This window comes from Gopherus flavomarginatus, chromosome 1 (assembly GCF_025201925.1).
Source record: "Gopherus flavomarginatus isolate rGopFla2 chromosome 1, rGopFla2.mat.asm, whole genome shotgun sequence".
NCBI lineage: Eukaryota > Metazoa > Chordata > Testudines > Testudinidae > Gopherus > Gopherus flavomarginatus.
The window spans coordinates 93441043-93512913 of NC_066617.1; the positions used below are offsets into that span (position 1 = coordinate 93441043).

Here is a 71871-nt window from a genome sequence, read left to right on the forward strand (position 1 = left end):
CTTGATCTCATTCCCTCCAAGCTTAGTCTACTGTAGCCTGAATTTGGTGGCATTCGGGGTTAAAATTCAGATGAGGAATATGGCTTGAGGCATTGTAGGTCACTGGGATGTATTTTACAATGGGTGTATTGTTGTAAGGGGGTGAGGGCTGAAGATGAACAGGAAATGGATTGTACTCGTTTGTAATGTAAAGTTATGACAGGCTGCCCAGAGCCCTTTTTATGTATAATTTGAAATGCTTTTCCCTTGGGGGGGGGTCTCTATACCTGTTACTAGCTCGGAATCCTTGTCTTAAAAAGTAAAGAGAGCCTTTCCAACACCTTGCTGTTAATGGAAGGAGGCAACCTAGAAAGATTAGACCAAGGAGCGGAGTTATCTCCTTTTGCTAGAGTCTAGGATCAACTGACCAGAGGGGTTGGAACTTGAGCTGCCTCGGCCATGTCCCTGGACCATACAGGGTGAACCTGTGACCCATCACAGAAACAGGGTGTGCAGTGCTGTGAAACAGGTACCCACTTCATAACCAATGGCCTAAATAATTTAGGAGCTAAACCTGACAATTTTCTACCAGCACCACTAGCGGGTGATGTACAGTGAGCATTTGGAAGAGGCCCAACTCTGGAGGGAGCTCCCAGAATAACAAATGATTTGGATTCTGGAAGGACTAATTTATGAACTGAGACTGAAATAACTTAACAGCCATAGTTTAGTCAAATATCTATATCATATTGTAACTGCTTACAAGTATTTTGAAGGGTGTAAGCACAAAGGAAGGAAGGGTATCGGTCAAGGTTTGAGCTCGGCGACTTGCACCACAGAAACATGCAAACATTTGTTCCAAGAGAATTTTTGGCTTTTCTGTAGCTGTGCTTTGACTACTTTCTGCAAACATTTGAGTGAGTGACTAATTCTTGCAAACATTATGCAGAGCAAAAATCTCATGCGTGCACACATAAACCTGGCACCAAATTCCATACAAAACCACAAGTGGGTGTTTGGCCATTTTGAAATCAGACTTTCCCTCCTGTTGAAAAACTTCTTATCAGCAGAAATTACCACCAGGTGAGTTTAGGTGGCTAGCCACACTCCAAGAGTAGCAAATCATTTAAGACTGATCGTTTGCAAGCAACCTGTAGGCTGAATCATGTCCCTAGAATGGGTTTGCATGTGCATGGAGTAGGGGGGAAAGGCAATGTATTTTTGTGCTCTCTACATAAAAGTGAAACATAGGGTTTAAATAAGTAGTAGATCAAAGCCTTCTAGAAGTCCTTTTCCAAACAGACTTCCTCTCTTCCTTCCACCACTTCCCTTCACCTCTTATATTGGACATTGTTTTAGGGGCACAACCCGTCCCATACACGCCCTCCTTTCCTCCCGTTCCCAAAAATCCGTCAGTAGGTTTTCTCCAACAACTCCTTTCGGGCAGTGTAAGTAGAGATGGCTGGGTTTACCTTGTTCTTTTGCGGGGTGTGGAGAGGGGTCTCCACTTCGACCTTGTCCAGAGAACCTAGCTTTCTAGAAGGGCTTTAAATTGGGTAACCAATAAAATTCAGTTAGGAGCTTGACTCTGAACAGAGGAAGTGAGCTCCCACACATCAGGCTTTGGCTTTTTGAGCCTTCCTTCCCTGGGGCAATGGAAGAATAATGTACAGGAGGAACCTGGGCTACTTAGCAAGCCTTTAAGAAAGCAATTGGAGGAATGTTATGTTACACCAGAGAAGAATGATCATTGTGGTGTCCCAATCAGTGGTATAGACAGACATTGCATGAGGCCTTGGGGGAGGGATAGCTCAGTGGTTTGAGCACTGGCCTGCTAAACCCAGGGTTGTGAATTCAATCCTTGAGGAGGTGATTTGGGGATTGGTCCTCCTTTGAGCAGGGGGTTGGACTAGATGATCTCCTGAGGTCCTTTCCAACACTAATATTCTATGACTGTGGATCCTAGAAGATTTATTGTTGTTACTGTATATAGTTCAGTTTCACAAAAGGAACAATAACCATTTAGTTGCAATAGGTTATTGCTCAGACTCTCCTGTATAGGTGTTTTCCTTCTATGATATGTGCACGTAATGTTTACTTCTGTTGTTCATAAATCTTTTTATAGAGTCTACAGATTTAAACATTGGAAATGGTACCACCCCTGTTTTTTACTCTAAACTTTGTCATATGAATGACAGAGAGTCAATAACAGTAGGATTGCATGTACACTGATCTGCCCTCACTAACACTACTGTATAAATATAACATGAGAGGAAGCAGGGAGGTAACTAATCTACCCAAGGAAAAGGACATAAAAGCTGCTGTACTGGTTGAGAGCAATGGTCTATCTAGCCCAGTATCCTGTCTCTGACAGTAGCAAGTACCAGAGCTTCACAGAGAGTGTACAGAACAGGACAGCTCTGAAGTGATCGTCCCCTGGCTTCTGGCAGTCAGAGGTTCAGAGTTGTCTTGAGCATGGTGTTGCATCCCTGACCAGCATGACTAATTCTTTGTGAACTTATCCAGTTCTTTTTTTAACCCCATTATACTTCTGGCCATCAAAACATCCCATGGCAATGAGTCCCACATGTTAACTGTACATTGTGTGAAAAAGTATTTCCTCTTGTTTTTATTAAACCCAATGACTATTCATTTCATTGTGTGATCTCTGGTCTTTGTATTGTGGAAAAAGGTACATAACAATTCTCTGTTCATGTATGCAGTGGTGGTATAGCCATGTTGATCCCACTATATTAGAAAGACAAGATGAGTGAAGCAATATCTTTCATTGGACCATCTGTTGCTGGGGCCTGGTCTACACTACACGGTTAGGTTGACGCAAGCAACTTACATCGTCACTTACATTTGCCCCCCTACGCTGACTTAATAACACCACCTCCCCAAGCAGCACAGAGTCAGGATCGATGTAATCAGGTCAATGCAGTTTCAGTGTAACAGCTGCCAAAATTACTTGTCTCGACTGTTATTGGCCTCCAGGAGCTGTCCCACAATGCCCTACACTGAACACTGTGGTTACCATTGTGAACTCTGCTGCCCAGAAGTCAGATAAACAGGATGGTGCCCCTGCCCCTTCCCCTTTAATTCCCTATGAATTTTTGAAATTCCTTTTCCTGGTTGCCCATCTTGGCGAGCACATCTAGCAACTCTTCATTGTTGGGTGTAACTGTCAAGGTTACCATGCAGGCTACACACTCCAAAGTGCCCCCCCACACACACACACACACAGTGCCTGCCTTCCCAGGCCCGCAGGCCTTGAGCGCAGCCCAGACCCTCGGGGTCAGGGGGAGCAGGTGCTCGGGCTGCATAGGGCAGCATAATTGGTAGGGATGACCCTGCCAAGAACCCCAAGTCCCAGGCCCCTGCTGTGAATAGCAAGGAGGAGGAGGAGATGCATGAAGAAAAGGAAGAGTCTGGGGGAAAGGTGACTGGGAGATCCAGCTGCGCAGCGAGCAACAAGCTGTTTATCACTCCACCAAAGTCCAGCCTGTCCCAACAGTCAAGCCTGGGCGAGCCTGGTGCAGGGGAAGGAATCTCTGGTAAATGTGCTGTTTACTTTGAAATTACAGGGATGGCCTATCCAAAGCGGCAGGACACATCTTGCAATTTGCTCATTTTTAATTGTGCATCTGAAGAAGTGAGGTTTTTTACCCATAAAAGCTTATGCCCAAATAAATCTGTTAGTCTTTAAGGTGCCACCCGACTCCTTGTTGTTTTTTTAGTATAAGTAGTATATTTCACGGTATCATTCAAGGTGAAGTAACCCGTTAACACTTCTCCAGTCATAACGTTGGGAGGGAAGGCTGAGGATGGAAGTTAAGTGGGTTATGGATTGTTGTAGTGAGACATAAATCCAGTGTATCTGTTCAATCCATGATTTTAGTACCTAGCAAAGTTATGAATTTAAGTTCCCAGGCTTGTCTTTTGAAAGTTTTATGCAGGTTTCCTTTGAGTATGAGGAATTGTGTGGTTAGATACAGATTGTTTGCATTGTGAAAAGTGTACATACACAGGTGATATGGTGTTTGTGTTTTATCATTACTACAATCACTATGGTCTTGGATGGACTCAGGGAAAAATGGTCATCTGCAAATTTTGCCACTTCACTATTTACTCCCTTTTCCAGATCATGGATATGTTGAACAGCACAAGTCCCAGTACAGATCTGCTCTTAACTTCTGTCCATTGTGAAAACTGACCATTTATTCTTACTCTGTATCCTATCTTTTAACCAGTTACTGATCCATCCAACCATCCATCCATCCTTCCCTCTTATCCCGTGACTACTGAGTTTGCTTAAGGGCCTTTGGTGAGAAATTTTGTCAAAGGCTTTCTGACAATCCAGATAACTTACAGTAACTTAGAACGGTGGGATGGTGGTAATGTGAAATAACTTCAATCAATGCCAGTGAACACCATAATCACTTGTTACCAACCCTTGGGTTAGGTATGCACATGAAAGTTATATCAGCATAGCTATGCTGGCCAGCGATATGAAAAAAGCCACACTCTAGCTGCATCTAGACCAGGGTAATATTGATGGAAGAATGCTTCGACATAGGCCAGGTCTACATGAAAAATGTACATTGGTATAACTACATCGCTGCGGGGGGGAAGGTGAAAAATCCACATCAATGAGGTACGTAGTTTTACTGACCTAACCTGGGCTTCTCCCATCAACATAGCTACCACCTCTCACAGAGGTCAATTAACTACACCGCCAGGAGAAGCTCTTCACTAAAATAGCTACAGCCATGCAGCTGAAAATAACCAAGGAGCTTATAATTTAAGAGACAAGAAATGAGACAATAGTTCAGGAAAGACTTTCCAACAGCTACTGACAAGGAGAAGTTCTGGGGAATAAATAGCAGTGTCTGTGAGGTGGGGTCCTGCCTATTAAACTAACCTATGCACTTCACTGAGTAGTCATCACCAGGAGTTAAGGAGGACCCTTCATCTTTAATAGAATATCAGGGTTGGAAAGGACTTCAGGAGGTCACCTAATCCAATCCCCAAACAGATTTTTGCCCCAGTTCCCTAAACAGCCCTCTCAAGCATTGAGCTCACAACCCTGGGTTTAACAGGCCAACACTCAAACCACTGAGCTATTCTTCCTAACCTGAAGCAAAATTGGAACTGATAATGGAAAAAATGAGAGCCTCTGTCTCCCATTGCTAGCCCTCCTGTTTTCAGTGTAACAGGCTCGGGACCAACCACCCACGTTGCTAAACCCCATGTCATCTTTGCATCCTGGATCTATCTGTGATGAAAACAAAAGTAATGTTGAGCCTCAAAACAAACGCTGCACAAGCCAGAAAACTTTGTGTGAGATTCTACTCCCTGCCACAATTCAGGCTTGATCCAACCCCCACTGAACTAGTGGGAGTCCTTCCATTGACTCTACTGGCCACATTGGATTGGGTATAGTCAGTAACAACAGATGCCCTAATGACATTTTCTGCTTCCACATACTGGAGGGTCTCAGGGCCTGTTCAGTGTAGTTCTCCACAACTTTACCTCACCTCAGGGTACCATTCAGAGAGGGGCACCTCCAGGATCCCCTATGGCCTATGCTGCCCAGAATGGAATGACAATGGGGGAGGGACAGGGAGGAACAACAACTGCCTATGCTATCACTTGTGACAAGTGACTCTCTTGGGAGAGGGTGAATCGTTAACAAGCAGCTGCAGTATCCACCCTTCCCCACATCCGTCCCCTAAGGTCTTCTCAAAGTACTGACTTGTTTTAAAACGTCAAACGAGCCTTCTCTTACCTGCATGATTGCAGGTAGCATATACCTTCAGTGTGCAACTTAAAATCTCATGCATTTGGGGTCTCCTTGGGCTGGGGCTGCTCCAGGGTGTCTTGCCCTCACTCTAGCGCTCAGGAAGCCCCAAACCTGTCTGAACTGAAGGCACCAGCTGGCCTGTAAAACTATAGGTTGGACCTTGGGAAAATGACCAGGGGTCTGTTGATGATTAGAAGGGGGATCTTGAAGCTTTTCAAGTGGGGGGAAAAAGTGGGATCAATAACTGAAGTTGAATAGATTATGGGGTCTGTTCATCCAGGGAGCGGGCGTTGAGCATTTAAGTGGTATCTTTTGATCAAAGAACTTGAAACTTGCATCCAAATTCCTTCCTAGCATTTGTCATTCATGTGTTACATGATGTTTCAAATTAGATAGGGTAGGAATTGCATCTACCTGTGTGTTTGTACAGCACACATCACACTGGGGCCCTGATACTGAATGGGTCCTCTGGGTGCTGCTGAAATATAATCAGCTGGCACCTCTTGAATGAGCCCCATCTTTGCACCCTTCTCTTTAGTCATTCACTCAGTCATTTCACTTTGCACTGCTAAATCCTCCATTCTGTTCTCTGCTCATGCAGCCCTCCCATTTTTTTTCCTTCTTTCATTTTCTTTCCATTCCTTCACACATCATATTCCCATCCCCTTCCCTGTGTACTGCTCAATAATTGGGATCCTGTTGCCTTGACAATCAAGCTTATAGCTGTGATGCTGGCAGGCCAGATGCCAGCTCTTGCCCAGGCTGCAAGCATTAACTAAGAATCATAGAACTGGAAGGAACCCCGAGAGATCATCTAGTCCAGTCCCATGCACTCATGGCAGGACAAAGTGTTATTCCTGACAGGTGTTTGTCTAACCTGCTCTTAAAAATCTCCAATGATGGAGATTCTCCCTAGGCAATTTATCCCAGTGCTTAACCACCGTGATAGTTAGGAAGTTTTTCCTAATGTCCAGCCTAAACCTCCCTTGCTGCAATTTAAGCCCATTGTTTCTTGTCCTCTCCTCAGAGGTTAAGGAGAATAATGTTTCTCCCTGCTCCTTGTAACAATCTTTTATGTACTTGAAAACTGTTATTATGTCCCCCCAAGTCTTCTCTTCTTCAGACTAAACAAACCCAATTCTTTCAATCTTCCTTCATGGGTCAAGTTTTCTAGACCATTAATCATTTTTGTTACTCTTCTCTGGACTTTCTCCAATTTGTCCACTTCTTTCCTGAAACGCAGTGCCCAAAACCGGACACAATACTCCAGTTGAGGTCTAATCAGAGTGGAGTACAGCAGAAAAATTACTTCTCGTGTCTTGCTTACAACATTCCTGCTAATACATCGTAGAATGATGTTTGCTTTTTTTTTTTTTGCAATAGTGTTATACTGTTGACTCATATTTAGTTTGTGACCCACTATGACCCCCAGATCCCTTTCTGCAGTACTCCTTCCTAGGCAGTCATTTCCCATTTTTTATGTCTGCAATTGATTGTTCCTTCCTAAATGGAGTAATTTGCATTTGTCCTAGTTGAATTTCATCCTATTCAAAGCATTTCTCCAGTTTGTCCAGATCATTCTGAATTTAATCCTATCCTAAAAAGGACTTCAACCCCTCCCAATTAGTATTGTCCACAAACTTTATTTATAACTCTCTATTCTATTATCAAAATCATTGCTGAAGATATTGAACAAAATTTATCTCTGTGGGATCCCACTCGTTATGCTCTTCCAGTTTGACTGAACCACTGAGAACTAACAATTTTATCACTGGAGACCAGACCAGGTCACCTATACGTTAGTTTTTCTCAAAATAGATATTAGTCTTATAAGAATGTATACAGTATGTAAACTCTATGAAATGCTTGTGTATTTTCTGCATGTATTAATCCCATTTACAATATCTATATCCCATGTTATAAGGTAATATTTAAGTGGTTGTCCTGTAACTGGAAAAATGTTTGCTCTGTGTAACGGTCCGGTGTGGGGGCTTGGCCCTCTCAGGCGCGGCTGGGAGCCAGTCCACCTCGCTACCCAAATTTGGGTGAGCTGTCGACCTAGCCAGGTGAGGCAGGAAACAGCCAGGAGCTCAGGCCCTCAGGCAGGGACTGAGCAAACCAAACAGTATATAAGCCCCGGCCCTTGGGCAGGGTGGGGCAACAAGCAGTTTAAGGCTCAGGCCCTTTCAGGGACTGAGCAAACAAACAGTATATAAGCCCAGACCCTTGGGCAGGGCGGGGCAACTAGTAATTCAAGGCTCAGGCCCTTAGGCAGGGAATGAGCAAACAGTTCAAAGTCTAGAAGAAAGGCCTCCTCAGGCCAGCGAGAGGGGGAGTCTGCCACCCCTGGAAGGGTGGCAGGGGGGACACAGGACCTCCCACTCCACTGCGTCCCAGCCCGGGGCCCTAACAACGGCAGGCAGCCTGCTGCTGTGTCAGTGGGGATCCTGGCCGCAACACACTGACATTGGTTCGGGGTCTCCTGGAGCCAGACTAGGGTCGGCTACCCCCGAGCCACTTCCAATCTCCCCCTGTTGGTACCTGTGGATCACCTGCATCTTCCGCAATGTCCCACACCATGGGCTCCTCAGGCTGGGTAAGCGGGGCTGGTCCTCGGGATACTGGACACAGGGTGGTTCAGGCAGCTCCTCATGGTACCGGGCGAGGGGAAGGCCCAGCTGGTCCTCCTCAGGGTAGCAAGGATGGGACAGGCTCGGCCGGTCCTCCTCCGGGTAGCGAGCCTGGGGCAGGCTCGGCCCAGCGGGAGCTAGGGCACCAGAGTCTGTCCTCTCCAGCGGCCAGCGGTCAACTGAGCGCCGGGGCCGGGCCTTTATACTTCCCGGCCCGCCCCTTGACTTCCGGAGGACAGGAACAGGCGGCGGTGGCTCCGCCCACTTTGGCGTCTGTTCTGGCTCGGCCCTTTCAGGCGCGGGTGGGAGCCAGTCCGCCTCGCTACACTCTGTAACTGTAAACTGCCATAGTCAGGAGAGAAGCATTACCAAAACTAGCAAAAAGAACAGAAGTACTTGTGGCACCTTAGAAACTAACGAATTTATTTCAGTATGAGCTTTCGTGAGCTACAGCTCACTTCTTCGGATGCATAGAATGGAACACACAGACAGGAGATATTTATACATACAGAGAACATGAAAAGGTGGAAGTATGCATATCAACAGGAAAAGTCTAGTCAATTGAGATGAGCTATCATCAGCAGGAGAAAAAAAACTTTTGAAGTGATAATTAAGATGATCCATAGAAGGTGTGAGGAGAACTTAATATAGGGAAATAGATTCAATTAGTGTAATGACCCAGCCATTCCCAGTCTCTGTTTAGGCCTGAGTTAATTGTATCTAATTTGCATATTAATTCAAGTTCAGCAGTCTCTCTTTGGAGTCTGTTTTTGAAGTTTTTTTGTTGCAAAATTGCCACCTTCAAGTCTGTCACTGAGTGGTTAGAGAGGTTGACGTTTTCTCCCACTGGTTTTTGAATGTTATGATTCCTGATATCAGATTTGTGTCCATTTATTCTTTTGCGTAGAGACTGTCCGGTTTGGCCAATGTACATGGCAGAGGGGCATTGCTGGCACATGATAGCATATATCATGTTGGTAGATGTGCAGGTGAACGAGCCGCTGATGGCGTGGCTGATGTGGTTAGGTCCTATGATGGTATCACTTGAATAGATATGTGGACAGAGCTGGCATCGGGCTTTGTTGCAAGGATAGGTTCTTGGGTTGGGATTTATGTTGTATGGTGTGTGGTTGCTGGTGAGTATTTGCTTTAGGTTGGGAGGCTGTCTATAAACCAGTGGGAGAACACTTCAACCTCTCTAACCACTCAGTGACAGACTTGAAGGTGGCAAAGTCCAACAACCCAAAAGTCTCTGGTCAGTGCCACCCCAGAATTCAAGAGTTTATCTGCTGAGTTTTACCCTCCCCCGCCCCCAGCCTTTGTGGAAATGGAGGGAGTCCACACAGGGTGTTAAGGGGCACCTTACATGGGCCAGGGCCAACTGCTCCACCTCTCCGTGGAGTTCTGCTGCAGCCTTCACCACAACCAGCTCCACCACACCAGCTGGGCCGCTCCTCCAGCTGTCCTTGCAAACCACTTCACTCCACTCACTGTTCCATGGGCTGCTCCAACATGCTGCAAACTGCTCCGCTCTGCCAGCCGCTTAACAGTAGGTCTTCAGGCTCCCCGACTAGTTAGCACAGCACTCAGTGATCTCAGCTCAGCTCTTAGTAGGGGAGCCCTGGTGCACCATTAGCCCAACATAAATTCAGCTAAGCAGTCTCTAGATAGACTCCTAATGGAATCAAAATTAGCTCTACTTTTTAACAGTGGAGAGAGGAGGATGTGCAATTGGTGTTCCAGGCCCTCAAAAGGCACCCATACCACCAGATACACATACCAGCCCTCAACCTCTCTCAATTCACTGGGTTTTGGAACCCATGTCCCTTGTCTAGCAAGTGTTATTTAATTTATATTGAGACATCTCTGTCATAAAGCAGTTTCGTAGTTCCTCATTCACATAATCAGGTGGCAACACTTTATTTATCCTGCCCCAATTACAAAGAAATTGGGGATCCCAGAGCTGTCAAAATAACCATCCCAGGCTGCCTCGCTGGGTGTGCCCATGCAAATATCTGAGATTTCACCTTCTTGACATTCTTTCTGCACTTCCCATAATTGACCACCAGATGTCAGGGTAGAGCTCATCCTGACTCTGCTTACACATACTTCCACCTTTTCATGTTCTCTGTATGTATAAATATCTCCTGTCTGTGTGTTCCATTCTATGCATCCGAAGAAGTGAGCTGTAGCTCACGAAAGCTCATGCTGAAATAAATTTGTTAGTCTCTAAAGTGCCACAAGTACTCCTGTTCTTTTTGCGGATACAGACTAACACGGCTGCTACTCTGATACCAAAACGAGGTTACCAGGAAGTGGTATTTCCTGCCCAACAAAAGAAGGCCCAAAGACACCAGACAAACCATTGTAGAACATCAGAGGACAAAAGACTTTATTGATTGCTCCCCGCTCACTCAGGAGAAAGCGACGTGTATGTGAACTTGTCCCATCATCTTGAGCTCTGGAGGAAAGGAACAAAAATCTAAACTGCATCTAAACTGAACCCAGAAATCCCCAGGGGCTGCCTCCTGGGTCTGTCCAAAGACACTTTGAATAGACAGATCAAGATGGTAACTCATTAGTGTATATATGTTAGCTTGCTTTAGCCTGTAAATAACTCTCTTATTCCTAGTTAATAAACCTTTAGATAGTGAACTACAGGATTAGCTACAGGCGTTGTGTTTGGGGGTAAACTCTAGAGTGCCAGTTGATCTGGGATAAGTGACTGGTTTTGTGGGACTGGAAACAACCTGATTTTTGGTGTAAGTGATCATTTATCACTAAGTCCAGTTTGTCTGGGTGATAAGATAGACTGGATGGTCTAAGACAGGGGTGGGCAAACTTTTTGGTCCAAGGGCCACATCTGGGTGGGGAAATTGCATGCAGGGCCATGAATGTAGGGCTGGGGAAGGGGGTTGGGGTATGGGAAGGAGTTTGGGGTGTGGGAGGGAGTGTAGTGTGCAAAAAGGGGCTCAGGACAAGGGGTTGCGGCACAAGATGGATGCAGGGTATACGAGAGGGCTCAAGGCAGGGGGTTGAGGTGAGAGAGGGTGCAGGGTGCGGCAGGGGGCTCAGGGAAGGGAGTTGGGGTGCAGGAAGGGTGTGGGGTGCAGCAGGGGGCTCAGGGCAGGGGATTGGGGTGTGGGGTGCAGAAGGGGTTCAGGATGCAGGCTCCGGTCCAGCTCCACTTACCTGGAGTGGCTCTGGGGTGGCAGCAGTATGCAGTGAGGCTAAGACAGGCTGCCTGCCTGCCCTGGCCCCACACCACGCTGCTCCCGGAAGCAGCCGGCACCATGTCCCTGGGGCCCCTGGGGGAGGAGGGGCAGAGGGCTCCACGCGCTAGTCTCACCTGCGGATACCTCCCCCAAAGCTCCCATTGGCCACGTTTCCCTGTTCCTAGCCAATGAAAACTCCGGGGGAGGTACCCGCAGGCGAAGGCAGCGCATGGAGCCCTCTGCCCTCCTCCCCCAGGGTCCGCAGGGACATGGTGCCAGCCGCTCCCAGGAGTAGTGCGGGGCCCATGGTATCACGAGAGTAGCAATCCCATGGGCTGGATCCAAAGCCCTGATGCGTCGGATCTGGCCCACAGGCCATAGTTTGCCCACCCCTGATCTGAGGGGACTGTCTGTGACTCCATAGTAAGACTGTTATACTCAGGGCCGTTCTTAGGCATAGGCAACATAGGCAGCTGCGTAGGGCACCTGAAAATTTAGGGCACCACTGGGTCTTAGTGTCCACTCGCTTGTTTTCCTATCCCTGCTCTGACCCTTCCTGCAGGCTCCCACAGATGGCTGCTCTAGCCTGGTGAGTCTTCCTTGGGAGGGAATCTAGTAGTTAAAAGTGAAAAAACCTCCAGTCTGCCAGACTTATTAGCACAACACTGAAACTGTTAAAGAGACATTCAAGGGGTAATAAAGCCATTTAACAGGCATTTGCCAACCCCAGGGTATATACTGACAGGTTTCAGAGTGGTAGTCCTGTTAGTCTGTATCAGCAAAAACAAGGACGAGTCCTTGTGTCACCTCAAAGACTAACAAATTATTCGGGCATAAGCTTTTGTGGACTAGAACCCATTTCATCAGATGTCCACGAAAGCTTATGCCCAAATAAATTTTTATACTGTCCGTTTCTGACTTTACTGACAAAAACAGTTGTGCATTAATGTAATATTTACACAGAACATGGTCTACAGGACCTTAGTTTAAAATTTGCTTTAAAAATATTTCATTAGTGAGCTGGTGAAGATTATAAAATCACATTTCTAAAAAATGCTTGCATAGAATTTTAGATGCACAATCATCTTTAGCCTTAAATGCGTGGATCTTCAGACATAGTTTTTTAAATAAATCCTTCAAAAGACCTCCCTTATCTAAAATACACATTTTAATTACCATAGTTAAAAAAAAATTGCTTCCAAGTCTTCCTGTCCTTTCTGTCCATCCCTTCACCACCTCTCCTTCCACTCCCCAGTGAAGAGAGCCCTTAAAGGGACAACAGTCCTTCCCTTCCAGATAGCTGGACAAAGAGTTCCCTTTCTTTACTTCTGACTATCCAACAAACCAGTTTTAAAAGAACCCTCCAGCAAAATCAGTACCTTAGTAAGACAAAATCCTTGTTATACCTAAAATCTTTGGAAACATATTTTTTTTAAAGTTGGTGAAATTTCATAACCATGTCTCTTGTTATGGAGATCACACAAAGTAAATTACTGTTCCCTTTTTCTAAAAGCAATGAACATTGTTATGAACACACTAAACCTCTCTGATTAATTTAAAAGAATGTCTTTGTTTCAGTGAGTTAAATATGTAGTAATCTGGAATGCTGGCTTAAGATTTGAGTACATTTAAAATATAAATTCAACTTAGAAATACTGATGAAGAAAATGTAAAACAGAAGAGCTGCATCATGTATTCCATTATATGTAATGTTGTATTCAGCAGGACAGCTGACTCACCCTTACTATGAAGTTTTTGCAAATAAATCTCTGACAAACTTCAGGGCATATCAAAAAACCTGTGATTGACATTTTTTATTCCCAAATTTTAGTGCTTTTAATTAGGTACTTTCTTCATGTCCATTCTGCATGAGGGAGAGGGCATGGAAGTCTCTGCGGGGAACTGTGATTCTCCGCCACCATGAGGCAGGCTGGGCATCTCATTATCCGTTGCTGTCAAGTCCCTCCTCCCCCTCCCCCACCAGGCTGTGAGCTTGGGCTGCCATCCGGCATACGGGCACCAGTTTAATAATACTGCGTAGGGCCCCATAAATCCTAAGGACGGCCCTGGTTATACTGATCCAGGAATGCACATTTATCACTGGCTTGGTGAAATCTAATTATAGGCTCCACCACCAGTTTGGGCTGTCTGCCCTGTTTTTGACAGTCTGCCTCGAGGTAGGCACTCACAGTCATGGGCCACCCTAGACAGCGCGCCTGCCCCAGCCTTGCCCCTCTCAGCAGCCTGCCTGGAAATGCTGTGCTGTGGCTGGCACTCAGCCATGGAGGTAAGTAATATAAACAGATTGAGGTGTGGCTCTTGGCCTTGAGTATCGCTGTTCTCCCTGACGTCCCAGCTCTACTCTCTCAAATTCCTCCAGCGAAGGTGCCGCAGACTAGTCAGTTCTTGCACAATGCTGACAGGCTATCATCAAGACCGTTTAATATGTCAACAAGAACAGAAATGCCTCATCACTCTGACCTTTCCAGGGCTATTCTTTAAAAGACTCCCTGGCAGCTCTTTTCAGCTTCTTGTCAAACCTCTGAGGAGTCCCATTTTTCCATCTCCCTTAGGCCCACCCCATTAATTCCAGCTCATGTTGGTTCGCTCTCTATTATATTCACAGACGCATTGTTTGTTCATATTAGAAATGACTCAGACAATGAGGCTTCTGTCATTTCGCTTGAGAGACTATTCCATTGTTTAATAAAGGTAGGTCTGTGAGTTGTCAGGAAATGGTCATTTCCCGAAACCACTTTGCTTAGGTCTCTACTTAAAGCATCACTGCAGCGGCACCTCTGTAGCGCTTCAGTGTACACAGGAGGGAGTCTCCCATGGGTGAAGGTAGTCAGCCTCCTCAAGAGGCAGTAGCCAGGTTGATGGAAAAATTCTTCCAATAACCTAGTGCTGTCTACATGTGGACATAGGTTGGCTTAATTACATTGCTCAGGCATGTGGATTTTTCATGCCCCTGACAAACAGTTAAACAGACCTGATTTTCTAGTGCAGACAAAGCACTAATTGTATTACTCTTAAATCTATTTGTCCAGCAAAGGTTAGGCTCCTGGGACTTGGGACAGACTGTGCTTTCCTGGATTTTCAGGATGAGTCCTAATTTTTACCATAACCTTAGCCACTGAACAGATAATAGATAATATTATGCATGAGTGGTTATCAAAGGAAGAATCTAATTGGCCAGTGGAGGTTCTGACCATCTGGATTAACCATGTGAAAGGTGGGGCTCATCAGCCATCACAAAACGTTTTAGAATCCCAACAAGACAGCAGATGAAGTGTGGGTCTAGCAGGTACTGGCACCTCTGAGGAGGCCAGAATCGAATGCACCTAGAATGAGTATCTGGTATAACTCTGCACCCCAAATCCCAGTCATTGCTGCCATAACCTATGGTCAAGTACTGTATTATTCCAGGTGTCGACAGCTATGAAAGTGAAAGTGCTTGGGGCCCTGACTTATAGACTGCTGCTGGTGACTCAGGGTTCACTATGCCAGTACAGAACCACTGCCCCTCTGTGTGCCAATGCGATACAGAAGCCAGACTCTGAGCCCTTGTAATTTGAGAACTGATGACAATGTTTGCAGGGAAGGAGGGATGTTAGTCCCAATAACTTGGCTGAATCCTATTACAAGGCCAATATATTAAAGCCAAGATTGGGTGTTCTCCTGTAAAATGTTCTAGTTCATTCACCTTAGGCTTAATGCAGAAATTAGTGGCTGAAACTCTATGTCCTGTGCTATACAGGAGGTTAGAGTGATGATTATAATAGTCCCTTCTGACCTTTTAAAGAAATAAATCTATGAACATTCTGCCAAAATAAAATGTCCCCTCTAAATTCAGTTGGATACAGTTTTCTGCCCACTCTGTCCTGAATTGTGCTGTAATGTTGCTGTGCGCTGTTAAATAGCTGGTGCACCCCACCCCAGAGATGATTGCATTTCAGTGACAAGTGCAGTGGTCCTGTAAAGCAATTTACAATCTTTGAAAGTTGCTCTGTAACACTGTTTTTAATAAGCAGTGAGGGTAGTCGTTATACTAATAATGAACTGAACATTCCCCTAGCACTGTGATCTGAAGAGGAATAGAGCCTGTTGGCAAGAAGAGACGGGTACTGCTGCCCTTCCAGTGATGAGCACAGCACCTGTCCTTTTCTAGGAGACCCTGCCACCACCCCTTTCACAGCCATACCTGCTATTTGTCTTTGACTGCATGTGTTTCCCTTTCACATTTTATTGGCTGCTAATTGCCTGTTAAACATGAAATCCTTTCACAGGGGTTGGCTCTGACCCACACACTCTGCCTCTGTTTAGCAAACAGCCAATGTCATGTGCCTGTGGGTTTATTTATTAGGTGAGCAGGAACACTGCCTGTTCTCTTACAGTCCTGGAAGCATAGGCATGATTCCAAACCCACAACCTTTCACACCTTTCAGGAGGAGGAGCAGGAGGGCAGAGTGAAGGAAAAGAGGAAGGAGACAGAGAACCAACCAGCCTCATCAGTTAATAAAACCAAATCAGGCTAGACAACTCCAGGGAGCCCATTAAATAGCAGGCATCCTAAATGCTTAACTGTAGTGAAAGGACAAAGGATGGGCTAGTGGGAGACGCGAAGAAATTTACTCACCAAGTGGTTCTGGATGGCGTTGTAAATCCCATCAGCAGAGCTAGTAGGGCTTGCATCCCGCAGGGTGAATCGAAATTTCCCATCACATATTTTTGATGGAATATTGGGGTTTAGACTAAAGAAAAGTTTTCCTGGGAAATGTCTAATTTTTAAGAAAACCAAATTGATTCTTTTTAATAAAAAAATTAACTTTGCAGGAGGAGGTGAGGGAAAATAAACTCACTTTACAACCAGCTCTTGGCACCAGATCACCACTCTTCCCCCTTACTTTAAAATGGAATTAGGAGGAGAATAAGAAGAGACGACATCATGGCCTGAGGCTACGTCTACACTACAGGATAAATTCGAATTAGCTTAAACTGATTTTATAAAACAGATATTATAAAGTCGATTGTGCACGTCCACACTAGGCACATTAATTCGATGGCGTGCGTCCATGGTCCGAGGCTAGTGTTGATTTCTGGAGCGGTGCACTGTGGGTAGCTACTGTAAAATAATGAGGCCAATAACTTCGATTTGCGTCCACACTAACCCTAATCCGATATAGTAATATCGATTTTAGCATTACTCCTCTCGTTTTGTAGGAGTACAGAAATCGATTTAAAGAGCCCTTTAAATCGATATAAAGAGCAGTGTAGTGTGGACGGGTACAGCGTTAAATCGATTTAACGCTATTAAAATCGATTTAACAGCGTAGTGTGGACCAGGCCTATGTGTCAGTACTGACACAGGCAGAGCCTCTGGTCTGAATCCCAGCAGGGTTGACTCAGTGCTGTTTCTTTATCTGCTTGAGAAAGTTCAGTGTTTACTGTGAGTGGATCTTTCAACTGTGACTCCAAGAAATAAGTTTTGTCTGATGTGTGGGGACACTCCAAGGACCCCACGGTAAGCGCTTGCACTGGTGAGCCTGGACCAACTTTCCCCTCACTGCAACATGCACAGTGTTTTATTGGAAACTTTAAATATACTCTGCAGACACGACACGACTTCCAGCTGGGGCCCTGGGGAGCTGGGTAGGGATGCGGTGGGGGAGAGGCATGGTGATTTGCCTGTCTCCTTCCCAGCTGTGGCTGTACTTCACTGTTGAAACAATTCCTGTACTTTGCTTGTTTGGATAGGGGTTTAAACACTGGGGAAATAATCCCATAAAACCAAAAGGTGGAGCTCAAATTGCCACAATCCATTCGAGAAGGAATGAGTCTGGGAGTGGTTGGGCTGGTGTGTACATGTGCACACACAGACTAACTGATGGCAGCATTCTACAGGAGCCATCAGTTGGAATAGGGCTGCTACCAGACCACTTAAAACATGCCCCCCACACACACACATTCCTCTCCCTGTGGGGCAGGTACACCTCTCTCAGCCACACACTGGTGTGGCTATTATTAGCTCACATTTCTATTGTTATTTAGTCATTCCGTGTGTGCAGAAGGGTGCTCTTTGCCCCAAGGAATTTAAAATCTTGTCCAATCAATAGAATGAGGATATTTGTATCATAATGCAGCAGCAGCAATTGATGTGCAAAACAGGGCAGCTGTCATTAAAATATTTTTAAGGTTATATGTTATCAAACAATTATTGTTGAAAGGTTTTGTGAAAGAAGTGATTTAAAGCAAGGATTTTGAAGGAGAATGCAGAACTGAACACAAGTTACTGGGCTCAGTACAGAGGGAACAGGGACAGTTAATGGCCTATGATATACATGAGGTCAGACTAGATGATTTGATGGTCTCCTCTGGCCTTAAACTCTAGGAATCTGTGAAAGAAATGCGGGCAGGGGAAATTCAAGGTTTGTGCTTTCCAGGCCTTTGCTCCCTAACTTTTACTGTGACTTTAACAAAATGCGGCACTTAAGAAAGATGGCCGGAAAGCTGCTGGTCTTCTTCAAATGCAATACAAAAATTGATGTGGCCCCTTTCCTGAGTAGTGTTATTGGAAGGGACCTAGGATGTCTGCCATTCCCACACCTATTATCTGTCCATTTCAGATTTCAATTTGTAGCGTGCAATGCCCCAAGGAACTTTAAAATGAAACATGATCTCAGTGTGACGTGGTTGTGTGCATCAATATGTCTGAGAAGTAAGGATGTTTTCTGCTGGAGAAGAGATTGTGAGTGCAACTGCCATTTCAGCAGCAGCTGGGCAAGAAGAATTTAAAAGGTCCATGTTAAGATCAGCTGCTGCTCTCCCTTTCAACTGGCTTCTACAGTGTTTGAATGTACCTGGGGCTCCAGCCCAGAGCGCCACAGCTATGGATTTCTGATCACATATTACAGAAGGCTGGTTTTTTTCTTGCCCAAATTTTCTTCAAACACGTCAAAAACCAGACCCATAGTTTATCATGGTGCAGCCCCACTTGTAGGAGCCGCACTAGGAGATGTAGTCAGGTGATAGAGGTAAAGCTTTTAGCCCTGTCTGCATGACAGTTTTCACTGGTGGAACTGCTCCAGTTGTGAGTTACAGATCATATTTTTGCCCCTATGTTCAAGGCCACTGAGGACAAAGACTGGAGCCTGTTTTTCTATTCACTTATATCGAGTTAACACCATTGGCATCATTGCAGTTATTCTTGACTTTACACTGGTACGTAAACACAGAACCAGGCTCACTGTGTTTAGCAAACTTTGAGGTATCCAAGCACTTAACACATTACTCAGTCCAGTGTGAATAATGTCAGCGTGTGGGTAAATGCCTTTATTATGCACATGCAAATAACTCCGCAGCTGCATGGAATTTTACCAAGCTCTCCAAATTAACTTCCCGCACAGCTGAGCAGCTGTATGTGAAATTTAAGCATAAAGACTTATTTAACTGAGGAAAACTAAGTACCTAAAATGGAGCCTTAGCATGGAAGGGTCTCTATGGAGCTTTCATCAAAATGAAACAGCAGGGAAAAAAAGTGACACCCACACCCACCCCTCCTTTTGCAACCAGCTCTTTGAATTCAGTAGACTCTCACTCACTGATGCTTCTGCACAGGCAGAGAGCTGAGCAAGGGAGCCAGGTAAGCAAAGTTTAGTCTCTCCACAAAACTTCCAGAATGTATGTGTTGACCTTTATGATGTTGGGCTGAGACATTTTATGGCAGTGCACTGTACACACTGTACCGATACAGTGAGTTCCACCCCAGGCAATGTGACAAAGAGACAGAGCTTAGGTGTTGTTTACAGTGGGCTCCCCCTGCCCCCACCCCCAGTTTTCTACCATTGCAGTGGTGTAGTTCTACCAGTCATAGAAATGGTGAGATCTCTAGTGTAGACTGGGCACCAATGACAGCCAGCCTTTTAACTGTGTAGTCTCTAGATGAGCTCTGAGCAGGGTTAAAGGACACAATGCTTAAAATGCTGGCAGTCACCAGGAACCTGACTCTGCTAGCGCTCCCAATGAAGCTGAGCAAGAATAGCTTCCCCCTCCCCCACCACAAAAAAAGAGTCTCAGCTAGAATTTGCTATGGTGGTGCCAGACACTCCAGAAATACCTTAGATAAACTAGACAGAGGAAGAAAAAAACTCCTGCAACACCAGGGTTACACCCCCCCCCCGACCTCGCAGTGCCACCTGATGTACTGGGGTACCACTGAGCCCACCAGTTCCACCAGTCTGGCCTTACACTGCCTTATTGAGCCAGGCCCTCAAGCCTCCTCCAGCACACACACAGGTAGAGCTACACCCAGCTGCAGAAAGACACAGACACTGAGACCAGCTCTGTGTGGGAAGACTTACCTCAGGAACTGCCCAGCACTCAGGTGCCCACCCCCTCCGGATTGCAAACCCAAAATTATATTGTGCTGCCCAGAAACCTGTACAATGTAAGCTCATGAAATTCGCCCCCTCCCTCAATGTGGAGGAAGATATGCACAGCTTTTTGCCCCCAGTTATGGATTCCACAAACTGAGTTTTAAAATAAACAAACACTAGTTTATTAACTACAAAGGACAGATTGCAAATGATAAGGGATAGCAAACAGAGCAAAGCAGATTACTGAGCAAATAAAGCAAACACACAAACTAAGCTTAATACACTAAAGAAACTAGCTACAAGTAGTAATTTCTCACCCTAAATGTTGTTTTAAGAAAGTTGCAGAGTTTCTTGAAGACAAACTGCTCTTGCTTGCAGCTTAGAACTCTAGGTATTCCTTTCACAGGCTAGACACCTTCTAGCCTGGTTCCAGCCCTTTCTTACCCCAGTCAGTTTTAGGTGTTTTCAGCAGTCATTTTGGATGAGAGTTCAGTGGAGAACTGACCCTGATTAACTCACTTCCCTGCTTTAAATAGGATTTACATATGGCTGGAATCCTTTGTTTCCCAGTTTGATCCCCACCCCCTTTGTGGAAAAATACTAGCAGTCCAACATGGAGTCCAGTACCAGGTGACATGATCATATGACCCTGCAGTGTCAAAGTAGCCATAAATCCTCAGGGAGACTTCCCAGGAAGGTGGGAGATTAGCATCTTCAAAGTCCTATTGTTCTCCCTATTGGCCCATTGACTAACCAGCCAGACTGATTGCATTTTGCCTGGTGGGCGTTCCCCAGGTGCAAACACTTTTGTAATTGATATAGTCCATATTCCTAATTTTAGATACTAAAATGATACATGCATACACATAGGATAATCATAGTCAGTACATCATAACTTTTCCAATGATACCTCATTTGGCGAAGTGTCACAGTTGCACAAGAGACCCAATTTTTCCTACCTGATTTCACTTGGATTGTAAGCTCTCCAGGGAAGGGACCATATCTCTCTTTATGTGCAGCACAGGGCACAGTGGGGCCCAGTCCTGACAGGAGCCTTTAGGTGCTTACTAGAATAGAAGTAATAATAATTATGGCCATTCAATTCCAATGCACTTGACTCCAGGAAAACAAGTAAGTAGTTAAAACTAACTATAGAAGAGATTAAAAGATCTAAATATTTAGTTTGGCTAAATGACAACCAGAATGAGAAAGTGATGAGCCTGGGATTGAGAGGGACACAGTTAGATTAGATACTAAAGCTGGCCGAAAAAAATTCTAGCAACATTTTTGGCAGGAATTTTCCAAAAAAAACCCAACCCACATATGCTTCCCAAGATGTTTTGTGAAGATGGTTCAGTGCTGAGGAATTTCCAACATAACCTTGCCTGGCTTCCTATCAGTTCACCTACCTGGCTCTTTGGCAGACTGCTGGACTGCCTCTGTCTTGGGGACTTCAGGGCTTCAAGGGTCTGCAGCTCTGTTAAGATGAAGATAGTCGGGCAGGGGAAGTATTGAAAGCCCCATCACTTTTATCATTTGAAACTAGACGAGACAAAGTGCTTGACAAAGACTGCAGGGAAATCTGCATTAGCAAGGGCATGAACACAAAGGACCCAGTAGGTCTTTTCCATCTCAGATGTCTTTCAGATTCTGACATCTGCCCCTCAGGCTAATTACAAAGCTTGATAAATTATGCTAACAAGCTGTGGTTGGCTGGCACACACTACTCCAATTAGCTGATCCCTCATACACCTCTTCATTCCAGGGAAGCTTCCCACACAGCTTTACCTCACATCATAATGTCAAGGATGAGGGAAGAGAGGCACTAATTGGCTCAGAGTGGGAATCCTATCCAGTTTGTTCCAGCCAGAAAGGTGGTGGTAGTGATGTGAGGAGCAAGGGATTCTTGAGATTTATCGGGGGATGCAGAGGACACCCTAGAGCAGAGAAGAGGAATGCCTCCACCCTCTCGCCTGTTAGAGATGCTGGTGTGTGCCATGCTTGGAGCTGGACACTCTGGCATGCGTTAAAAATGAAGAATACAACAAGAAAACAGGAATCAGCAGAGATGTGACACAAACAAATAATGGGCCAGATCCTCAGCTAGTGTAAACTGACAGAGCTCTCCACTGGTTTAAACTGTGCCAGCGAGGGATCTGGCTCAGGGTTTCCTCTCTCCTAATCCCTTTCCCCAGATGCAGGGGTGGGGAACTCACTCCATCCTCCCTGGGAGGGGAGGCAGAACAACTTCTTCTGGGTCAGCCCTTACTCTGGGAACACCTTCCCTCTTTTCGTGCATCAGCCACTATTCCTGTTTATAAAATCCCTTCTTCTAGAGTCAAATCAGTTTTATATTGTAAACTCTGTAAGGCAGATGCCAAATCTTCAGGTGTTTATACAAACACCACACGCTGTTGGTGCCCAGTAGATAACACTATTTAAAACAACTCCCTGTTTTTGTGAAAGGGCAGTAGCAGATCCATGGCAGGAAGAACAAATTTTCTTTCCCCTCTTAATATCTACATATTTGCTTGTTGTTGGAATGTTGGTCCATCTCCAGTTTTCCATTTCAATAAGTAGCTCCAGTGTTTTGGTGTCTGTGTTCAGAGGGAATATTAAAGAGTGTTTGTTTGGAATATTTTAACATAGGCCCTTGTGGCAAAGTTGCCACCCCACCATGCACCCTCCTGGGTGGCTATGATATTGCAGCAACTTTTTCCTCAGTTTCTTCCCTCTTCCCCGCAACTGTCTTTTGACCTACTCTTGCCATAGGAGAGTCCTAGCCATTCAGCCCAACCACTTTGCAGAGATGGGCCTACCCCTTCCAGGGCTATGGCCATCTTCACCAAAGTCCAAATGAAACATAAATAAAACTCATTGCAGACATGCCTCTGTTGCTAAATCATCCTCCCACCTAACCACAGGCTTCTGTGCCTTGATCAACCCCAGCACACTCCTCCTCTCACTCAGGGGTTCAGATAGGCTACAGCTCCTCAGGGACCCCACTTCCACCTCACCCCTGAAGGAACCAAGCCATGCTGGTCTGGTACTCACCCCCTTTCAGGTTACTCCTCTCCTCTCCTCTCCTCTCCTCTCTCCACTGACCTCACCCAGTACTTAATGGCCCCAAACCCTGTTCTTTCCCAGTGGGGCTTTATTTCATGTTAGTCCAGCCCACACTCCAGGTGTGAGCAGGTAGGTTAATTGGCCTCTCAGACCCATAGTATCTCTTTCCTGGTATGTGTGGGGTGAACACCCCATCCCAGCACCTCCTAAAACTTCCCCTGCTCATAGCCTCATGGTCCCCATGTACCAGGAGAACATGTGTTAGAAAGAGAAAAGTATTGGAGAAATCTATTCATTTAAACAAGAAAGTTTCTTCACAGTTGAGCAAGCAGCCAGCACTGCTTGGCAAATACGCATATTGAGTGTCATGTACTGTGCATGTCTCGTTTGTTCCTGAGCTGTGTAATGGCAGATAGCACAGTGTGAAGCTTGAGTAATCTGAAGGGGGTGAAGTGGGAGACATTGTAGAGCTCTTGAATTCAACTTTTTCTTAGCAATTCCATCCTATTTGAAGCCATCTGGTCAATTCCAAAAGGAAAATAATTTGTCCTTAAGATGTACTTTTGTGACACGACACCCACGCTCTCTGTCTCTTTTCCTCTTGTGAAAGTAGAATGAATTATATTGTAAAAATAGAAAAGATTAAAGAAATGCTGTCTGTACCTTTAAGCAAAATTGTTGGAATGCTGCAATCCAGGTGTCAGGAATACAGACATTAACATAGAACAATTGCACTGTTTAAGGGCAATTGGTGAAGTATTAGCCTTAGATCGATAAGAGTTAGTAAGGAAGTAGGATATGCATGCTGTGCCCCAAGTGAATTTTACTGTTTTGCTTTCTTTGTCCCTTTGTCTAATTCCCGCTCTTTTATCTGTATAAATAAGATAGTTTGTGTCTTGCATGGTGCTCACATTATTTGGGTGTTATTAGCAGAGCGCTGTGCTAATAAAACAGAGTGGTCTGACAAACTGTGAGTCCTGAGTCTAACTTTGACACTCTCTACCCTGAAGCATCAACCAACTGATTTAGCAGCATTCAGGGAGCAGGGAACTGAGAGGCAGGAAAACCATCCCAAGTTTCCTTTCAAATGTATGGCAGAATTTTGACAAGGGGCTCCTGGTTTTCCCTTTCAGTGTCTTGCTGACATTAGACTGTGGCCTTTGAACGTTTTTGAGCAGAGGGGTGATTTGAATTGACAACATACATGGCCAGATTTAAGGCTTTGAAGCTCAGTGCCAATTCCCTACTCCACTGCAGTCCCAGTGGATGGTCTAAAGTTTGTATCAAAATGAATTTAAAGACAGAAGAAGCCAATGGGGTTGGACAGGGTGTAAATTAAGGTAATGTTGAGTCACCATGATTCTGAGCATTAAAAACATGTTTTGAAGGAAAGAGGTGTGTCTGTGACATCACTAAGGCACATTCTATAAAGTAGCTGAGCAGAAGGAATTAATGGACATAGTTGATACCCAGCCAATATTGCTGGCCAAAAAAAAAAAAAAAAGCACATAATCCAGATGCATTCCAAAGGATTAAGTGTCATCTCTTCCTATACACCTCTTTACTCTGTTGTGTACTTCACTGTTCTCTCCCCAACCAACCAGAGAGAGACTGTAGAACTCTGATCTTCATTGGGAGCCACAGGCAGTTTTGCTACTGAATTGAATGGAAGCAGGTTCAGTTCCATTGTTTCTGACCAATACACCTTTATAATTCCCAGGCTGCAGAAATATAGCAACCCCCCTACATGCCAGTTACATTTGGCCTGCCAGTGCTTCAGGGCAGGGATCATGCGTAACGTTTTCTAAAGCCCCTACGCATATGTCTAAACTACACTGTAAGCCCAGGGTTAAAACCTAGGCTCGAGCCTAACTCTCCTGCCATCTACACACAAATTGCACTAACCGAGGACCCACAGTGGTGGAGGGTCCAAGCATGAGCCAAGCTGGGACTTAAGGTTCAAGTCCTCTCACTTTGTAGTGTAAATGCAGCCCCACTGTCTTTGTGCTCTCGGAGTCTGCCAAAGGTCCCCCAGACTGACTTTTTTTCTACTCTGGACTGGCAAGTTGGGTGAGCAGTCAAGTTTTCTCACTTTGCACCACAAATAAAGGGCTACAGCGGCCACGTTTTGTGAGGGTGCTTGGAAACACGGGGCTATGAGTGGTCAGACTCAGGCCTGCATAATGCAGGGTAGATGTTACAGTTCCAAGCTGGGGCCCAGGGTTCAACAATTCCTAACCTAGGGTTACAAATGAATGTAGATGCTCACTCCCTCAGTTAACAAACCCAGGGTCTGCTAACTCAAGTTCTGCTAATCCTGGGCTTACATTCTAATGTAGCCCTACCCCCAGAGTCTGTTCCTATGTCTTGGATGGAGACGTACTTGGGGCAACTGGCTCGTCCCACCCCTCATGCCACCACAGCTACACTTGATTTTTAGTGCAGTAGCTCAATCACAGCTGGCATAAGTATGTCTCCGAGGATCCAGAGCAGGGGAGGGAGCCAGGCAGCCATAGCCCCATCACTTTTAAAAGTGGGAGGGCTATGCTTCGGAGAAATGCGGGGTGGGGCCTGGGAGGAAGAGGAGGCGCAAGGGCGGGGGCTCAGGGAGAAGGGATGGCACAAGGTGGGCAGGTCCACGGTTTGGGTGCTGGTGCCCCTCTCCCCACACACACACACTTTTAGGAAGCTTCTGCTCCTCCTGGTCCTCACCCTGGGAATCATACTTCCAGCTCAAAGTGTTGATGTACCCTTAGGTGCCTACGTTCCATTGAAAGTCAATGGCACATAGGTCCTAAATCACTGAGGTGCTTGTACAAATGTTACCCCATGTTTTCACAAGTTTATATAGCACTTGGGGTGCTGAATGAGTTAATCGTAATTTATGTGGCCTCCTGGAAAATGTCATCATTAATCCTTTTTCAAACATGGATGAAACCTGACACTGCACCCTAGTGAGGTTCACTGTCTCTTTTTTAAATATATGTAATTAACTTTCCACTTATATCAGTCATGCATTATATATTATGTATATACCCAGGGTTAGAGACAGGTGAATTTCAGATGGTTCATAAGGTTGGTTCAGGTAGATACAAAACCAGGATCACTTCTCTGAAACACCCTCTTGGGTCTGGAGAGTTGGTGCTGAAATCTTCTTGAGAGAAATTCCCTTTCCTCTCCTGTGATTTTCACTATTGCCTGCTTCTTTCCTAACTCACTAAAACAAGGACTTACAAGGAGTGTTTTTAAGAAACTTTAAATCTCTTTTCTTAGTGTACACTGAAATGAAATTGAGATGGATCAGTGTAACTCTCTGATCATTTGGACAGGCACCCACACACATACTATATTAGTGTTGGCCAGAAGTCAGATGATGAAAATACAAGTGGATTTCATTGGAGTGTCAGATTTTCAGGTAAGGAGCTGCCTCTTACTGTATGTCTCTAAGGCTTGGTCTACACTCGGGGGGAGAGATCCTTCTAAGATATGCAACTTCAGCTACGAGAATAGCGTAGCTGAAGTCAATGCATCTTAGATCAACTTAGATTGAATTACTTTATGTCCTCACGGTGCGAGATCGACGGCCACAGCTCCCCCGTCGACTCCGCTTCCGCCTCTCGCCCCGGTGAAGTGCCGGAGTCGATAGGGAGTGAGTTCGGGGATCAATGTATTGCGTCTAGACAAGACGCGATACATTGATCCCCAATAGATTGATCACTACCCGCCGATCCAGCCAGTAGTGTAGGCATACCCTTACTATGTATGGCTGCTAGGGTGCTGAGACCACAGCCTACCATGCTGATCAACATTGTTGCATTGTTTTCTTGTGCTCCACTATCTGCCTGGCTGTATCCATCCGTTGGCTCTTGTCTTATACTGATAGAGTGTGAGCTGTTTTGGGACGGGACCATCTTTTTCTTCTGTGTTTGTACAGCTTCTAGGACAATGAGGTCCTGGTCCCTGATGGGGGCTCCTCGGTACTAGGAAAATACAAATAATAAATAATAGTCATAAGATCCAGTGCCTCGCATGATGGGGCCTGATCTTGGTTATGGCTTCTAAGTACCTACTGTACTGCAAATAATAACTAATAATAAAGGAGACTATTCCCAGAAAGCACCATTCAAACGAAATAACTCCATAAATAAAATGAAATAACTCTCGCATTCAAATTACCCTGTTGACTTTTAGACAGGCTCCCTGTTACAGGTGTGATAGTTCAGAGCCAGACCCTCCTGTACCCTGAGTTATAGTTTTTATCAGAGCAATAACTGTGACAAAGTGATTCAGATTCCTGATAGAGCACAAGGCATCATTGCCAAGTCCTCCTTTTATTGGGGCACCAGAGCAGAGTAACGGGAAACTCCTCTTTTCAGGGGAATGATTACGGGCTTGTGGGTGCAGTCACAGATTATAGTGAGAGGTAGTGACCATAAAGGAATCCGAAGCAAGGAAGGTCTGAGGTGGTCTTATCTGTGGACCTAGCTACATGACAGAATTCCCTTCCCTGCCCAGGGACAGAAGAGAAGGGAATTCATCTAGGTTTGGAGTCAGGATTGGAGAGATACAGAGTATAAGGGTCAGAGTATAGTTTGAAGGGTCATTCTCGTCACAGGGTGTCTTGTACTTACAACCCTTGTCAGTGATTAGCTCCACGGCAGGAAAGCATATCTAGGTATGATGGGGAGGGGCTGTACTGTTAAGCTTGCCCTAAAGGCTCTCACAGTCTCCTGCCCTGCTGATGCCAGGGAGGTGCAGTTTATCAGATGCCTTGATGAATAGTATTTGATTCAGTCCTGGGGCTGGGTCTGTCTGAGGTTCCTTCTCCACCCTACTGCAGGGTGACTACCCCACTGACATCAGAAGTTTTTACTTCATCTCCTGGCACCAGGAGTTTATTTTTATAACAGCACCAGGAGTAGTGGAACTCGAATAGGCGTGTCCCACTCCCTGCCCTCCCCATCCTGGTTACTTTTAAAGCTGCCCTTAGAGAATGAGCGCAGACCTGCTGCTTGCCCGAGATTACAGGAACTTCCTAGCATTACTCTCCACCTGGGTGCGGTTGGAATTTTCTTCCTTCAGCCACTGTTACTGAGGTCTCAGCTTCTATACAGTATACCAATAAGGTAATTCAGAGCTATGGGGCTGGGGTTTGCTAAAGCCTTCAAGGGAGGCAGGGAACTCAGACCTTTCTCAAGGGTGACTAAGTTGAACAGCCTGGTAGTGTGACTAGAACCTTGGCAGGGGAGTCAGGAGATCTGGGTTTTGTTCCTGACCCAGCCACTGACCTGCTGTGTACTTTTGGACAAGTTACTTGCCTTTCTGGATATGTCTACACAGCCTTCGGGAGCCCATGGCAGCTAGTCTCCGGCCCAAGTCGCCAGACTCAGCACTCTAACTATAGTTGTGTAGACAGCATGTTGAAGTTATGGCTTAGGCTGGAACATGGACTCTGAAGCCAACCCCCATGCTAGGCTCCCTTTGTGACTCAGTTTCCCCTCCTGTTACCTTGGGGATAATGATGCTTTCTTTCCTTGCAAAGTGCTTTGAGATTGACAGATGTAAAGTCCTTATAAGTATTGTAAACTACAGTATTAAAATGAGTGTGTTGGGGAGGGATCGTAATCCCAAGAGAAAAGATTTAGAGGGGGCATGTTTCATCCCTTTCAGCTCAGAGGTGTCGCTGAATCTCCAGCCTAACATGTGGGGGACAGAGGCATACACCCTGCAAACTGTCACACACACACACAAACACGCACACACACACACACACTCTGAAAAGGGTGCCTTTCCATTTTAAAAGCGATGTCAGTTCTCAGGGATGGCTGTGAACGGCTACACGTATCAATGCTATTACACAAGTAATCACTGATTATAAAAAAATATGTGTGAGAAGAGAAATTAACAGGTGACTTCTGACCCCCATCTCAAAGATTTTAGAACTCTTCCCATCCTTGGCCAGTGCTGGGTGTTGCACTGGTGAATCTCTAATGTTTCTTTCACTGCCAGCATGTGCTGTTCAGCATATCTCACTGTCTGTGTGTCCTGTGCCTGTCTCTGTGCCCCATGCTTGCTCTTTGCGATCTCCAGCTGTCTGTACATTGTGCCCCTGTCTGTGTGTCTGCTAGAGGGGGTCAAAGAGTGAAATAATCTGAGGTGTGAATATTTATGTGAATACAAGTGTTGGATTTACTTCCCTAAAATTCGTGTTATTCCTTACTCACAAGTGTTTGGACAACTGCCAGGCATTTGTACAAATGATCAGAAATCCCCAAAGTTTAATGAATGATGATTCATCTGAAAATCTCCAGTGGACATGCATTATCGGGATTCACTACTTGTGACTAGTCATTCTCCTGTTTAAAATAGTTCAGCCCTCCGAGTCAGGAACAGAAACTCTACTTTATGACTTAGGTGTCCAAACACAGAGTAAATAGCCCTAGGGAGCAGTTGGAAAACACCCTACAGAAAGAAAATTATTAATCCCAATTCACAAAATACATTAGAAACAAATCAGGATTAGCTTGTGAACAATTTGCTAACCAAAGGGACTAAATTCATAAGCAACATTGTTTGTAGTGATGAGGGTAATTCACACAGTTGTGGTGTCTGGTTTAGTGGTGGGATCTGTGGAGACAACGTAACACAACAGTGCTCTCCACCTGGTAGCAGTGGCCTTGATTCTATTCTCCTCAGTTGCATCCCATGGACTTCCAGATTTCCTGTATATTTACATACTTATCATTTTTGTAACCATTGGGTTTTTTTAGAGAGCAGTACATTTTGCATTTCCCTCAATGTGGGGTGAGATGCCGAGAAGAGGCACAATACACCATTATCAGATAGCTCACCCTGGGGCATGCACAGGTGTGCTTCGTCTGACATCCAAGGGCGCCATCCTTTGTTGGATTTTCTATAATTTTTTTTTTTAAGGACTCAGTCCTGCTTCATTGAAGTCAAGGAAAAGGATCCCAGGACTAGGCCACAAATGGAGAAAATGGTCTAGAGAAAACAAAACCATGGGCAGGGGCTTGCACCTAACAATGAACTTCATGGAATCACTCAACATTTCTTCACATATCAGAAAGAAGAGTGCAAAGGCCATTTCCCCCTTTGCAGTCACTTTTAAGACTTGATAATAACAGAGCTTGAGCATATTGGTGTGTTAGAAACACATCCTACATAGGATCTTGAACTAGGGACCCTCAAAGCAGCATCACTACTGCCTGCGACAAAGAAGACTGTTTCCTGAGACATTAACAACATTAGCACTGACACTCTCTTTCGGGCCTCCAGCCACTGTAGGGCAATGGGGAAGCACATGCGGTGAACAGGTGTCTTTGATATGTTTTCTATTGCCAAACTGACATAGAAATCATTGAAATGTAATGTAGGACTAGAAGGGACCTTGAGAGGTCACCTAGTCCAGTCCTCTGCATTGAGGCACGACTAAGTATTATATAGACTAGAGGTTCTTAACCTTTTTCTTTCTGAGCCCCCCCTCAACATGCTATAAAAACTCCAGGGCCCAGTGCGGGTGAAGGGAGGACTTGGGGCTCTGGGCCAGGGGTGGGATCCTTGGGCATAGACATAGTTTGACTTCTGTTTTGGGGGAGCAAGGGGCTTGAGCCAGCTCTGCACAGTGGGGTCCAGGGAGGAAGTGCCACCTTCACTCCCTGACTCACCTCAGCAGGCCACCCAGCCTGTCTGGGCTGTGGAAGGATGCAACCAAAAAAATATAACTCAAAGTGGGGATTCAGCTCAAACAGTTTGAAAACCACTCAGGGTGCAGGCAGGGGGGTAACTAAGGATGCAGGTAGGGGCCGTGTGTGGGCAAAGAGGTAGCTCAGGGTGCCGGGAGGGGGCAGCAAGGGGCTGTCTGCCAAGAGGGCTCCCCTTGTGGTAGCTGCTCCCCGAGGGCTCTGCCAGCCTGAAGCCAAGTTTCCCTGCCTGGGGTAGCTCTTACTGGCTGCACGAGGAGTCAAAGGGGGCTGGGACCTGAGGATCAACCACAAACCTGGGCACCAGCAGCAGACGGGGGAATGCCACGACAGCACGCTCCATGGCACCACCAGCCAGAGAAGCAGCTGCCCTGCACTGCCTGGCTCCAGCTTCCCCTCTATCTATGACCTGGCAAGAGGGTGGGGCCTGAGAGGAGCTGGGGGAGAGTAGGAGGTGGTGGGGTGGAGCTGCCTCGGGACTGCCCCACTCTGGGTAAGGCACTGCAGTTGTGGTGGCAACACCCTCATGCCCCCTCAGCCATGGTGCCCCGCTACCCACCTGAAAGGGCTCACAGATCCCCAGAGGGCTGTGGACCCCTAGTTGAGAAATGCTATCTAGACCATCCCAGAGACGTGTTTGTCTAACATGTTCTGAAAAACTTCCAAAGAGAGAGATTCCACAACCTCCCTAGGTAATCTGTTTCAGTGCTTAACTACCCTGACAGTAAGGAAGTTTTTCCTAATGTCTAATCTAAATCTCCCTTGCTGCAATTTAAGTCCATTGCTTCTTGTCCTGTTCGCAGTGTTTCAGGAGAACAATTTACCACCCTCTCATTCATAACAACCTTTTATGTACTTGAAACAGTTATTGTGTCCCCCCCTCAGTTTTTGTTTCTCCAGACTAACCAGCCCAATTTTTCCAGTCTTTACTCATAGGTCATTTTTTTTAGACCTTTAATATTTTTTGTTGCACTTCTCTGGACTTCCCACAGTTTGTACACATCTTTCTCAAAGTATGGTGCCCAGAATTGGACACAGTTCTCCAACTAAGGCCGTAACAGTGCTGACTAGCGTGGAAGAATTACTTCTGGTGTCTTCCTTGCAACACTCCTTCTAATACACCCAAAATAATGTTTGCTTTTTTTGCAACAGAGTTACACTGTTGACTCATATTTAGCTTGTGATCCACTATGACCCCCCGGATCCCTTTCCACAATACTACTTCCTAGACAGTCATTTCCCATGTTGTATTTATTCAATTGATTAGTCCTTCCTAAATGTAGTACTTTGCATTTGTCTTCATTGAACTTCATCCTATTTATTTCAGACCCTTTCTCCTGTTTGCCCAGATCATTTTGAATTCTAAACCCGTCCTCCAAAGTGCTTGCAACCCCTCCCAGCTTAATTTAACTGTCATCCCCTTCCAGCTTGATTTAACTCCCATTGACTTAACACTGTCTACACCAGAAGTTTGATTAGTATAACTGCATCGCACAAGGGTGTGGATGTTCCACACTTCTGGGAGATCAATAGTTATACTAATATAAATTTGTGATTAAAACCAGGACGGAGTAATTCTTAATTTGTTCTTTCCTATGTTAGCCTCAGATCCTATCCCTACTGATGTTCACTATGTTAGGACTTGTCTCCACTGGCACTTTACAGCACTGCAACTTTCTCATTCAAGGGTATGAAAAAACAGCCCCCCGAGTGCAGCAAGTTTCAGCTCTGTAAAGCACCAGTATAGACAGTGGGATCATGGAGGTGGGTTTTTTTTAGAGCACTGGGAGAGCTCTCTGCCACAACTACACAAACCACATTAAAGCACTGCCAGTGTAGACTAGCCCTAAGTCATCTGATCACTGTTAATCTTTCTGAAAAGTCAAACAAAAGAGGTATTTAACACTTTGGCCATTACTGCATTTTATGTTATTGTCTCTCCCTCCTCATTGAGTAATGGATCTATCCTGTCCTTGCTTTTCCTCTTGCTTTTAATGTATTTAATGTATTTTAGTGTATTTGAAAAATGTTTTCTTGTTACCCTTTAGGCATGAAAAATAGGTATTAGTTTGTGCCCCTTGGTTACTGGCCGACCTCAAACGTATTTCGGTTGGACAGGAGAACAGTAAAAGCAGCTATGATAGAGGTATACAAAATAATTAAGAGAATGCAGAAAGCTAATCTAGGGCTTCAGGTCACCCACTCCCATAAAACAAGGACAAGAGGGTACTTGGAATAAGACAACAAAGTGAAAACTAACAAAAAACAAATCTATTTTCATGCTATGTATAAGCAAACTTAGCAACTCATTGGTGTGGGCTATGGAGGCAAATACTGTAGCTTAGTGAATTTCAAGAAAGTATTAAGTATGTCTATGAATAACAATAATGTCTGCAGTTCCATTACCTAGAATAAAAGTTGCAAGGCTTATCAATCTTTATGCTTCAGGGCATTCAGCTAGAGTCCAGAAGAAACCTCTCCCCATTAGAGTAGAATATTGCATAATTAGAGACATTCTGAGGTGAGGCTAGGGAGTGATTCATCTTCCTCTAAGGTCTGCTCGGCACCTGCCACTGTCAGAGACATTATCCCAGACTAGATGGACCATTGGTTAGTTGTGATGCAATAATTCTTACCAATAGCTTGACTTATAGATAAAAATAGGTATTGGATCCTATTCTCCTTCTTTCCCCAGCTGCTGTAAAACTTAACAAGATTTATGCTACATTGGTGTCTCAACTTCTTCTGCAGATCTTTGGAAGAATATTCATAGAGACATAGAGTTTAAGGCCAGAACAGACCATCTAGTCTCATCTCCTGTATATCGTCAGATACCAGCAGTACCCAGCACCGCACGCTAAACCCAACTCCCTATTGACGGCTGTTCTGTGAGTCACCATGGCTTCCATGCCTTCTCCAACCTGCAACAAGAACACTGACTCTGACTATTATTTACTCAGTGACACTGAACAAGCCTGGGGCATCGTCCTGGAAACACTGGCTACAGCTGGTGTCATTGTCACAATCAGCTTCATTCTCTTGCTACTCATCTTCATGGGTAAGGTCCAAGACTCCACCAAGCGACAGATGATCCCTATCTATTTCCTCTTCCTCTTAGGCACCCTAGGGATCTTCGGCCTCACCTTTGCTTTCATCATTAAACTTAATGTCCAGACTGGCCCCACCCGCTTCTTCCTCTTTGGCGTCCTCTTCGCCCTCTGCTTTTCCTGCCTCCTGACCCATGCCTTCAACCTTGTCAAACTGGTGAGGGGGAAGGCCCCCTTTTGGTACCCGGTGTTGCTGGTTATTGCTATTAGCTTCACTGTGGTGCAGATTATTATAGCCATAGTGTATGTAGTCGTTATAGTGGCCAGACAAAATATTCACTTTACTACGATGAGTCCAGAACAACGCAATATGGACTTTGTCATGCTTCTGATCTACGTGCTCCTCTTGATGGCACTCATCTTCCTGGTCTCCATGTTCACCTGCTGTGGGACATACAAACGCTGGAAGAGGCATGGAGCACACATCTATGTCACTGGCTTGTTCTCCATAGCCATCTGGGTGGTGTGGATCACCATGCTTTTGCGAGGCAACCCAGAATTAAAGAAACAACACATCTGGGATGATCCTGTCATCAGCATAGCTCTGGTGTCCAATGGATGGGTCTTCCTGATGATGTACATGGTGCCTGAATTCTGTTTTCTGACAAGCCCACGCAACCCTGAGGACTACCCTCCAGAAAACTATTCTTGCCAGCCTAAATTCATGAAGAAGATCTTTGGAGTGGAGAACCAAGCCTATATCATGGAGGAGACCACAACAGGTATAATGAAGTGTCTTGTTTCATAGCATCCTCGCTTGCAGTGCCTAGAATGCAGGAGAGAGAGAGAGAGAGCACCAACCAGGAGTTGGAAGGGATAGGGTGGTTTAGGAAGGAATTTGAAGATGGTAAATGACTTAGAGGTAGAATTTATTAGGGAAAGGACATGCTCTCCCATTGAACACTGCAGTGGGGTCATGCAGTGCATGTGTGTGAGGGGCTCTGGGGTGGAGGGCTCTGTTGAAGTCTGCATATGGGAAGATCTTTTTGTGTAGGATCTGGGATGTGGGAAGGACAACAGCTATGGAAGAAGAGAAAGACATTTCAATGCCCCTAGTTCTACCACATCCTTTTACTTAAGATATTTCTCATCAGTCTCTGGTTGATAAGAAAATGGGAAATGGTAAAATCATCTGTGGAATTCACACTCTTCCTACCTGCTGGTTACCTAGAGGACAGTCAGAGGCAGTTCTCCATACAGCATTCGGCCCCCTCTGGCATGGTGTTGTCATGGTGACACTGTAACATTTACTGTTTGCCTTCTTCTCTTTTCCTTTTTTTTCTAGGCCCAGAAAACAACAGGGATCCACGCTACATTCCACATCATGCTCACTTTCAGATGGAGGTAAAGACATCTCTTCTTTCATCTGTTTCACCAGGGAGATGGGATGAAGCTGCCTTTTGTACACGGGATAGGCAGAGCTGGGTTGACCCTAAGGCTGAGGAATCTTTGGTGGAAATGAGGTTGATGCCTTCATTTGGAGAGAGGCTGGCGCTGTCTGAGTGAGGCTGTGGTATATCCCCATTCCCTGTTCATTGGCTATTGGGAGAGGTAGTGTAATCAATCCTGGGCAGACAAGAGGCTATCCCTAAACTGTGTAACATGTAATTTTGGTGACTATCAGGACCCACTATTCATCCCATTGGAACACTGAAACATACATGCAAAATTAAGGACCCACCCATCCTTAATGCAATGTGTAACTTATGGACAACCCCCTACCTGCCTCAGTGAAAACTCACTATCCCGTCAGGGATGATAGAATCTGTCAAAGCTGGATAGCAAGTGTGAAAAATTGGGATGGGGGTGGGGAGTAATAGAAGCCCATATTAAAAAAAAACCGAATATTGGGACTGTCCCTATAAAATCGGGACATCTGGTCACCCTAGAGCTGGGCTAGGCCTAATCGTTCAGTATAGGATCGTTCTCCACAGTCTATTGTAGAGTGCTTTGTCCAGTCCTGTTTCAAAGAGCTCAACAAGCAATGTGGCTTCCGCCATTTCCCTTGGGAGACTGCTCCACGGCCTAACAGCTTGTGCTCTCGGGGAGTGTTTCCTTATATTCAGTGTACCTTTTTACTCATTCTCATCCCATTTACTCTTCTCCAGTTTTGAAGTTTGATCACATGATTGTTTCTTTTTCAGAGCCTCAAACCTCAGCAGGAGTTCTCCATCCCCCGGCCTAAAACCCAGGTCAGTCCGTACAAGGATTACACTGGCGGGCAAGGCACCAAGTAACAGCTCAGTGATCAGCCAAGAGACAATGCATGGGCAGTTGAGGCTCAGAGAAAGACTCTGCTTCTATCCTGCTAAACAGAGACAGAACCTGACTGATAGGACTGCGACTGATGAAAGGGATGGGCCCTTTTTCTTCCCCAGCTCCCTTTGGCTTTATGCATGCAGCACTTTAATTCCCTTCCATTCATCCAGCAGAGCACTTTGAACATAAATCCCCCTACCTACTCCTGTTCAATCAGTTCCCTATCCGCAATCATGTGACTGAGCTCAGCTGTTATTGTCCAGAGGCAGTGGGTTTCTGATGGCACCAGAGCTTTCTGTGGTAAGGCCAGGAATCAGGAACCTTGTCAGCAGAGACCCCAGGCCACTCAGTCCTGATCACCTTAGCATCCTTGTGCGCACTGCCAGCTGGTAAACTGAAACAAGCAAGAATTTTCACGAATCACCTTCTGACTGCCTTCTGACACCCAGGGCCCAAAGTCTCATGTATTGCTGAAAGTACCTGACCCATACAGCACTGATCCACCCAACTACTGCAGCCTCTCTATCTCTAGTTCCATAGCACTGACTCACAGCTAGAGCTGGCTGGCAAAGAGAGATAATCTTTCTTTCTTTCTTTCTTTCTTTTTCTTTTTCTTTCCAACTTTATCCCCCTATAGAGTTGGTTGGAAAATGGCATGAGGGAGGGAATTAATTAAAAGTTTTGGAAACATTAGTTTCCATTGAAATTTTGAAACCTTCTACATTTCCTGACCAGCTCTCCTAACAGCTTCTTCCCAAGACATGCTGCTCACCATTGATTCCCAAACTCCACCCCCAAGACAACCTTCCCACCACTGACCACCAGCACCACCACAGAGCTCCTTCCCAGCACTGATTTCTAGTCACTAGGACTCCGGTCTTCCTAACACTGATTTCAGTCCCTCAAACCTCTTTTCTGACATTTCTGACTTCTGGTTCCTTCCAGCCCCTGAGTCTCATGCTTCCTGGCCACCCAAATCTCCCAAGACAGGAGGGGAGGTAGACTCTCTTTTTCTCAGAAGTGTGTGTGAGCTGCGTCCTGGTGATAAGTCTGCAGAGTTGACTCTTCCTGGAGTCTGCGATGCATTTTGTAAATAGTCTTGTTTGCATTTATATATAAATACACAGACATCCCCAAGTGAACGACCTAGGTATGTTAGTGGCTGATGATTCTATATTTATTTAATACTTTGTATGTGGAATATTTAATAAAAGCCTGGCTCACAGGAACTGTAATTCTTCATCAGTGAAATGAACCTTCTAGTGCAGTGGAGGAGTAAGGGCCAGAATCTGTCGTTTGTGACACTCCATGGGTTGTAATGAGTGAGTTGGCATAAGCCCCCCAGAGGGAGCAGGGCGGGGACAAGCACTGAACCCCTTAGGAGTTGTCATTGTGGATCAGGTTTAACTTTGTAAGGTGATGCACTGTTGGAGAAGAAGATTTAGTAGCCCTGGCTTCTCTGTGCTACTGTTCCAGACAGAAAAGGCAATTCAGACTGCACGTTGCCCAAGAAATGAAGAACTCTAGAACCAGGCCCTACACAACGTGTGCAGAATGCTGCGAGTATTTCAGCTGTGCATGCACATGTGTGTGAGTCTGGATTCTATTATTTGTGTCTTGTTCCACACTGAGCACACTGTAAGAATGTAACTAATAATAAATAAAAAGAAATAATAATGTGTATCTATTTATTTCAGTTTACAAAAATGCACCCATCTAATTGTACCATAATTATTGAAAAATCTACAGACTGCAGCTAGGAGCCAATGTCCTAATATGCAGGGATGTTCTGGATTCCCCCATGGATTTCTCATCTGCATCTATTTACTCAACCCTAAACGCAATCCTATGTACACTCACATTCTAGAAAACACCTCAGGGAAACAGATAGGCCTTGCAGTGTCAGCTGAAGTCAACAAATTCAGGATCTGGAGAACCAACAGAAGAAGCAAACTTCACAGTAGTGAACTTGTCACTGAAGATTCCTTGCCTCTAATCCCCTCACAATTAAACCAGGGAGCTGATATCCCCCTCAGATAATCTTAATTTCTGTGGTTTTAAAACAAAAGCCTTGTATGCATTAGCAAAATTCAGACATGTAATTCACCACCAGTGCAAACTAGCAATGGTGGAAATGCTAATGTAAACCAGTCTTAGGTGTCTAACCATGGTCAGAGCCCTGTCTGCACTATCATTTCACCTGCTGCTTTCAGCGGTGGAGTTGCACTAGTGAAGAATGACAGGTGCAAATGTTGCTAGTGTTGACACACTTGGATAGTTGTGTGGGCTCTCAAGGAAACCAGGACATAGCCCAATTAAGATTTTATTACTTAAAATCAATACCTGAAATTGCCCACAGAAACCAAGAGTTGTCAGAACTATGTGTGTGTGAAGAGTAAGTAGGTTAATAAGTGTAGCGAGAGGGAAACTAGTTAGGGATTACAGTGTGCTAGAATATTGTAAATACATACAAATGAGAGGGAATTGCACAGAACCTGCCGGTTTTATAAAGCCAGCTTAGCGTACAATTTAGGACGAAGGACAAGCATGGCAGTCGGCAGAGCTTCACGTCATGGGCCCAGGACATCCCGGAACCAAGAAGAAGGACAAACTGGCATTCCCAGCACTCATGCAAGTGCTGCACGCAGTACAATGGGACTAGGAAGAGGCATGACAGGGCTTCATGCACACGTGTAATAGGTGCAATAAAGACTGTATGTTTGTAAGGCCATGATTTTTGTGACAAACAAAATCTGTGACTCATAGACTCATAAACTTTAAGGCCAGAAGATAAGGCCTTACCATCGTGATCATTGAGTCTGACCTCCTGCACATTGCTAGCCACAGAACCTCACCCAGCCACTCCTTTGATAGACCCCTAACCTCGGGCAAAATTACTGAAGTCCTGAAATCATGGTTTAAAGCAGGGGTAGGCAACCTATGGCATGCATGCCGAAGGTGGCACGCGAGCTGATTTTCAGTGGCACTCACACTGCCTGGGTCCTGGCCACCAGTCCAGGGGGCTCTGCATTTTAATTTAATTTTAAATGAAACTTCTTAAACATTTTAAAAATCTTATTTACTTTACATACAACAATAGTTTAGTTACATATTATAGACTTATAGAAAGAGACCTTCTAAAAACGTTAAAATGTATGACTGGCAGGCAAAACCTTAAATCAGAGTGAATAGATGAAGACTTTGCACACTGAATTTGAAAGGTTGCCGACCCTTGGTTTAAAGACTTCAAGTTACGGAGAATTCACCATTTACACTAGTTTAAACCTGGAAGTGACTTTCAGAATTTTGTTTGTTTTTTATTAGCTACTGAGCAAGACTTGTCCATGGATTCTGCATCCATGTCTTAATGATCTCCGAGCTATCTGCGAAAGACCCACAACTCAGCCACTCACCTTCTGTGTGAGATAGGCCAAACTGAGCGCAATCGACCTGTGCTCTACTCTCCCTACTGGCAGCCAACCAGCTGCTAAGTGAAATTCAAGATATTGGTAAGTATATGCAAGGACCAAAATGGATGAGGCTCCACTACCTTAAGTTCTATCCCCAGCCCTACATGTGATCTACAATCATCCAGAATGATGGAACTTGATATCTCATTGGTGAAGCTGGCAGGTGAAGGAGGTAGGTCATTCTCAGTAACAACCCTAGGCCTTTCAAATTGGCTCCTGCCAGTAAAACCACTTAAATATGAACCTAGACATTTAGAGTTGGAAGATGCATCTCTTTCCACTGAATAAAGAATATAAAATCCTGGGAACTTAGCTGACTGGCCAGCAGGCCTGGTAATCAGAGAGAAAGAGAGAGTATTTGTGCATTTGTCACCCATTGAGCTGGGCCTTTAAGAAAAGTTCATGCCTTAGCTCTGACTTGTGCCTGTTTTCCTTCCAGATCAAGAGAATTCTGGGACTTGTAGTCCAGGGACCACTGTAGTTGTAGACCTCAGAGCAAGGCCTGTTGGGAAAGGAAGTGAGTTAAAGGATAGCCACTTTTCTCACTCTGAGAGTGTGTCCTGGAGGGAGAGACTGCACTGGTTGTTGGAGGAACTACATGCCGAGACAAACGGCTGGGAAAGGATAACCCAGGACATCATGGTGGTTGGTGAACAGATCCTGGGAGAGATGAAGAAACCTGGAACAAGAGAGAGATGCTCCTATCCACTCCCATGCATCAAGAGGAGAATAGTTGAAGGGGCAGGGACTGTGGAAGAAAGGCCGTGACCCTGACAGAGATGTGGAGACATTTTGGCATTTGTTTTGGACTTTGTTTGACTCTAAAACTGGAGGACACTTAGCTTTGGTTGAGGGCTAAACAGGAGAGGGAAACTGAGGCACAAAAGAAGGCAACTGATGCCAAAGAGGTAAGCAACCCTCTTGTTGCATAATGGAAGACGTTTTCTTCTGTGAACTTGCAACACTGAGGAGTGTCATCTAACATACAGCAAATAACCCAACAACCCATTATGAAAGTGTCTACTGTTGTTAATGGTAGTTGTAGCCAATACTCAAAGGTATCAGATATACTTAGGATATTGAGGTGAAATATAAGTATTAATTAATGTTGTAACAAAGAGCCAACAAGCCTCAGGCCTGTAAGATATTTATCTTAGGCCATGGCTACACTAGAGAGTTGCAGCGCTGGTGAGGGGGTTACAGCGCTGCAACTTAGGATGTGGCCACACTTGCAAAGCACGGCCAGCACTGCAACTCCCTGGTTGCAGCGCTGGCTGTACACTCGGTCGAGCCTCGGGTGTAGCTATTCCAGCGCTGGTGATCCAGCGCTGGTCAGCAAGTGTGGACCCCACCAGCGCTTTTATTGACCTCCGGGGTATAAGGAGGTATCCCAGCATACCTTTTAAACCTCTCTGGTAATCCTGCACACTCCACTGCCCTGGGCTCAGCTGATCCCACCTTTAAATGCCCCGGGAATTTTAAAAATCGCCTTCCTGTTTGCTCAGCCAGGTGTGGAGTGCAATCAATCAATCAATCAATCAGCGACCATGCCTCCACGCCCCAGATGAGCCGCAGCATGGAACAGTTCCGAGCTGCAGGACCTCATCAGTGTTTGGGGTGAGGAAGCTGTGCAAGCACAGCTGCGCTCCAGCCGGAGAAATTATGATACCTATGGGCAGATATCACAGTCCTTGCTGATAAGAGGCCATGAACAGGATGCGTTGCAGTGCAGAGTAAAAATTAAGGAGCTGCGCAGTGCTTACTGCAAAGCCCGTGAGGGAAATCGCCGCTCAGGAGCTGCCCCCACAACCTGCCATTTTTACAAGGAGCTGGATGCCATACTTGGGTGTGACCCCACTGCCAATCCTAGGAGCACGATGGAGAGTTCAGAGCAGGGAGAAGTGGGGGAGGATGTAGAGGAAGCCGAGAGTGAGGCTACTGGGGTGGAGGGAGACACCCCAGAGTCCCAGGAGGCATGCAGCCAGGAGCTCTTCTCAAGCCAGGAGGAGGCTAGCCAGTCGCAGCAGCGGGAAGTTGCTGGTGAAGAAGCAGAGGAATGTGCTCGGGGTAAGCAGATTTTATGTTTTGGGAGAGGACGGTTTGGGTTATGGCTGCCTGCATGCATGCCTAAACGTGGAATAGCACATAGATTTGCTCTATCACGTCTCTGTAATCGGCCTCGGTAATCTCTTGAAAAGTTGCAGCCAGAGCGTGGGCAATGTGCTTTTGCAAGTTTATAGGGAGAGCCACCATGGTCCTTGTCCCGGTCAGGCTAACTCATCCGATCCACTGTGCAGCGAGGGGTGGGGGGACCATGGCTGCACACAGGCAAGCTGCATAGGGGCCAGGGCGGAATCCACATTGCTGTAGAAGACCCTCCCTCTCTTCCCAGGTAACACGCAGCAGTGATATATCTGGCAGTAGGAAACTGTTGAGAATTTAAGGATACTTGAGTGCAGGGCGCCAGGTTCGCGGTCCCCCCCCCCCCCCCCGCCAGCAGGTCGCGAGCACCGCGTTGCGTTCCGGTCTCCCCACCCCCTTCCAACGGGTCGCCAGCACCGCGGTGCGTTCTGGTCTCCCCACCCCCTTCCAGCAGGTAGCCAGCACCGCTGTGCGTTCCGGTCTCCCCATCCCCCTGCCAGCAGGTAGCCAGCACCGCGGTGCGTTCCGGTCTCCCCACCCCCCTGCCAGCAGGTAGCCAGCACCACAGTGCGTTCCGGTCTCCCCACCCCCTTCCAGCAGGTAGCCAGCACCGCGGTGCGTTCCGGTCTCCCCACCCCCCTGCTAGCAGGTAGCCAGCACCCCTGTGCGTTCCAGTCTCCCCACCCCCAGCAGCCCGGCAGTTCCGCAGACCGCCCCCCCAGCCAGCAGCTCGCCAGCTTCATGTTCCCTACTGTCCCCTGTGCAGGCCACCAGCTACCTCCTCTACCCAGTGCAGGTAAACCCCAGTGAGCCATCAGTCAGTTCCCCCTCCCAGGTGAAGTTGGGGCAGAAACACTCACCCCGTTGCTCGCCATGCCTTCGCTTCCCTGGCCTCTCTGTGTTATGTTAGGTATGTGGGAATGATGCTACAAAAAGTCTACAAACTCCTTCACTGTGTGATAATAAACAATGTAGCCTCTGTGTATTACATGTTTCTATCTATGTTTTTTTTAGTGACCTTGACTAATGCAGCCGGATCACCGGCCTCACGTCGGTTGCAGAACTTGAGAAAAAATCTGCGAAAATCAAAAGAAGAATTGATCAAAGCAGTTATGAATCACTACAACAGAGAAAGTAGGAAGACGCAGGAATGGAGAGAGAAAATGTATGAGTGGAGGCAAACACAAAGCAGGAGAAAGGAATTGGCTACCAAAAAAACCTCAAAGCACATGATAAGCCTCCTGGCTCGCCAAACTGACTCTTTCGAGTCTCTCGTAGCCATGCAGGCAGATCTGTACCGTGGTAACCCACAACCCTCCCAAAGCTCTCTTTCTTGTTCCCCAGTATTTGCACAAAACACCTTTCTCCAGCAGCCAGTTTCTTATTACCCCCAGCTGCCCCCAACACCTGTACGATCACCTACCAGCCCTGATAACTACAATCCTTACCCTGTGCACTCCACCCCCATTACTCTGCAGCATAGTAATCCTGAAGTGCAGCAGACATTGAACAGCAATCCAAACAGGACATATTCAAACCTGTGAATGTACAGTCCACCACCCTAACCCCCCTGGCCTTTTATGTACTGTACTTTGAATAAAGGATTTTATGGCTTTTACAATACTTTTTATTATTGCAGAAAGTGGTAAATACTGTACCCCAAGGTAGAAAGGAGCACAGCAAAGGCACCAAACATTACTGTTGGCTCTCAGCATCAAATTGCTCCCTTAAGGCATCCCTAATCCTTGAAGCCCTTTCCTGGGCCTCTCTAGTAGCCCTGCTCTCTGGCTGTGCAAATTCAGCCTCTAGGCGTCGAACCTCGGAGGTCCATTCCTCACTGAATCTTTCACCCTTCCCTTCACAAACATTATGGAGGGTACAGCACGCGGATATAACAGCGGAGATGCTGCTTTCCCCCAAATCTAGCTTCCCATAAAGACACCTCCAGCGGGCTTTCAAACGGCCAAAAGCACACTCCACAGTCATTCTGCACCGGCTCAGCCTGTAGTTGAACCGGTCCTTGCGCCTGTCAAGCTTCCCTGTATACAGTTTCATGAGCCAAGGCATTAAGGGGTAAGCGGGGTCTCCAAGGATCACAGTGGGCATTTCGACGTCCCCTACTGTGATCTTGCGGTCTGGGAAAAAAGTCCCGGCCCTCAGCTTCCTGAACAGGCCACTGTTCCGAAAGATGCGTGCATCATGCACCTTTCCAGGCCATCCTGAGTAAATGTCAGTGAAACGCCCACGGTGATCCACAAGCGCTTGCAGAACCACGGAGAAATATCCCTTGCGATTAACGTACTCTGATGCCAGGTGGGGTGGTGACAGAATAGGAATATGCTTCCCATCTATTGCTCCTCCACACTTAGGGAAACCCGTTTGTGCAAAGCCATCCACAATGTCCTGCACATTCCCCAGAGTCACAGTTCTTCTTAGCAGGGTGCGATTAATGGCTATGCAAACTTGCATCAGCACCATTCCAATGGTGGACTTTCCCACTCCAAACTGGTTCGCCACCGATCGGTAGCTGTCTGGAGTTGCCAGCTTCCAGATTGCAATAGCCACCCGCTTCTCCACTGGCAGGGCAGCTCTCAATCTCCTGTCCCTGCGCCGCAGGGTAGGGGCGAGCTCAGCACACAGTCCCATGAAAGTGGCTTTTCTCATCCGAAAGTTCTGCAGCCACTGCTCGTCATCCCAGGCTTGCAGAACGACGTGATCCCACCACTCAGTGCTGGTTTCCTGAGCCCAAAGGCGCCGTTCCACAGTGCTGAGCACGTCTGTTACTGCCACAAGCAATTGAGTGTCTTGAGCATCAGGTGTTTCAATATCATCGTTTGACTCCTCACTGTCACTTTGCAGCTGAAGGAATAGCTCCACTGCCATGCGTGATGTGCTGGCAACATTTATCAGCAAGGTCCTCAGCAGCTCAGGCTCCATTTGTAACAGAAATCTCAGAAATCGCGCTGCAGACTCACAATGCCGCCAAACTGCTCGGAATGTGTAGCAAAGCACCACGGGGTGTTGGAACAGGAAGCAGAAAGACCCGCACACTACCTTCCCCTTCCCACAAGCCACAGCGCCAAAATGGGACGAGGTGCTCTGTGGGATAGCTGCCTACAATGCACCACTCCCAACAGCGCTGAAAGTGCTGCAAATGTGGCCACAGCTGTACGAACACAGCTGTAACTACCAGCGCTGCAGAACTGTAAGTGTAGCCATGGCCATAGCTAAATTAGGCCTTAAGACTTGGGCTAAATTAGCATAAGTAAGTAAGACACCTGCTGAGCTTGTGTCTATGTCTGTGATATACCAAGTGTCTATGGGTATGGCTACATTTGGAATTTCAAAGCGCTGCCCCGGCAGCGCTGCGGGAGCGCTGCCACGGCAGCGCTTTGAAGTGTGAGTGTAGTCGAAGCGGCAGCGCTGGGAGAGAGCTCTCCCAGCGCTGCATGTAAACCACATCCCTTACGGGTGTAGCGTGCAGCGCTGGGAGTCCAGCGCTGCCGCTCTGATTACACTGACGCTTTACAGCGCTGTATCTTGCAGCACTCAGGGGGGTGTTTTTTCACACTCCTGAGCGTGAAAGTTGCAGCGCTGTAAAGTGTGAGTGTAGCCATGGCCTATGAGAGATCAGCAGCCACCCCAAGAGGACCAACGGGTGGTAGCTGGGGTGAAATGTTAGAGACTGCCTTAGGGTAAGCGCCTGTTACTATGGTGATAAGCACCTGTTACTATGGTGATAAGGTGACAAATGTTAATGAGTACTGGGAACTAAGGAGTTAGTCTCTACAGCGGCAGCAGCACTCTTGGGGAAAGACTGGCCAACTCTATTCCCCTCCCCTTGGCAGGAGTCTTCAAAGGAAAGCTCCCTAGTTCTCCCCTAGGATGAGGGCGTAGTAAAACAGTCATCACTGCTTTCTTTAGCAGCGTTCAGACTGTTAATCCTGTGCTGGGGGATCTTAGGTGTGACATCACAGAGGCAGGAGCAGCAGAAGCTCCCTAAAAGTGTGGGGGGGGGCACTAGTGCCTGAACTGTGCCCCCTCCCTGAGGCCCCGAGCCTCCACCCCACCCCTTCCCCCTGAGTTCCTGCCCTCAAGCCACCCCTTCCCCTGAGCCCCCACCCCACTTATTCCCCCTAAGATCCTGCCCTCACACCACCTGTTTTCCCTGAGCCCCCACCCTTATGCTGCCTCTTCCCTCAAGACCCCACTCCCACACCGCCTCTTCCTCCGAGGCCCCAACCCTGCTCGCTCCTTTTCTTCCCTCCCCCACATCGCTCATCCTTATGGCTGGTAAAAAGTAATGGGGGCATGGTCCCCTGACTCCCCGGTTCCAGAGCCCCTCCACAGAAGCATTGTTTCTAAGTTGGCTAGGAAGGTTCAGTTAGGATTCAAGCTTGGTGCGCAGAAGATGAGCCCTATGTGTTGACTTCAAAACAGGAAGGTGAGGGCCACGTCGCTGGGGCAATGGAGGGAGACCATGTGGGGAGAACCTGAGCTGCTTTGTAATCCTCAAGAAAGGAGGATTGGAGACTCCATTTGCACAGTTCCTCCCTGATACTACTCCAGTGAAGGAATGGTGAGCGCCAGCTTGTGTCCCAAATTGTACATGTGAACACACTGCAGGCGGTGTTCAGGATGAGCTGAGAGACAACTCTGGGAGTCTAGTCTCACTATGCTGCATAGTTCCATTGCAGAATCTATTTACAAGGGGTTTCCTGCTACAATTCCTGCTCCTGTCTCCACAATTTTTAAATAACTCCCCTTAAACTAAAGTTACTAAAGCAAAAACATCAGTAAGACAAAACCATCAATTCTGTAAAAACCACAGACATTATACAAGAGGGTGCAGAGAGCCTTCCCTCTCCACCCTGTCCTCCATTACATGGCCTGTGAAAAGGCCAGGAATAGTTGCAGACCCTGCACTCGGGGCAGGATGGAAGCAGTGCTGCGAGCCCACTTCACTAGCCTGCACAGCAGGCTTGAGTGTATAAGGGGAGCATGTTGCCCCACCAAAGCATGATGTGCCATGTCTGTATGCTTCTAAAGTACCCTGGGGTGCCCAGGATAAGTTTGTTTCTCCCAAATCCCTCCTTGAGCTCCCCCAGGATGGCGTGGTGCTCAGGACCGGCGCTAGGGTTTTGAGCGCCCTAGGTGGACGGCAATTTCGCCGCCCCGCGCACTGGTACTGCTGCCCCGCGCGCTGGTCTTGCGGGTGGTCCACCGGAGCCGTGCAAGCAGCCGACCGTCTGCAGGCACCACTGCGGCAACTCCACTGGAGCCGCCTGCCGCCCCCTCCGGCAAAACAGCGCCCACCAATTATTCTGGCGCCCTAGGCGATTGCCTAGGCTGCCTAAATGGTAGCGCCGGCCCCGGTGGTGCTGCTGTACTTTACTGGCAAAACATAGGCCTCAGTGTTAGTTCCAGAGTTGAATTTCAGTATCTGTCACTTTACCCTGTGTGAAGGCCTGTAACCTGTAAATTCCCAAACTGTGCTCTGCAGAGCGCGACCTGGTCACATGATACTGCCACTGGCTCGTCCTTCAGCTGTTAAATTGAATCAAGACAATTCCAATGCACTGAATACATTCCTAATGTCACTTTTTCCCTGCAAGCAATTTCTGTATTTGCCAAAGGGGCAGTGGTGTGGCAGCAAACAGGAGAGGAAGTGGCCTGTGAAATCCTGTTGGGAGGGGAGGCATTTCACAAGCAGTCTCTCTAGGGTGTGGCCTGAATGCTGGGGAAGTCTGAGAACCCCTAGCGGTCATGTTCCCTTAGTAGGAAAACAAAACGCTTGGATCTAAGAGGGGCCTTTGTCAGGTGTTGCTCAGATGGGATTTGGTGAGCGCAGGTTCACTTAGGTCCATCTGCACTCATCTGTTTGTGCCCTGTATAGTGTGGTGAGGGAGAGTCCGGTCTCCCCAACTTGAGTGACTCGACACTGCAGCACTGAGTGACTCAAGCAGACCCAACACACCCTGAGCAACTCTGTGCCCGTAGCTGAGGATCCACTGCTGAGGCCAGGTGTTACCTCTCAGGCCTGAGACCAGACTACATGATTTCTGGCTTTAGTATCTAACATCTCTGTTCTTCACTCCCTTCTCTTTCAGGCCAGGTACAGGCTCTCCCTTGCTCGATTCCTCACTCCTCTCTCTTTCACTGCCTGAGCCCCAGGAGCACCTATACTCCCCTCCTTTTCTCTCCATGTGATCCATCCCTCCCCTGGATTCACTGCGGGCTTGGCTACACTCGAAACTCCAAAGTGCTGCACCAGGAGCGTTTTCAAGTGCAAGTGTGGTTGCGGCGCCAGCGCTGGGAGAGAGATCTCCCAGCGCTGCAGGTATTTCTCCTCCTCGAGGGGATTAGCTTACAGTGCTGGGAGCTGCACTCCCAGCGCTGGGGCACTGTTTACACTGGTGCTTTACAGCACTGTAACTTGCTGCGCTCAAGGGGGTGTTTTTTCACACCCCTGAGCAAGAAAGTTGCAGTGCTGTAAAGCGCCAGTGTAGCCAAGGCCTGAGTCTTTGTGATCTAGCCTCTCCTCCTCCACATGACATTCTTAGGTCTGATACTCTCCCACCACTTAGGCTACGTCTTCACTACCCGCCGTATCGGCGGGTAGTAATCGATTCCTCGGGCATCGATATATCGCGTCTCATCTAGACGCGATATATCAATCCCCGAATGCGCTTATATCGATTCCGGAACTCCACCAACCCCAACAGAGTTGCGGAGTCGACATGGGGAGCCGCGGACATTGATCCCACGCCGTGAAGATGGTGAGTAATTCGATCTTAGATTCTTCGACTTTAGCTACGTTATTCACGTAGCTGAAGTTGCATATCTGAGATCGATTTTCCCCCGTAGTGTAGACCAGCCCTTAAAGTCAACATGCCAGTATGGGGTGAGCCAGACATTTCCAAGGAAACTGGTGTTTGCTTTCCCTTCACTATGGTGAACCTACGTCATTGTACATTATGTCATGAGTAGCGCACCCTCTTGCACATTTCCAGTATGAACATTACTGCTTAACAATTTGTAAGTCTTTCCAAACCAAACCAAAAGATTACAGCTCTGGTGGGTGATAAACAACAGAAGCAGCAGAATCCTGAGAGCGGCTGGGTGTCTGTAAGTCTGGCTTATTTCATAGGACGTTTGAAGATGCTCTGTGTCTCTTGGGTTTTATCCCATGATCTTTCCAACAGTGGATTGAATCTCATCACACTGTCAGTAATGGGTGTATATCAGAAAAAAGCAGAGTTTAAAAGAGAGTTTTTTGTTCTCTAGATAATTATTCAGTTGTGAAAATACCACGTTGCTGTACCACAGATTTAACATGGTCCAGAATTTTGTACTGAATCTACTATGGAAATGGTGAGGATACAGATGTACACTAGTTCTTAAAACAGTTGCAGGAATCCAGGCAAGAGGAATGCTGAAAATGTTACTTCTATGCAGTAGATCTACAGTGAAGTGGGGAGAGAGACTGAGTAGCTTATCTTGTTTTTAATAATGTTTCTTGTTCAGTGTTGGAAGGAAGCAAAGCTTTCTGTGACTGATTTCTTACCATTGTCCCAGGATGTGGGGGAGGATCAAATATGAGACACATGAGGCCTGACCTAGCAAAATGTTCAGCACCCATTGATTGCAGCACTGAACAGCTTGCAGGATCAAGCCCATGAAGTGACCCCTGGGGAAGGGACACTGGGATTTAGTATTGAAATGTTCCCCGAAACATCAACACCCCAAGTGAGTGTCCTAATGTATTGAAGTAGTTCTGATTTTTAACTCTGTCAGTGGAATAATTGCCTGTAGAAATTCATCATCTTAGTAATTTTTGTTTAGTAACAGCCCCGATCTCATCACTAACAAAGTGAATAAACAGGTGGACATATTTACTGTAATGATGGCCTGTAATGAATGCTGGCTCCCATCCATGGAACAGGTGATACAGGAATAAATCCCAACTGTCTGTGGACGGTGCCATTGTTAGCTAGTTCTCATGCTTATTGCTGCACTGTGAAATTTTGTAACTGGCCACTAGGTGGCAATCTTATATCAAGGAAATGCAGTTGTTTTCCAAAAAATTGAGCACAAAGTGGCTCTGAAATACAGGGGAGAACATTGAGGAGGCTGGGAAGTGGGAAATCTGTTTGACTGGCCACACACACCACAATGAGTCTGTGGTGGACCCTTCTTCATTGTCCGTTTTAAAAACTGACCTTTAATATTGCTTTTAATGTATAATTTTCTACTAATTCTCATGCTTTCTCTGTGAGCCTGAGGTTACCATGCTGAGACTGAGATGTAGCAATGTTGCCAGACCTTACGATTTTATTGAGACTCTACCATATTTGGTTGGGTTTTGGTTGGCTTTTTCCCCTGAAAGCTCCAGCTCCTGGAATCCTGTGATAAACAAGAGACTGTCAGCTTCTTCTTTATCTTTTTTTCTTTTTTAATTAAAGGTTTTCTTCAGAGCTGGTTGAAATTTGGGTATTGTCCAGTCCACAGGAAATTCCGCCATTGGAAATTTCCTTTCATCCTGGATCAGATGAACAGCCAAAACTTCCCACAAAACAAAATTTCTGAATGTTTTCGTTTCTGTAATGTTGAAGTGCTTCCTTTTGACTTTTATGTATTACATAGTTATAAAAGTCAAAAGGAAGCACTTCAATACAAATATATGACAAGAATATCAAATTGATGTGTTTCTGCAAAACATTTTGTTTACATCAAATCAGCATTTTCCAATGGGAAATTGATCCGTTGGAAAACTCTTGACCAGCTCTAATCTTGTCTACACAAGAATATTGCACAATTATAATTTTAAATCTGTTCTTAAGCCAGTACAAAAGGCTGTTTGGATACATTGATTTTGATAATAAGAGGGGTTTATTTCAGTTTAGCTGGGTTGAACTAGCTCCTCTCACCACTTGCTCACCACAGCTACACTATTTTTAGTGCACTAGCTTCATCACAGCTAGTGAGGCTATGTCTCCTCATGCTGGGAGTGACACCTGCAGCCCAAGGTGTAGACATATGTACCCTAAGGATGGGTCTACATGGCAGCTGGGTAGTGTGATTTCCAGCTCGGGTAAACGTACACGTGCATCTCTGCTTGAGCTAGCACCTAAAAATAGCCAAGTGGCCATGGCAACACAGGCAGCAGCTTGGGTTAGCCGCTCAAGTACATGCCCAGAGACTCAGGTAGGATTGTTCTCCAGGTATGCTTACACTGCAATGAAAAACCCGTGGTTGGCTTGTGCCAGCTGACTTGGGCTCATGGGGCTGTTTCATTGCAGTGTAAACTTCTGGACTTGGGCAGAAGCCCCGGCTCTAGGACCTTGCAAGGTGGGAGGGTCCCAGAGCTCAGGCTGCAGCCCAGGCCCAGAAGTCTACACTGCAATGAAATAGCCCTGCAGCCCAAGCCTTGTGAGCCCAGGTCGGCTGGCATGGGCCAGCCGCGGGTGTCTAATTCCAGTGTAAACATACCCTCGGGCAGCTAGCTTGAGCTGCCACCCATGCTGCTGCAGCCACACTGCTATTGTTTGTGCCTAGCTTGAGCAGAGCCAGCATGTGTATGTTTCTTCAAGCTGGGAATTACACCTCCCAGCTGCTGTGTAGTAGACATACCCTGAGTGGCTTACTCAAAGTCACATAGTAAGGCTGTGGCAGAGCCAGGAAGTGAACTCAGATTTCCTGAGTCCCAGTCTAGGGCCATAACCACACAGATCAGAGTTTAGTGACATACACAAGAAATCCACTTTATGTGCTGGTTTGAAATTTGTACAAGGAATGGTGAAACTAATAAGGCTGTGAGGCTTCTGTGAAAATGTATGTGGTATAGGAAGGTTTATTTTAGAAACAGCCCTTATGCAACAACTCCCCATCCACGCACCATGACCTTTGGGAATCATCTAGACTTTGGAACTCTGGCTCGCCGCGAGAAACGCACAGTGTGGAAGGGGATGCTGAATGCTCTGAGGTCAGACCCAGGAAGGTGGAAGCTGTGTAAGCTTCTTGCCCTGGAGACAGTATGTTCAGAGAGAGGAGGCATGCTCCCCTAGAGTCCTGGCTGGCTTCATACGGAGTAGTTCCAGAGCTTCGCCCCAAGTCTTGTTTATTTGTAATTATATGCCCATAATGAAGCATATGACCCAAATTATTGTACAATGAATATGTAAAGCAACCCAGATGTGTAAAGCAACCCAGATGTATAAAGCGATCCAGATGTGCAAAGCAACAACATTCCAGGTGTTTTTCATCTAGTCCACCAGATCTAACAAATAAGAGAATGAAGAAATTCACTGATGTTATCTTTTCTGATTGAAGTATCAGTGCCAGAAAGTTAGTTTGTCGTTGCTCAGCTACACAACCATGCATGCCTGAACTACAGATGAACTCTGCTTTCACTGGCTGAACTTAGCAAATTCATTTCTCAGATGAAATGCAAAACTGAAGTCCTGACCACATGCAGTCCTTAAAAAGCCCATTGCACGTCTTGCAAGACTATTTATTATTTGCATTGCAGGAGCACTGCAAGGCCCCAACCGACATTGTGGAGGGAAGAAAGATTGTGCTAGACATTGTACAAACACCTAGTAAGAGAGCACCTGCTCCAGAGAGCTTCTATTCTAAACCAGGGGTAGGCAACCTATGGCATGCGTGCCAAAGGTGGCAAGTGAGCTGATTTTCAGTGGCACTCACACTGCCCGGGTCCTGGCCACCAGTCTGGGGGGCTCTGCATTTTAATGTAATTTTAAATGAAGCTTCTTAAACGTTTTAAAAACCTTCTTTACTTTGCATACAACAATAGTTTAGTTATATATTATAAACTTATAAAAAGAGACCTTCTAAAAACATTAAAATGTATTACTGGCCCGTGAAACCTTAAATTAGAGTGAATAAATGAAGACATGGCACACCACTTCTGAAAGGTTGCCCACCCCTGGTCTAAACAGACAAGCCAAAGTGTGTGAGAGGTGAAGTGCTTTGTTCAAGGTTACACAATGGCAGAGATTTTTTCCTTGGTACATGGTCCAGGTTTGACTTAGGGTATATATATTCTTGCCGCTCCCCGGCACGTGCTTGGCCCTGGAGCCTAGACCTACTGATTTCTTCTCTGTGCCCTATCCTCTGGACCATGCTGATCTCGAGAGGGAGAGAGGAAGGGATCTGGGAGAGCAGGGGCTTCTGAGGTTGACCTTCAGGAGTTTTCATGAAATCATTCCATTGGAATGTGGGGACTTGCCCCTGTCCACCCCCTCACTTGTTCCATATGGGGGAAGTCCCACAGATCTCAGGAATCGACTGGAGGCCAGAGCTATCTACATGAAGTGCATGTTCTCTAATTCAGAAGAAGGCTGGCCTTCTGGTTAAGGCACCAGACTATAATTTGGGAGATTAGGGCTCACTTCCCGGTTCTGCCACAGACTCCTTGTGTTACCCAGGCTACGCCAATCACCCTCTGTGCCTCCATTTCCAATCTGTAAAATGAAGGGCATACTTCCTTTTTCTTCCCTACTTAGCCTGGAAGCTCTTTGGGGGCAGAGACTATCTGCGTTTTTATATAATACTTATCACCTGAGGGCCCTGACCTTTGGTGAGACTGCTAGGGGTTAAGGCAACACTCATGCATATTAAACAGGGTCCCCATCCCGCTACCCCCAGCAATCCTGAGCAGCACAGCTCCAACAGAGCCTCATGGTCGAGTGGTCCCTGGCCTGCTGAAGCTTCCAAAAGGGGAATGCCACAGGCTGTAGATCAGGGGTAGGCAACCTATGACACAGGTGCCGAAGGCAGCATATGAGCTAATTTTCAGTGGTACTCACACTGCCACTGGTCCAGGGGCTCTGCATTTTAATTTAATTTTAAATGAAGCTTCTTAAACATTTTAAAAACCTTATTTACTTTACATACAACAATAGTTTAGTTATATATTATAGACTTATAGAAAGAGATCTTCTAAAAATGTTAAAATGTATTACTGGCACACGAAACCTTAAATTAGCGTGAATAAATGAAGACTCGGCACACTACTTCTGAAAGGTTGCCGACCCCTGCTGTAGATAATTCTTTTTAAATCCTGAGATGTTTTCATTCTCCATGTAAGGCAGTGTAAGATTGATTATCTATCTTGCTTGTTTAAGATTTAATTTGTTTTTATTGTTGTAATTTTTGAAAATATGAGAAACTGAGTTGTGTGTGTGTGGTTTGTTTTTTGTGTTTTTTTGGGGGGGGGGGTTATTTGTTTGTTTTGTAAAGGAGAGCTGAGGCTGGAAATGACTTCAGGGCATTGAAGGGATGAGATGTTGAAAACAGAAAAATGTTCCTTAAAGGGACAGACCCATCCCATCAGTGCTTTCTCTTCTGGTTTCCTCCTTCAGAGCACACTGTTAAAATGCAATTAGACTTGTGGAGCATATTCTGCCTACACCTGTGCAGCTGATGTTCACATTGAAGTCAGCTGGAGCAGAAAGATATTGTCAGAGTGGGAAAATGGCCTATCCATGGGAGAAAAGTCAAGTCCTTACCAATCAAGTCAATGGCAAAACTCCTTGTGGCTTTAAACCTTGCATTATATACTTCTAGTGACTTAATAATCCTTATGGACATGTGGATCTTAGCAACAGCCATAGAAATAAAAACATGGGATTTTTTTTATCACAGAATCTTAGAAGTGTAGGACTGGAACTGACCTTGAGAGGTCATCGAGTCCAGTGCCTTGCATTCAAGGCAGGTAGGGTTGCCCACCCTCCCAGTTTGGCTGGGAGTCTCCCAGAATCAGGCTCTATCTCCCAGAGGCTACTGAAGCCAAACTGGGAAATTTTAGGCCATTAAAAGACTAGCAGTGAAGCGGAGCTAAGGCAGGCTACCTGGCTCTGCGCCACTCCCAAAAGTGGCTGGCATGTCCCTAAGGACCCTGTGGGGGAGACAGGGGGTCTCCACACTCTGCCCCTGCCCCGAAAGCTGAGTCCACAGCTCCAGTTGGCCACATGCCTGCAGGGAGGGGTAGCTCTCCCGGGGCTACAGGGATGTGCCAGCCACTTCCGAGAGCGGCACAGGGCCAGGGCAGGCAGGGAGCCAACCTCTGACCCCAACCCAGTGAAAGCGAGTGAGGGTGGGGGAGAGTGAGCAATGGAGAGAGGGTAGATGGAGTGAGTGGGGCAGGGTCTCAGAGAAGGGGTGGGGGCCTCAGAGATGGGGCAGGGCAGGGGGCGTTTGGGTTTGTGTGATTAGACAGCGGGCAACCCTAAATGCAGGACCGTACAATACACCACTACATTAATTGTAATTAAGAACCGAAAGTGCACTTTCTTTCAGTTTCCAAGGACTCCAGCCTCCCATCCCTAAAATACCAAGAAGGAGATCCAAATGCAAAGGCAGCTTGAACACCAGTCCTCTTATCCTGACTTAACCACAGGCGTACTTGCTGTGTATGTACTTTATCCCCAGAGATCCTGCGGGAGAAGCAGGGGGGGGGGGATGTTGTGTGTTATGTAATTAAAGACCACATCATAATACATATACCCAAGGAGTTGGAACTGATGTACTGGGCATCTTAATTTTGGCACTTTCCATTAAATCCATCTAATGGTAACTATATGTCTCCCATTATCAAGGTAGCTAAGCACCTCATCATCTTTGATAGGTTTAGCCTCACAAGACCCCTGTGAGGCACGGCACAGCTGTTATCTGCATTTCACAGCTGAGGTCCAGAGAGACTAAGTGACTTGCCCAAGGTTACACAGGAAGCCTATCGCTGAGAAGGGAAGTGATCTCAGCTACAAATTAGGCTAGTGCTCTAACTACTGGCCATCCTTTCTTCCGCCTTCATGATGTACGGATAAAATCCTCCCATGCACTCCTCCTGCCCTTGCTGCCAGTCCTTTATGCCTATAGGTAGCAATAGCTGATCACAAAGCCATGCTTTTGCAAACCCACACTTGCTCACAGGCATACAGGCTTAGGTCATGGCTCATCAGATTTTTGCAGTAACCTGACAGAAACTCTAGCAGAGGGCTAAAGCCATCATGAGCTCAAATAGGTTGTGCATCCTGGGAATAGGGAAAAAGGCTAATCAAGGCATGGAATGGCTGGTTCCTTCTCTACATCCCCTCAGGAGAGCTACTGTTCATTCAGATTCAGAATTTATTTTGTAAAGCAAAGGTTTCAGGATCATGGGCCTGAAACGATCGTACCCTGCTCTCAAACGGTAAGTAAGGCAGCAGTCCGCCTCACTGGCATGGAGCCAGGCATGGGGTGTGAGCATCCCAGATTGTCTTGCTGCTCCAGAGCACTGCAAGAGAAAATCCAATGTGACTGTAAGGCATCTTCTGCACAGCTGTGCTCCCTGGGCGAACACTGCCTGCTTCCCCACTGCTCCCTGGGCTGGGGGTGTGTGCATGTGTAAATTGCCCAGCCCACATGGCAAAGGAAGAATGCTCATCCTTGTTGCTCTCACAGCCTTATTAAAAATCCCACGTGAGGCAAAATGAATCACTTCTTACATCACTAGCACTTCCAGCTGTTAATGTGCAATGGGCACCCACAGGGTGCTTGTGTTCTCTCTAGAATCCTGTTGGCAGAGATATTTATAGAGCACACATGAATGGCCCCAGTTCAGGAAGACATCCTTATTCAGGAAGGATGCTTAACTTTAAACCTGGGCTTTCATTGAAGCCAATCAGGCTTAAGGAATGTTTTTGAGCCTAAATTATTATAAAACAATTCTTTAGCACCATCAATTTACGTTACACAGTAAACCCTCTCAGGAGGTAAAGGAGAGATTAGCTATCTCCTCATAGACTTTAAGGTCAGAAGGGACCATCTCGATCATTGAATCTGACCTCCTGCACATTGCAGGCCACAGAAACTCACCTACTCCTGTAATAGACCCCTCACCTCTGACTGAGCTACTGAAGTCTTCAAATCATGGTTTAAAGACTTCAAGTTACAGAGAATCCACAATTTTCACTAGTTTAAACCTGCAAGTGACCCCTGCCCTATGGTGCAGAGGAAGGTGAAAACCCCCAGAGTCTCTGCCAATCTGACCTGAGGGGAAATTCCTTCCCAAACCCAAATCTGGTGATCAGTTAGACCCTGAGCATGTGGGCAAGACCCACCAGGCAGATACCGGGGAAAGAATTCTCTGTAGTAACTCCTGCTGGAATTCATGGTGGGGAGTTGGTCAGTGCATGTGCTTGTTGAAAAGGTCCAGATGAGAGAAAGGAGTCAGTGACTTGGAGACTCAGCCAAGTATCCTCCTGGCTCTCAGCCCTGCCTGCCAGGAGCCCTGGCACCATGAGTGGGATTCCATCTGCATAGCCATCCCAGATGTGAAGAATGGTCATGTGACCAAAAGGAAGCTTGTGATTAGGGAACCAGTGAGGTTGATGAGTCATATGTTTGAAAGAGGTTTAATAAAGTTGTGACAGGTTCGGTCACAGAGACCCCTTTGGGACTGTCACCTGACATGCTGAGATTACCTCTGAGCCCATTTTCCCTGCCAGCTTGGGGCTCCAGAACCCTGCCTTGTTGAGCCAGACACGCTAGCCTGCTGCAACACAGACCAAGGTCTGGTCCATGCCCCCAAAGCTGCAGGCTTTAACCAAAAACTGCTCAGCAGGTTTCCTATCTCCAGCACCCAGACACCCAGCTCCCAATGGGATCCAAATCTGTTTTACTCTGTATAAAGCTTATACAGGGTAAACTCATAAATTGTCCACCCTCTATAACACTGATAGAGAGATATGCACAGGTATTAATCACTTACTCTGGCTTCAATAATAAACAAAAGTGATCTTATTAAGAATAAAAAGTAGGATTTAAGTGGTTTCAAGTAATAACAGACAGTACAAAGTAAGTCACCAAGCAAGATAAAGCAAAAACACGCAAGTCTAAGCCTAATACATTAAGAAACTGTTTACAGGTAAAATCTCACCCTCAGATATGTTCCAATAAGCTTCTTTCACAGACTGGACTCCTTCCTAGTCTGGGCCCAATCCTTTCCCCTGGTACAGTCCTTGTTAGTTCCAGCAGGCATCTTAGGTGAAAAGCCAGGGCTTTCTCATGACTGGGACCCCCTTTGTTCTGTTCCACCTCCTTTTACAGCTTTAGCACAAGGCGGGAATCCTTTGTCTCTCTGAGTTCCCACCCCTCCTTCAAAATGGAAAAGCACCAGGTTTAAGATGGATTCCAGTTCAGGTGACATGAGCATGTGTCACTGTAAGAACTCCTTCTTCATTACCTAGGAACTGGCCAACAAGTACAGAGGAAGGCTTGCAGGTAAACATACCCATTCACAGTTCATTGATTCTGAAGCACCCTTAATGGCTTCCACTTAATATGTTTACATCAGTAATACAAGTTTATATCTTATTCTCCTAACTCCAGACATAGAAATAATACATGCAAATGAATAGGATGAACACTCTCATTAGATCATAAGCTTTGTAATGATGCCTTACAAGAGACATTTTGCATGAAGCATATTCCAGTTACATCATATTTACACTCATGAGCATATTTCCATAAAACATTACAGAGGGCAAGCCAGTGAGGTTGATGAATGATATGTTTGAAAGAGGTTTAATAAAGTATCTTCTGATGAAGGCTACCAATGAGCGTAAGAAGGTTAACGTGCTCCATCTGTGGAAGCAGGGTGGGGAAAGAAACACCACCCCTTCAGTCAGCACTGGTGACCTCTCCCTGATTCCAGCTCCTGGTGGCAGGATTGTTGAAGTGTTGCTCTCTGTGCACCTCTACCAGCCTCTCCATTTCGCCTAGGCCTCTGAATTTCTCTCAGTGCCCCTATTGACTTTGCAGCTGAGTGCTTTAATTTATTCACAATACAGCATCATTACAGCTTTGGTTTTCTCTTACATTCATGACATCGAGTTTTGTATTGTGACGTCTTTGGAGCAATGACTGTCTTTTACTATGTGTTTGTACCGCACCTAGCACAGTTAGGCCCTGATCCTAATTGGGGGTCCCTGGACATTTTCACAATGCCAATAATAATAAGCACATCTACTGGCACTATGCTGGAAAACCTGAATCCCACGAAACGGAAGAGTACCAGGTCAGTTGACATCATGAAAGCAGCCTTTTAGTGAATGGTAAAATGACGAGGCTGGTAGTGACATTCAAACTAACAAACAGCTGGACACACAGAGACACTGTGGACACTCACACTAGCCCTATTCCACCATAACATGTGTGTCATTACGTTGGTTGGCAGCGCTTTACCTCTCTTGATTATGTGTTGGTCAGTGATAGGGGACTGAAAATGACTGATTAGCTGATCCAAACCCCTCCTGTATTCTCCCCTACAGTTGTGACTTTGGGATCACCAGTGTATGTAAAATGTGCTCTACGAACTGGCCAGAGGTGGTTGTATCTACGGCATCAGCAACAGGCAGGAGGAGAGTCCTCTGCTCTGTACAGCAAAAGCTTGAAGCCCAAGTATGAAACAGGAACAATGGCCCCAATCCCTCATGGCCCTGGCCTGCAGATCCAAAGACTTGGAGCTAATGGGTTCTAAAGCCACCCATCAGGCTCTTCTCCAGGGATTTAGCCCCAACTCAAATGTCTGGATGACATCCCCAATGCTCGGAAAGGTCCCAAGTCCCTGCAGATATGCACTGCAGCCACAGCCCGTTAGCAGAGAATGTCACATCCTCGGTGTGCTGTTCTGACTTACCTTCTCTGTGTCCTTGCTGGGGGCTGGGGCATCAGTGGAAGTGGCTAACACTCCCAAGTGAGGATGCGGAAGATAACCTCAGCTACTGGGGACCTTAGCAAGTCTCCAGGGGCACTATGAGTGTTATGTGATTTATGCCTGTAAAATGTGTTGAGGAGAAAAAACCCTAAATTAGGTGCTTATTTATTATTATTAATAATCACTACTTGAGCAGCAAACACACATGCCCAGAGCAGCTAAAAAGCATCATGGACAAAGAAGATGCACCTTTTCCAGTCCTGCTATGACTCAGACCACTGGGAAAATAAAGCTCCTGGGCCAACTCCTCCACTGGTGTAAATAAGCCTAATTCCATGGGCTTCAATAGCACTACACTGATTGACACCAGTTGAGGATCTGGCCCCCAATGCCAGGGGCGGAAGTTGAAGCCTTCCAATAGCAATACGGGGGGCAAACAACTGAAGTAGGTTTAGGATGGAGCCTGATAAATGATGGACCTACATGATAGGGTTGCCTCCAATAACAGGAGACTGGACTTGAAGACCCAGGAAGTCTCTTCTGGTCCTATGGTCCTCTGAAAAATTCTGGCATCAGCAGGACATTCACCCAAGCAGCAGAGTGGAGAGCAGACCTTGCCCTTAAAATGAATCAAGTATCTTCCATTCAGATAACTACTAAGTGCACTTTCTTTTAAGTCAGGTCGCTGGAACAGGGTGTGTTCATGAGACCACTTAAAACAAGAATGACTCCATCCCACTCATCCCCCACAAAGTCCTTGTGCTTCCCCATGAGTCTGGCCATCAGGGGATGCAACCAAGCAACTGAAGAATGAGCCTGACCTCCCTCTATACATGTGTGTGTATATATATATATATATATATATATATATATATATATATACGTATCCATGAATCTAATCACTGAAAGGGAGAGGGACTGTAAATCAGAAATCCCAGGGAAAAGACAACTGTAAGCCCTCCATACCTGACCTCCATCTTCTTTCCTTTGAGCTAAGCTGCTGGGAGAAGATGATGTGGCTACAAGACTCCATGGAGGGAAAGACTCTGCACTGCCTCCCACTACCAGGCATGTTTTTCTATCTGGCTGAATGCTAGGAGAGCAGGGGGATGTGTAAGTAGATGAGAGAAAAAAGAGTAACAAAGTAAAAAGAGAAGATCCAACCTATAGAGAAATAGGGCTGCTTAATTAAAAGAGACTATTTTTACACTGTGCCAGTTTCTGTTCAGACTGGATCTTTTCTTTCTCCCTTGGCTTGAAGCCATCACAACAGCCATGATCAGTGCTAGTTGACATTTTTCTGGATACTTTTTTTTTTCAATTAAAAGAAGGAAATAGCCTTTTCTGACACTCACATTTTTCATGTAACATTGTTGACGTTCCAACCAACTGTAGGGAAGAGCTAGTCAATTATTTTTTGTCAAGGTCCAAATTTCTTGGTCAAGATATAGTCAAGGTTCAGACTTCAGAAAAAAAAAAAAGATTTTGGAGTCAGTTCAAAAGTGTCTGACAGTGCGGATTTGGCCCACAGTCCACCTATTGACTACTCTTGCTGTGGGGGAGGGGAAGGGGGTTATTTTTAAAGCAAAACTTTTATTTAAATGATTATTGAAATGCTTTGTTTACTGAAAACTACATTTCCCATAAATTAAACATTTTGATAACACTTTTAAATAATATCGTGAGAGTCATCCTGACAAAATGGGTCGATTTTGAACCAAGCAAAATGAAAACACCTTCCAAATATCAAGTAATTCCAAAGGGATAAAGATCAGCTTTGTAAAGAAAATCAAGTTCTTAGTCTATTTATTTTTGTGGAACTAGGTATTGTGTTTGTTGAAGTGCACTGCACTGACAGAAGCCCTGGGTACATACACCGGGTCTATTTTGGGTATGTTCATAATATTGCATGAGTTCCACTATGGTTTGTCATACCAGTGGGCCTGCAGGGGTTCTTTATGATAGGTGGGTTACAGAACTGAAAATGCTGGAAAAGTATTTTGCTTATTATTGCTTTAGAGTAGTTTGGAACACACTCACAATATGCACAGTGCTTTGCCAGAGTTTGGGTATCACAATGCTCTAATGCTCAAATTCTCTACTGGTTAGTGCAGTATAGATCAGAGGCATTTCCCTTTAGGAAGACACGAGAAGAAACACAGCCTTCTCCCTGCTACACCTTGCTGCTTTAAAATAAGGTTTTTTTCTGAATTCTGCCTGTTTGTAGTGACATTCAGACTTCACCCCCACTACTTTTATTTTTAGACTTTTCCCTCCCAGGGCCAGTGAGACATATGCAGAGCACCCCCAAACATCACTGCCTCAGTGCCAGGAACAGGAGAAAATCCTGGAGGTGAAAAAACTGCAAATTTGTCTCTCTCTCCAGTTTTTCTTGCATTTTGAAAATTCTAGACTTTCATTAAAAAAACTGCAAAAACCATTGTACTTTTTCCTCTTTCTGTTGCCAAGATGGTGCTATCAAAATGTAAACAGATCGGTTGCTGCTCTATGTTATTAACCCAGCTTGGGAGAAACTGCCTCCAGCCAAACGCTTGGGAAAGGATAGTTCTGTGGTTACGGTGCTACACGTACCTGCAGATCTGGGTTCAATTTCAGGCTTCCTGTGTGACTTGAGGCAAGTCACTTAATCTCTGTGTCCTGGTTCCCCATCTATAAAAGGAGGGTAATGACCTTTCCTCTGGGTGTAAACCTTTTAGGGTAGGGGGCATCTCTCACTCTGTGGATTTAGTGCCTATCACAGTGCTGCCCCATGCTCAGCTGGTACCTCTAGCACGTTGTTGTAAGGCAAATAACAAGCAACACTGGCAAAGACCTGCCCATCCTCCACTCCATTTACCTCAAGGGGAAGTAGAATAGCTCCCTTCTGCAGTTCAGCCTACCACAATGAGGTGTGATCTTCAAAATGTAACTGGGACTGCACAAATGCAGCATTATTCAGGGCAAGCAGTTTGTTTTGTTTTTCCTCTAAATTGAAAAAAAAAAAAAGATAAAGGCTCTTCATGCAGTGTTAAGGTTGCAGGGTTAACATTTACAAAAAGTCAGGCAAGACATGAGTTAATGGAACATGAACTCCCGCACATTGCACAACCGACCTCTGGAGTGGGGCTGCCAATCGGCCTGCAGTCTCCAGGAATTAAAGATTAATCTTTAATTAAAGATTATATCATGTGATGAAACCTCCAGGAATACGTCCAACCAAAACTAGCAACCCTAATGAGGGCTTGCTTCTCCACTGCCTTGTGCAGTCACTTACACCCAGGCAACACTAGTGTAAACTTGCTATCACACTGATTTGGATTATACTCACTTTGCACAGATGTAAACTCACTGCTCAAAGGCATAAAGTAGGGGAAAAATCAGGCCCTTGCTTTGACTATGATTTTAACAACCTAAAATAATGAACGTAAGCAAAAGAAACAGGGTGTGTACTACATATATGCCACATGGCCAAGTAATATTGCTCTAGCCTAGGAGCCTTCACTTGTATGTTTCTAACTCTGCAAGCTTAATGTTGCATTAACCTAGTTTTTTCCCTTACATTTAATTATACCTTGCTTAAATAACATCAGTTTGGGAAAGGGATTTTAGCTGTCTCTTAAATGTTGATCCAAGATCTTTCCTTACTGAGCTTGATCATAAAGAGGATTTAGAAATTCTTCAATCTTTGATTAAAGAGCTAGGGTTAGTAGAGACCTGACTGTAGGAAAACAACCCTCACCAGGAAGCATAACATTCAAAAACCAGTAGGAGAACACTTCAGTCTCTCTGGTCACTCAGTAACAGACCTCACAGTGGCAATTTTTCAACAAAAAAACTTCAAAACCAGACTCCAACGTGAAGCTGCAGAACTGGAATTAATTTGCAAACTGGACACCATCAGATTAGGCCTGAATAAAGACTGGGAGTGGTTGGGTCATTACAAAACCTAAACTTACATTTCCCCAATACTACTTTCTCCCTACTGTTACTCACACCTTCTTGTCAACTGTCTGTAATGGGCCACTCTCTTACCACTTCAGAAGTTATTTTTCTTCCCTTGGTATCCTGCTGTTAATTGATTCATCTCATTAGACTGACCTAACACTTGGTAAAGCATCCCCATCCTTTCATGTATTTGTACCTGCTCCTGTATTTTTTACTTCATACATCTGATGAAGTGGGTTATAGCCCATGAAAGCTTATGCCCAAATAAATTTGTTAGCCTCTAAGATGCCACAGGACTCCTCGGTTTTTTTGCTGATACAGACTAACACGGCTACCACTGAAATCGCAGAACTGTCATGCTGCATGCTAGCCTCCATCTTAATACACTGTTTTGGGTAACATTTTTTGCCTACTTTTTGCCTTATAATTTTCTTAATAGACTTTTAGATGGAGTTTATTTTTGGTTCTCTCTCCTCTTTTACTAATTACAGGATTTAGTGATGCTGACTCTATTTCCTCAAGATTGGAAAAGGTGATCTAGCTATCTCCTTACATCAAGGCTGTTTCTATTACTTGCTCATGCTCAAATTAGGGAATGTATTCACATTAGTATAAGGGATATTACAAGTCCTGGAATGGAACACAAAGCTTTTCAAAAGCTAGTTAGGGGACAACCAGTTGTTTATTTATTGTTTCCACAATAGGTATTAAAGAAACACGAAATGGAGAGATTTCCAAAAGCTACAAATGGCAGCAGTTAGGCACAAACAGCCATTCAATTTTTTCTAGAAATTGGGTGTCTAACTCCTATTCGTGTCTTCTGAAAATCTCCCAAGCTTCTAGTTCCCAAGCACACTGTCTTAGAAATCAAACAGTATTTACACAGATTGATCTCCTAAAACATCTGAAACGCAGAGCACTAGGAAACAAGAATTTGGCCTGACCAATACCCATTCTGTGCAATGTATTTTATTTAGAGCTAAGCTGAAAGACTATGAATGAGCTGACAAAAATAGTAAGCTGCTGGCTTGGATACTCAGGAGAGACTGAGTAGATAGATTCCTGCTGCTCCATCTGTCATTGTTGAGGATGGTACTATTACCAGTGATCCCACTCCAATAAATCAGGTTTGGGAACAGTTTTATAGTAGGTATCATACATCTGTGGCTACTTACAGTCCAATTAGAAGTGATGTGTTTTTAGATAAATGAACTCAAAATACTTAGTGAAGAGCAAGCAGTTGCACTTGACACCCCATTACAAAAGAGGAATTACTGTTACTATAGCTAGCCAGGTGGCAGTCTAGAAACACCCAAAGCAGCCTTGCACAACTATCATGAAAATTTGCCACTTCCAACCATAAAATCTACTCTCCTTCCCTTTACAACGACTGATGAGAATGAAAAAAAATATATGTTGTTTGCCCATCAAAAATTACCTGTCCCCTCAATGGGAGTAGAATGTTGTAAGACAACCCAGAGTTAAATGGTCTGCCCATTGGATTAGCTCTCTTATATTCACCATTCTCTTATTAACTCAATATTACATGTATTTATGTGTTGTCAAAACAGGTCTTTCCTTCATAAATCAACAAATCTCTGATTCTTGCAAACCTGGGGCAGAGCCTAGAAACACACACACAAGTAGGAAAACTCATAAGTTACTGGTATATGTGTCTGAGAGCCAACGTGGGTGAGGAAATATCTTTTATCGGACCAACTTCTGGTAGTGAGAGACAAGCTTTCAAGCTTATGCAGCTAACCAGCTTGAAGAGATAGCTTGAAACCTTGTCTCTCTCACCACCAGAAGTTGGTCCAATAAAAGATATTACCTCACCCACCCTGGATTTCTGGGACCAACATGGCTATAACAACACTGCATTCAATGATGTATGTGTTTGCAGGACTAGAATAATGAGTTACCTGTTTGCTCAAGCCACTGTGGTCAGGCCAGAGTGACTGGTCCTGTAGGTGCTTCCTATCTATATTCTTTTTGAATGTAGACCTTCATATTTTGTCTCTATTACTATTACACTGCAAGCTGTTGTCCCAATACATGAGAATCAATCTGCTCAGCCTTCTGGCTGGTCAATCGTACAGAATGAGAGATTCAGCTAAAATATCTGCAGATTCCTTTATCTCTGTTAATTAGGAAAAAGTATTTGCTTCTGCAGAGTGGGATTTTGTTGGTGATGATGAAGAGAATAAATGTTGGAGATATTTTTTAATTAGACCAAATTGCTTCATGCAGTTTCTTCACATTTCATAGGGAGATAGTTTCAGGTTTCTAAATGTTTTTGGCTGCACAGCAAGATCCATGAAGTAATAAAATTAGCTTCCAATTAATTCTTTGCAGCTGAGTCTGGGATAGAGAGCTGAGAACTGTAACATCTGAAGTACACAAAAGGAGATCTAAACAATAAAAAAAACAGTCATTCAAACATGAGGCACTAGAAGAAATTAACAAGGTAAATCCAAATGGGGCTGGTTTTGTATCATCCAATAGAAACAATCTCCTTTTACATTTTATTTTCAGTTAACTTTTTTAAATGCACACTCAGTTTTTAACAATATCACTCAGTTTTGAAGATCAGAGGCGCATAAAATGTGTCATTTTCAGTGTTCATGTGAAGCACAGATAAGGGCACCTTACAGGCACAAAAGAGGTTACATGAAATTTTTTGATATGATTAATTGTATTATTCTCCTACAAGGAATGTGTTTAAAAGGTACAGAGAACATAAAAGAAGGAGGACTGTGCAGTTTTTAAGTCAATTAAGGAGTTGATCGGTTATGTAATGAAGTGGGTTTTGTGGCTCTAATCCTGTAAATAGCAAGTGTGTAATTTTATTCAGCTGAGTAGCCCCATATAATTCAATGGTAATACTCACATAAGTAAAGTTACACAGGAGTTTAAGAGTTTATGGGGCATATGATATAAGATATTATCATGGAGTCATATCAACCCTTCATTATCTACACATACACTTAGATAACTGAGGCCAAACAGTTTTTTATTTAGAGAGGGATCAGTGGCTAAGTATAGATACTGTGACATGATCTGTCTCCCAAACACACACACACACACCCCCCCCCAAGATTTTCAACCTAAAATCAGGCTCTTCAATTAGTGACAAAGCACTTAATGGCCTGCTCTTCAAAAGGGCTGAGCAATCAAAAGCTCCCACTGCCCTCTCAGATCCTTTGATCAAGTCAGGAAATTCCAAGTTGCAATTTAAAAAGTCATGATTTTTTAAATGTTGCAAAGAATGGGAAAACGGAATCTAAATACTTTTGCTTGTGAAGGAAGGTGCTATTCAATTGGAGTAATCTCACTGAAATCAATGGGATTACTCATGGGATAATGTTCTGTTTAGTTTGCACAACGGCATCAAAATCTGACCTCTAGGAAGTCTATGGGAGGGAAAGCCTGTGGACTTCATAACTCTCAGCCTTTAGTCACAAGCTCAGTTCACCGCTTGATGTTGGGACAGTGCTTATACATTTTGTGAACTCCTCAGTCTTCTACAGTGTGTTGATCCAATCTGGAGTGTGATCACATCAGGTTTATTATTACCTATTATACATTCTAGAATTCATCAGCTGTGGGTTCACATCACTATAGCACACCTGTTGCCTCGAGCCCGAGAGCACAGTGCTTACACTGCATGCAATTCATATGGAAGAATCCCAAAATAAACCCTAGAATTTAGTAACAAGATGAACCCAACCCCTCCATTCTCCACATGGTTAGGTAAGAATAACCGTGTGCATAGAGAGGTTCCTTTTGTTGTGCAGAACCTTTTAAAGGTAGCACCTGCTCTTTAACAGTTCATATTCATTCCTATCTATTGTTTTACTGTCTTAAAAGCAAAACCTCAACTTGACAAATATATCTTTGTCTACCTATTTCTTTTTGGTCCATCTCCCCTTCAAGAATTATGCTCCAATGTCTTACTATCATAACCTTAGTCCCACATTTGGACCTTAGCGTCCAAAATATGGGGGTTAGCATGAAAACCTCCAAGCTTAGTTACCAGCTTGGACCTGGTACCTGCTGCCACCACCCAAAAAATTAGAGTGTTTTGGGGCACTCTGGTCCCCCTGAAAAACCTTCCCTGGGACCCCAAGACCCAAATCCCTTGAGTCTCACAACAAAGGGAAATAATCCTTTTTCCCTTCCCCCCTCCAGGTGTTCCTGGAGAGATACACAGACACAAGCTCTGTGAAACTACACAGAGAGACTCCCCCTCTCTGTTCCCAATCCTGGAAACAAAAAGTACTTTCCTATTCCCCCAGAGGGAATGCAAAATCAGGCTAGCAATCCAACACACAGATCTCCCCGATTTCTTCCTCCCACCAATTCCCTGGTGAGTACAGACTCAATTTCCCTGAAGTAAAGAAAAACTTCAACCGGTCTTAAAAGAAAGCTTTATATAAAAAGAAAGAAAAATACAAATGGGCTCTCTGTATTAAGATGATACAATACAGGGTCGATTGCTTAAAAGAATATTGAATAAACAGCCTTATTCAAAAAGAATACAAAATCAAAGCACTCCAGCACTTATATTCATGCAAATACCAAAGAAAAGAAACCATATAACTTACTATCTGATCTCTTTGTCCTTACACTTAGAAACAGAAGACTAGAAAGTAGAAACTACTTCTCCAAAGCTCAGAGAAAGCAGGCAGACAGACACAAAGACTCAGACACTCAATTCCCTCCACCCAAAGTTGAAAAAATCCGGTTTCCTGATTGGTCCTCTGGTCAGGTGCTTCAGGTGAAAGAGACATTAACCCTTAGCTATCTGTTTATAACACTTACTCTAGCCAACTGTTACTTTATTTCTAGCTTTTCCTCTCTTCTGCAACAATAAGCTACCCACCTATTCTTTTTCCTAAACCAGCCAACTGTTCTGACAGTAAAGGGCCTGATCAACGTTCACTGAAGTCCAAAGCTCTTATTTAACTTCAGTGGAAGAAAGATCAGGACCTTAAACTTCCCTTCTCCCTGAAAAACTTTCATCTCAAGAGGATCACCTTAACCTAAAACATCATGACCGGCCAGAGTCCGACTTGCATCTGAACAGCTTCTCCTTTGGCTTTCAGGATGAAGCCGTTCCTTTTAGTAAGCGCCCTCGGGCATTCACGCAGAGAGATATTATAAGAACGTTGCTCTTAGTTTGAGTTAGCTGAAATTATAGACACACCTGTGTAAGTGTAGTATGTGTATCCGTCCACATCTGATACTTTCTGACATCCGCTGGCAGGACCATTGACAGCTAAAGTGTTGGTTTGATATGTACCAGTTAAAGAAATTACAGCGTTCACAGAACTAGTTACACCCTTACACACATGAATGCCAAGATTTGCAAAAGTGTCTACATAAAATTAGACACCCAAATCCATATTTTCAAGACAGTTGAGCCAAGAACCTCGTGCTCACTTCAGTGAGAGCTGTTGTGTGCACAGCTCTTCTAAAAGTCAGACACCTAAGTCAGAGGTACCAACTGTTGAGACTCTTTATCCCTCTGTATACATTTAGGCCAATACAGATTTCATTGTCATGTCCAATTTTGACCCCTTCATAGGCTAGTTTCAGAGAAAACATATTATAAACACTTAATAGACACAAAGAAATAGTCACAAGATTTTATCATACATTATCCAGTGATTAATGGCAACAGGTCAGCAGTTTACACTGAAGAGTTCCATCTCCTAGTCAGGAAGCTGTACAAATAATCTTGGCTCTTCCTCTTGAGCAGGTTTCTGAATCAGACTGTTGACATGCTGTTCCCTTGTGCACTACTAGGAAATGGAGATGATGCTATCTTCACTGCACAGCGCCTCAGCAACAGCAATCTAACCCTTTATACTCTTTCCGAATGGAACAGATAAAGCATCAGTGTAGCATGGAATTAAGCTATCGTAACACCCCATCAGAATGGAAAAGCCACGTTATAAAGACTTTGATCAATAATAGGCATCTCTCAGGTTTCAGAGGGGCATAACAGGCTGCCAGTGAATGCAAGCAACCCCCACCCGTTAGTGAGTGCTGATTCTGCAAACTCCTTGGTGCAGCTGGCTCATTTCCCCACCTGAAAATAAAGGAGTCTAGGAAACAGGAAGAGCACTAGTACCTGAGTCAGATCCTAAAGCCAAGGGATCCTACAAGGAGCTAAGCCTGGCAGAAGGCTTTGTTGAGGAGGGTTCACGTTGTATTACTTTTTAATTATATTTTTGTTAATAACTGAGACCACTTCTTTTTTGACTCTGCGAGCCTGTGGTTTTGTTTGGAACAGGGCTAGGACTCCACTCACATACAACAAGCTGGAGAAGACATCAGCCTCACCATACACCTTTACAAGCCAGTGGCTCACTCCTTCACAAACCAGACTTCATTGCGTCGCCAGTACGGTTTCATGGGGGGATCGTAGCCATTACACAAGTAGAAGTCTTTGCGGTAGGCTGCCTCACTCCCCAGGGCAGAGCGCAGCTTGGCGGCATAATTCACATAATCCTCTTCCTTGGCATAACCACCAAACTGCCTGCAAAGGAGCCAAACATGGAGACACTGAGTGAGACAACCCTGAAATGTGGTGACAAAAGGGGAAAAAGACACTAAAAATACATAGTGATGTAGATCTGCGCTGTGGCTTTTTCCTGAGCTATCCTGTCTGAATCTAATGCAGGCAAAAAAGTGCTGGCTTGAGAGGTCCAGAGACTAGACAGCTTTAGTCATTCACAGATATATAAAGCATGGGCATCACCTGTACTAGCCCCCCATGTCCTGCCCTACGTCTCAACCCCAAGCTGAAGGGATAGCTTCTTGTAGTGAAGGGACAGGTATCTCCAAGCCCATTCCATTCTTGACCTTTGTGCTGAGCTTGCCAACACAGATGTTAATTGTGGGGTAAACACTTGCCTGCTGGAACCTGAACTATGAGAGGAAGTCAAACTCTGGCTAGTTCAAGTAAGAGAGGGATAAAAAACAACGAAGGGCTGCTACTGATTCCTGCAGGAACAGCCAACAACATGCTGCTCATCTTTGTTGACAATGCAGCCCGGGCCCATGGAGGCAACCAAATACAAAAGCTGGATTGTGGCAGCATTCAGACACACCGCAGGAGCTTCCAGACTGCAAAGGGAAAAGCCAGGCCAGACAGAAACATCTCACCATGGGTGAGTGGATTTGAATCCAGCATAAGTGTGTGTGTAGCAACCAAACAAAATACCAAATGGCTGTTCAATCCTGAATGACAATTGATGGTTAGATTCTAGTTTCTAGAGGACACATGTCCACATTACCATGTGGCACTAACTGACCCCGAGTTAGACAGCTGGTGGGCTGTGACCAATATTTATCTATCTGTTCCTAACTCTCTCATTGTTACTGGCATACCCTCTTACGGTCTATGGCCAACATCTGTACCATCAATAATTTCAACAGAAATCTGCTGAGGGACCTCCAGACTGATATGAGAGACAGAGGAGTATTCTGCTCATTGAAAACTAACAACCACAAAGGAAACGTTAGAGAAGAAAACCCTAATGTATTTATTTTTACATCATATTTACTCCTTTGTGCCTATTTCCAGCCCCTTCCTCCCTAAAAGAGATGTCCAGCCTGAAATGCCATCCATAAGTGGCAGCCTGATCACAGCAGCTGAACAAAACAGTGGTTTTCCTTGGCACAACAGTGACACCCCAGTAGCCAGTTAGGCCAACAGAATGTTATTTCCTAGGGAGTTCACAACCCAGTTTCTTAGCTGAAAGTGGCAGCTGGAAATGATTTACGTTTTCTCTCTTCAGTTTGCAGGAGCTGCCTTACAGGAAGTGATGAGGAACATAAGAAAATAAGAAAGGCCGTACCGGGTCAGACCAAACGTCCATCTAGCCCAGTATCCTGTCTACTGACAGTGGCCAATGCCAGGTGCCCCAGAGGAAGTGAACCTAACTGGTAATGATTAAGTGATCTCTCTCCTGCCATCCATCTCCATCCTCTGACAAACAGAGTCTAGGGACACCATTCCTTACCCATCCTGGCTAACAGCCATTTATGGACTTAACCACCATGAATTTATCCAGTTCCCTTTTAAACACTGTTATAGTTCCAGCCTTCACAACCTTCTCAGGTAAGGAGTTCCACAAGTTGACTGTCCACTGAGTGAAGAAGAACGTCTTCGTATTTGTTTTAAACCTGCTGCCTATTAATTTCATTTGGTGACCCCTAGTTCTTGTATTATGGGAATAAGTAAATAACTTTTCCTTATCCACTTTCTCCACATCACTCATGATTTTATATACCTCTATCATATCCTCCCTTAGTCTCCTCTTTTCCAAGCTGAAGAGTCCTAGCCTCTTTAATCTTTCCTCATATGGGACCCTCTCCAAACCCCTAATCATTTTAGTTGCCCTTTTCTGAACCTTTTCTA

At 45.4% G+C, this 71871-nt stretch overlaps 3 protein-coding genes across 3 annotated transcripts in view; 2 read left to right on the plus strand and 1 right to left on the minus strand.

The window, feature by feature from the left end:
* Positions 1–28069: 28069 nt before the first annotated feature.
* LOC127051802 (retinoic acid-induced protein 3-like) lies at positions 28070–37806 on the plus strand. Its single transcript, XM_050954597.1, has 4 exons — positions 28070–28197; positions 33544–34621; positions 35185–35243; positions 36044–37806. Exons 2-4 carry the CDS (start codon positions 33691–33693, stop codon positions 36134–36136), a joined length of 1083 nt encoding a protein of 360 aa, XP_050810554.1. The 5' UTR covers positions 28070–28197; positions 33544–33690; the 3' UTR covers positions 36137–37806.
* Positions 37807–41386: 3580 nt separating this feature from the next.
* On the plus strand, positions 41387–43334 carry LOC127051922 (uncharacterized). Its single transcript, XM_050954915.1, has 2 exons — positions 41387–41695; positions 42785–43334. Exons 1-2 carry the CDS (start codon positions 41506–41508, stop codon positions 43312–43314), a joined length of 720 nt encoding a protein of 239 aa, XP_050810872.1. The 5' UTR covers positions 41387–41505; the 3' UTR covers positions 43315–43334.
* Positions 43335–69788: 26454 nt separating this feature from the next.
* The window catches only part of HEBP1 (heme binding protein 1), an 8192-nt gene continuing 6109 nt past the window's right edge, over positions 69789–71871 (minus strand). Inside the window, exon 4 of the mRNA XM_050955157.1 lies at positions 69789–69984. Coding sequence (XP_050811114.1) covers positions 69813–69984 — 172 coding nt within the window. The 3' untranslated portion in view covers positions 69789–69812. The remainder of the gene's footprint in view (positions 69985–71871) is intronic.

Excerpts from the sequence above, each read along its gene's own strand:
- LOC127051802 (XM_050954597.1), top strand. The coding sequence starts at position 33,691 with ATGGCTTCCATGCCTTCTCCAACCTGCAACAAGAACACTGACTCTGAC. Across the intron at positions 34,622-35,184 it reads CATGGAGGAGACCACAACAG|GCCCAGAAAACAACAGGGAT; the intron begins GTATAATGAAGT and ends TTTTTTTTCTAG. Across the intron at positions 35,244-36,043 it reads ATGCTCACTTTCAGATGGAG|AGCCTCAAACCTCAGCAGGA; the intron begins GTAAAGACATCT and ends TTTCTTTTTCAG.
- LOC127051922 (XM_050954915.1), top strand. The coding sequence starts at position 41,506 with ATGGAGAGTTCAGAGCAGGGAGAAGTGGGGGAGGATGTAGAGGAAGCC. Across the intron at positions 41,696-42,784 it reads AGCAGAGGAATGTGCTCGGG|TGACCTTGACTAATGCAGCC; the intron begins GTAAGCAGATTT and ends TGTTTTTTTTAG.